General features: G+C 35.6%; 1 protein-coding gene across 1 annotated transcript; it reads right to left on the reverse strand.

Annotated features, from left to right (window-relative positions):
* Window positions 1-21,610: 21,610 nt before the first annotated feature.
* On the reverse strand, window positions 21,611-42,643 carry LOC143224837 (serine protease 27-like). The gene is made up of 9 exons (XM_076453193.1): window positions 42,534-42,643; window positions 39,909-39,985; window positions 34,940-35,098; window positions 34,570-34,830; window positions 31,388-31,467; window positions 28,159-28,244; window positions 26,637-26,923; window positions 25,743-25,900; window positions 21,611-22,822 (listed from the first exon to the last, which is right to left on the reverse strand). The coding sequence occupies exons 3-9, from the start codon at window positions 35,049-35,051 to the stop codon at window positions 22,667-22,669; spliced, it is 1,140 nt and encodes a 379-aa protein (XP_076309308.1). The 5' UTR covers window positions 35,052-35,098; window positions 39,909-39,985; window positions 42,534-42,643; the 3' UTR covers window positions 21,611-22,666.
* Window positions 42,644-52,273: the final 9,630 nt, after the last annotated feature.

The raw sequence follows: 52,273 nt of genomic DNA on the forward strand, positions 1-52,273 counted from the left end.
ATGAACTTATGATCTAAAGCCACTTATTGAGATGTATCATTGTTAAAAAGTACAACAATTAAAAACTTTAGTTTGTTTATTTGTCCGTTGTAAGGTGACATTACATTATGTCCACTGTTTGTTTGTTTTGAAATTTCGCGCAAAGCTACACGAGATCTGTCTGCACTAACCGTCCCTAATTTAGCAGTGTAAGACTAGAGGGAGGGCAGATAGTCATCACCACCAACCGTGAACTTTTAGGCTACTCTGTTACCAACGAATAATGGGATTGATCGTTACGTTATAACGCCCCATGGCTTAAAGGGCTAGCATGTTTGATGTGACGGGGATTCGAACCCGCGACCCTGATTAAGTTTCACTGTCTTGCACAAATATTTTAAAAATTTGGTAACGTTTCACTTTTTTGAATGTTACTCGCGATGCTGACTGTTGATAACATTCTGAGGCTTGAAATGGAAGATTCCGTCCAAAACATATCCCTCCCTCCACACAAACACACATAAGAAGAATTTAAAGAAGGGTATTAACCCTCTGCATGCAGAGATTGCAGGTTCTATAAATAATAAGGGATTTGATTAGCTCTGAACATTAAAGATTTGTTCAAGTTCAAAGGTTAAAAATGCCTGTGGAGGTTTCATTATTTTTCTGATAAATACATATTATCACGTAGCAAACTTGTTTCGCTCGTCTTGTTCGCTCTCCAAATGAAAAGCCGGGTTGAAACTTGTTATAAGGCGTCATTAGAACTAGTGTTAGACGATTAAGTGATCCTTAAGTTGTGTTAACTAGTGAAAAGTGGTTTGATTTGTCGTATGTAATAATATGCAACCGACCAAATCCTAAACAACTAGTGCTTTTATTTTGCTAGAAAAGTATGCATTTCAGTAATGTCGGTAATGACTAGTTTTTGAAACTGATTTACATTCGAGCCATTTTTAGGCAAGTATACTTGTCCGGAAGATCTCGTGATCAGAGTCTCTGTGTGTAAAACAGTTTGATGGGCATTGCCTTTACACGTTTCAAATTTCTTGTGACAGCAACAATCATAACAAACTATTTTTTTTTTTACAGGTTTCTCACCTATTCCAGTTCCAAATATGTTCTTTTAATGTTGGATAAACCTCTTTTATTTTGCCAGAAAATATTCAGAATTTTTCTCTTTCACACACAAAGACATGTGGATTGAATGAGTTAAAATTACAGTTTGACAACCACGAAAAAATATTCACGAACGTAATAGAATATAAACGTTTATTTATATAAAAAATATCGCGATTTTACTTGAGATTTTGGAGCACAAAATAAATGGAAACAGAAAAGTGAAAAAACCCGCGTTTAGCTTATTAATGATCTGTTTACTTTGATTATAGACTTCTTTCTAGTGCGTTTAGCTTATTAATGATCTGTTTACTTTGATTATAGACTTCTTTCTAGTGCGTTTAGCTTATTAATGATCTGTTTACTTTGATTATAGACTTCTTTCTAGTGCGTTTAGCTTATTAATGATCTGTTTACTTTGATTATAGACTTCTTTCTAGTGCGTTTAGCGTATTAATGATCTGTTTACTTTGATTATAGACTTCTTTCTAGTGCGTTTAGCTTATTAATGATCTGTTTACTTTGATTATAGACTTCTTTCTAGTGAAAATATAGTGAAGTGTTCTGTTTGTAAAAAGCTAGTGGCAACTAGTTGCTGTTTAGCAGAGATATCTACACTCTTAACTATTAACACCTTCTGAATTATTATTGTAACTTATGACTGTTAACATCAGTGTTAACAGCTCGTAATGTATTCGGTTCGGCATGACCAGGTAGTTAGGGCGCTCAACTCGTAATCTGATGGTCGAGAGTTCGAATCCGGTTACATCAAGTATGCTAGTCCTTTCAACCGTGGGGGCGTTATAATGTGACGGCAAATCCAATCAATCGCTGGTAAAATAGTAGCCCAAGAGTTGGGAGTGGGTGGTGATGACAAGCTGAGTCGAGTGCCTTAACCACCTGGCCATGCCGGGTCACATCATTTAGTGCTTCTACCAGAATCACTACGTTCTGTAAACACTGAAATATTTCATGCAATATTTTCTGACAGTTATTTACACTTGACTTTATAACGGACAAAACTAAGTTATTATGAATATAATGCAATATGTGGAACCTTCTGGTTGCAAAAGATATAAAAATGATCATAATATAACTTGAGTGTATAATACAATTCCATGTAAATTATGAAAACTTGAATTTGAACAAATATTTATTTATTATGTTCAAAATTATTTGCTTTATTTGCACTGAAATTTCAATTTATTGTTGACAAATAGTGCCTTTAATCTGAACATAGCTTCAAGTTGAATATCGCGGTATGTATATAACTTGATGTCAGCTTGAAGTCGGATATCGTATTACCTGTATAACTTGAACAAAGTAAGCTTCAAGTAGAACATTAAGGATAGCTATATAACTTGAGCTCAGCTTGAAGTCGGATATCGTAGTACCTGTATAACTTGAACAAAGTAAGCTTCAAGTAGAACATTAAGGATAGCTATATAACTTGATGTCAGCTTGAAGTCGGATATCGTAGTACCTGTATAACTTGAACAAAGTAAGCTTCAAGTAGAACATCACGGTAGCTATATAACTTGAGCTGAGCTTGAAGTCGGATATCGTAGTACCTGTATAACTTGAACAAAGTAAGCTTCAAGTAGAACATTAAGGATAGCTATATAACTTGAGCTGAGCTTGAAGTCGGATATCGTAGTACCTGTATAACTTGAACAAAGTAAGCTTCAAGTAGAACATCACGGTAGCTATGTAACTTGAGCTGAGCTTGAAGTCGGATATCGTAGTACCTGTATAACTTGAACAAAGTAAGCTTCAAGTAGAACATCACGGTAGCTATATAACTTGATGTCAGCTTGAAGTCGGATATCGTAGTACCTGTATAACTTGAACAAAGTAAGCTTCAAGTAGAACATCACGGTAGCTATATAACTTGAGCTGAGCTTGAAGTCGGATATCGTAGTACCTGTATAACTTGAACAAAGTAAGCTTCAAGTAGAACATTAAGGATAGCTATATAACTTGAGCTGAGCTTGAAGTCGGATATCGTAGTACCTGTATAACTTGAACAAAGTAAGCTTCAAGTAGAACATCACGGTAGCTATGTAACTTGAGCTGAGCTTGACGTCGGATATCGTAGTACCTGTATAACTTGAACAAAGTAAGCTTCAAGTAGAACATCACGGTAGCTATATAACTTGATGTCAGCTTGAAGTCGGATATCGTAGTACCTGTATAACTTGAACAAAGTAAGCTTCAAGTAGAACATTAAGGATAGCTATATAACTTGATGTCAGCTTGAAGTCGGATATCGTAGTACCTGTATAACTTGAACAAAGTAAGCTTCAAGTAGAACATTAAGGATAGCTATATAACTTGAGCTGAGCTTGAAGTCGGATATCGTAGTACCTGTATAACTTGAACAAAGTAAGCTTCAAGTAGAACATTAAGGATAGCTATATACCTTGATGTCAGCTTGAAGTCGGATATCGTAGTACCTGTATAACTTGAACAAAGTAAGCTTCAAGTAGAACATCACGGTAGCTATATAACTTGATGTCAGCTTGAAGTCAGATATCGTAGTACCTGTATAACTTGAACAAAGTAAGCTTCAAGTAGAACATCACGGTAGCTATATAACTCGATGTCAGCTTGAAGTCGGATATCGTAGTACCTGTATAACTTGAACAAAGTAAGCTTCAAGTAGAACATTAAGGATAGCTATATAACTTGAGTTCAGCTTGAAGTCGGATATCGTAGTACCTGTATAACTTGAACAAAGTAAGCTTCAAGTAGAACATCACGGTAGCTATATAACTTGAGCTGAGCTTGAAGTCGGATATCGTAGTACCTGTATAACTTGAACAAAGTAAGCTTCAAGTAGAACATTAAGGATAGCTATATAACTTGATGTCAGCTTGAAGTCGGATATCGTAGTACCTGTATAACTTGAACAAAGTAAGCTTCAAGTAGAACATTAAGGATAGCTATATAACTTGAGCTCAGCTTGAAGTCGGATATCGTATTACCCGTATAACTTGAACAAAGTAAGCTTCAAGTTGAACATTAAGGATAGCTATATAACTTGATGTCAGCTTGAAGTCGGATATCGTAGTACCTGTATAACTTGAACAAAGTAAGCTTCAAGTAGAACATTAAGGATAGCTATATAACTTGAGCTCAGCTTGAAGTCGGATATCGTAGTACCTGTATAACTTGAACAAAGTAAGCTTCAAGTAGAACATTAAGGATAGCTATATACCTTGATGTCAGCTTGAAGTCGGATATCGTAGTACCTGTATAACTTGAACAAAGTAAGCTTCAAGTAGAACATTAAGGATAGCTATATAACTTGATGTCAGCTTGAAGTCGGATATCGTAGTACCTGTATAACTTAAACAAAGTAAGCTGCAAGTAGAACATTAAGGATAGCTATATAACTTGATGTCAGCTTGAAGTCGGATATCGTAGTACCTGTATAACTTGAACAAAGTAAGCTGCAAGTAGAACATTAAGGATAGCTATATAACTTGAGCTCAGCTTGAAGTCGGATATCGTAGTACCTGTATAACTTGAACAAAGCAAGCTTCAAGTAAAACATTAAGGATAGCTATATAACTTGATGTCAGCTTGAAGTCGGATATCGTAGTACCTGTATAACTTGAACAAAGCAAGCTTCAAGTAGAACATTAAGGATAGCTATATAACTTGATGTCAGCTTGAAGTCGGATATCGTAGTACCTGTATAACTTGAACAAAGTAAGCTGCAAGTAGAACATTAAGGATAGCTATATAACTTGATGTCAGCTTGAAGTCGGATATCGTAGTACCTGTATAACTTGAACAAAGTAATCTGCAAGTAGAACATTAAGGATAGCTATATAACTTGAGCTCAGCTTGAAGTCGGATATCGTAGTACCTGTATAACTTGAACAAAGTAAGCTGCAAGTAGAACATTAAGGATAGCTATATAACTTGATGTCAGCTTGAAGTCGGATATCGTAGTACCTGTATAACTTGAACAAAGTAAGCTGCAAGTAGAACATTAAGGATAGCTATATAACTTGATGTCAGCTTGAAGTCGGATATCGTAGTACCTGTATAACTTGAACAAAGTAAGCTTCAAGTTGAACATTAAGGATAGCTATATAACTTGATGTCAGCTTGAAGTCGGATATCGTAGTACCTGTATAACTTGAACAAAGTAAGCTTCAAGTAGAACATTAAGGATAGCTATATAACTTGATGTCAGCTTGAAGTCGGATATCGTAGTACCTGTATAACTTGAACAAAGTAAGCTTCAAGTAGAACATTAAGGATAGCTATATAACTTGATGTCAGCTTGAAGTCGGATATCGTAGTACCTGTATAACTTGAACAAAGTAGTCCAAGAGTTGGCGGTGGGTGGTGCTGACTAGCTGCCTTCCCTCTAGTCTTACACTGATAAATTATGGACGGCTAGCGCAGATAGCCCTCGAGCAGCTTTGAGCGAAATTCAAAAATAAACAAACAAACTGAAATAAACATGTATTGTAAAAGAGTAGCCCAACAGTTGGCGGTGGGTGGTGATGACTAGCTGTCTTTCCTTTAGTCTTACACTGCTAAATTAGGGACGGCTAGCACAGATAGCCCTCGAGTAGCTTTGTGCGAAATTCCAAAACAAACAATAGGTTTACATTTTCTTAAACATTAGGGTGTTACCATTGATTTTATTATAGTACAAGTACAACAGTGTTATTGTTTCTACTGAGTTTTCAAAGTACGATTGTTCGAACAAACGTTAGTATTCTTTTGGTGGCTCGAAGGGAATAATTGGAGATGATCTATGAGCGTTTGGTGTTGTACGTTGCTACGTTTATGGTGGCTCGAAATGGACAACAAAAAATAAGCTGTTAACGTTGAAGCTTGGTATGTGCAAATATATCTCCAAAACGTGGTCCTGTTTTTAATTAATGTTAAACCGGGTGTTACTTGCTTCATCTTCTGAGAACTTGAGTTGCACCATGAAACTTCAAAGATTTTGCTCACAGTTGGAATCTGGAATGTAAAAACAAAACTACTGTTCTAAAGAAATAGAAACTCGTTAAGACATAAACGGAAATAGCTGTTAGCTGCTAAAAAATGGCGCAATATTAAAAAAATGTTGCCGATGCTACATCGAGAACTTAAATTTCCTGATAAGTACCATCTCGACGAGGCTTAATTTGGAAAATAAATCCACATTTTTCATTTTTACTGTTTCCATGTTACAAATATTTCTACAAACAAAATTTTCTCGAACTTAAGTTCTGATCATTGTCTTTTTCATATTTTTTTTTTTTCAAATGGTTACGTCACGTGCGTAACGAGGGATTGGTGAGTTCATTTGGCAGATATTTTTGTCCATGAATTCAAAAGCCAAGAGATCTACATCAGTATTTAGGTGTTTAAGTGAGGTACACACTATTGTCCTCAAAAGTTCGAAGAAAATTAGTTGTTAACTCAATGCACTTATTAGTCAAGAAACGAAATAAATAATACAGTCTTGAAAGTTTAAATTCCATAAAATTTCTTTTGGTTTTAATAATGAATTTTCCATAATTCAGCTACGTAGGTTTCGAAAATAGTGTTCATTTTTGTCTATCACGTAAGAGTTTTTTTTATAAATCGGGAAAACACTTTTAGATTAAATTGTGATTTTGTTTATCACAATGAACATTTTTTATCATTATGTAAGGTTCTAGAATGATCGATATGACACTCACGTTGCGACTGGTCTAGAGACATCTATAGTCAGTGGTTGAAAACATTTTAAACATAACAAAATTTGGCCCGATTTTAATGAAAGTGATTCAGTTCTGCCAAAGTGCATATGACGTTTTGTGAACTCTCTGAACATGATGGAGAAAAATGAATACCGTTTTAGAATTAAGAATACAGGAATTACTTCAAAACATGTAAAACATTTCAAGAGAATAAAACCATCGCATGTAATAGATACACAGATATCACTATTTATTGTCACCCGCTGGGATAGTGGTAAGTCTATGGATTTACAACTCTAAAATTAGGGATTCGATTCCCCTTGGTGGAGGCTCGGCATGGCCAGGTGGTTAAGGCACTCGTCTCGTAATCTGAAGGTCACGGGTTCGAATCCCCGTCGCACCAAACATGCTCGCCCTTTCAGCCGTGGGGTCGTTATAATGTGACGGTCAATCCCATTATTCGTTGGTAAAAGAGTAGCACAAGAGTTGGCGGTGGGTGGTGATGAGTAGTCTTACACTGTTAAATTAAGGACGGGTGGCGCAGATAGCCCTCCTGTAGCAAACAACGCAATCCCCTCGGTGGACACAAATACATCATGATTTATAAGCACATCACACATATTATACATCAACAAAGATATAAGAACACATACAATTCATATGCCTACATAAATGTAATAACAATAAACGCATATCAACATTACTAACTAATGAGTTTTTACACCTAGTTGTCATTTGGGCGCCCTCACTATCGGTGGTGCGTGTGGACAAAAAATATCAAAATGTCCAACACTAGGCACATGAAGTATGCGTCACTAAACTTCTTGGTGTACGTTATAGCAACACGTTTTAAGTTGATCTAAAGCAGGGGTCAGCAGCCTGCGGCTCTCGGGATTTACTCTTACTGTAACCACTATTTAGGAGATAACAGACTAGAGAAAAGGCATTTATCAAGAGCACTCACCACCAACTTGGGATACTCTTGTCTGATCAAATAGTGGGATTGATCGTTACTCCTATAACGTACCCATGGCAGAACACAATTCATTTTGTTAATTCATAAGATACTAATACGTAACTGCTACTCATATAGCGAGCCAGCGGATCACGAATCATCGAATTCACAGTTTGGGTTCGCTGGTCATTAAGTCACGTTCAACCCAAATATTTTAAAAAACTAAGGTAGACACACACACACACAGACATCTATATCTCTCTCCCAGAGATAGATGTATCGTATAACAATACCAAAAGCCTAATAATCAAGGAATATTATTGATATTGTAATATAGCACGTTTGAAGTTTCTTCGAGCTAAAATAATCCCTCTTCTAATTAAGTATGCGTAATCACTTGTACAGCTTAATTTATACAAAATCAGAAATACCCATATTGTTTCTGATGTTAAAATTATTGAATGCATAACATTAAACTATGGTGTGGAACTATATATATGTATATTGTTGTTGTTGTTGTTTTGAATTAAGCACACAACTACACAATGGACTATCCGTGCTCTGTCCACCATGGGTATCGAAACCCGGTTTTTAGCGTTGTAAGTTCGCAGACATACCGCTGAGCCACTGGAGGGGGGCATATATGTATATATATTCAATTAAAATACATTCACATGTAAACATACCATAATGTCTAGGGACAACAAGGGATCTGTTGGTCCATCTCAGCTGTCTCCTCTAAGCCAAATTAAAACTATTTAATAAAACAAATTAAAGCAAGCCTTATCATTCATATATCCGTCAAGCTTTCTTTTAAACTTACTCAAATTTACTACCTCCACAACATCTCAAGACAAACCATTCTATGAGGGTTGCTAATTGGTTGCTGGGAATGTCTATAGTTGGGTTAGGGTCTCAGATATAGAGTTCTAAGGCTATCTTGCAGGCTTCGGCGGTTGGAACTTCTGTAAAGAGGGCTATAACATTGAAACTGGCAATTAAGGCTTTATGATTAAGTTGATTAAGATTAGACTTGAAATTAAAATAGTCTTTGATAAATGAGCTGGCTGATGTTACATATTTGGAGAATGTCCATGCTATGTATTTACCAAGATTGTAATTAAACGATTCATATGTGGACATTATTGGTCGTAGTGGACAATCTGGTTTATGAGGTTTGGGGATGCCGTATATTTGTGGTGTGCGTGAGTCGGTTTTACGTAGGTAGAAATAAAGTGTTTGTGAAATTGTGTTGGTTTTTTTCATTTTTAGTATTATTTTGTTTAGTTGTGTTTCGTGCGTCTCTGTTGGATCTGTGTGTATTGATTTAAACTTGTTTTTGTCTGATAGGATGTTCTTCACTTTTTAGATGTATTCATTCGTGTTCATTATGACTATATCCGAGACCCTAACCCATCAATAGACATTCCCAGCAACCAATCAGCAACCCTCATAGAATTCACCACGATGAAGACAAACTTCATGTTCAACAACCAAAACCATTCTACAGGTCAACCAACCTATTTGAAAAATAAAATTATTTTAGCTGAAGACGGTTTCCACCTAAATCTATATTTGTGTGTCGTAGTTCTATAATTCTCGCTGTTAAGTATGAAGAATGTTGATGTACCAACACTATGAATTCCTTTTACAATATCAACCACTTCAACTTTATTCCCTTCAACTAGTTTCCTACTGATTCCTACCTTCGTTTCATAACTATTGAAAGGGAAATCGTTTCGTTTCAATCTTCCATCGTTTTGTTAAATTTCTTCCATATAAAGGAATAATAATCCAAAGCCCTCTAGACTGTAATAAATAAGATGGCGGAATACTGGTAGTAATAAACACAGCATATAAAATAATCCTTTCTCTTTATCTTTACTGACGCCCCTGGTGGCTTCTGACTTAAAGTGCCAGATACCGTGGTTGGCAGAGCACAAATACACTTTTTTTTTTAGCTATGTGATTAATAACAAGCAACAATAGCATCTTCACTGGCACCCTAATGACGGTTTACGGTTGTAAAAGTAGTTCCTTTGACTATTTAACCTGTTCCTATATTATGTGTCTCATTCCGCCTCGCTCGCGAGAGATATCTCTTTATTAAAGGAATGTTTATCTTTTTGTCTTGGATTTCGCGAATTACACGTGTTAGTTCGATATAATAACAAGAGATATAAATGTCTTCATAAATAAGAATTACAGGCCTTATTATTTTAAAATGTCTGTCGCTATCGTCTTTAAGTTAGTGATTAATTAAGAAACAAAATAAACATTACAATCAAGCCAACAGCCTCTCTCTCCTTCTCTTCCGTTGAGAACTCAAGGCGATCTAGAAAACAGGTATGAACGTGTCTGATAAACAGTGAGCAGTTGTAGGTAGCGTTGTGAAACGCAAAATCTGAGAATGAAATTAGGAGAGAAAAGAAAGACAAATTTATGTTTCTAAAGCGTGCGCCATATTTCTATACATATCTGTCTGACAACTTGATATTGTGATTACAACTTAAGAAGCATGTTAAGTCCGATTTACTACCTAGTTAATAGATTTAGCGAACAAGCTGTTAACTGATTTCTTAAACTGAGAGAAACAAAAACAGCATGTGTCAATTGTCTTTGAATTAAAATAGTCTAGCGCTAGCTATCCCTAATTTAGCAGTGTAAGACTAGAGGGAAGACAGCTAGTCATCACCACCCACCGCCAACTGTTGGGCTACTCTTTTACCAACGAATAGTGGGATTGACCGTCATATTATAACGCCCCCACGGCTGAAAGGGCGAGCATGTTTGGTGCGACGGAGATTCGAACCCGCGACCTTCAGATTACGAGTCGCACGCCTTAACACGCTTGGCCATGCCGGGCCAAATATAAACCTATAAAGGAAAAACCATCTTAAACGAAACTTTGAGCAGTCTAGAGTCATCATTAGCTAACCATATTCACGATTTCTTTATCCTGAAATTTAATTACTGTTTTCGGAGTCAAAGGAATATTCATCTATTTTTTTATAAAATGCAGTTATATTACAACATAACACAAGCCTAATCATTATAAATGTGAATCAGTTACAGTCTGTATTCACTTCCGGAAGAAAAAAACAACAACACCAAACATGTTTGTCCTTTCAGATGTGGGGGCGTTAGAATTCACGATCAATTCCACTATTCGTTGGTAAAAGAGTAGCCCAAGAGCTGGAGGTGGGCGGTGATGCCTAAGTATATTTCCTCTAGTCTTTTACTAGTAAATTAGAGACGGCCAGCGCAGATAGCCCTCGTGTAGCTTTGCGCGAAATTCAAAACAAACCAAACCGAAAACATATATATATATCTATATATTTCGCAAAAGAATCAATTTTTGTGACCAGCTAAATAAATATTTGTATATTGTCATAAACTTTATAAGTAACTGACTCTGTTGATTACAGCTGTGGCTCACAACCAAGGGTGCTCGCACCCCCAAGGGGTGCGAGATAACATTTCAGTTTTTTTTGTTTATATTAAGGGTACTATCCTATATATTTAAAAATTACTGTGAGGGGTGCGAAAACATATTAAATGTTTTAGGAGTGCAGGGCATAAAAAAGTTGGGAACCACTGGATTACAGCGTCGTGTATTTCTTTACCTAAGGCATGCTCCATTTTGATTCAAAGAAAGTGTGTCACAATTAAAAATAAAATTTGCATATAAATTTCTATGTTAAGGTATAATCCTTTTATATTTTGATTACCTAACTCAAGGTAAGGTCTAAAACTATATCACGTTCAACATTACTGTGGATCTGCTGGTACTACTTTTGGTTTTTCGATTTTATGGTTTTATTTTTCTTTTATATCATTTATTTTATCAAATTTAAGCTGTGAAATGACTATTAAATGCGGTCTGCATTTTAAGCTGTGAGTTTTTATGTTGCGACAATATTTATTTTATAGATATGATAATTAATCTTGATATTCGCTTAAGATTAGTTACATAGACAGAGGGCGCTACTGGTTCATTCCGTTTTTTCAGTAGTTCAAAATGAAAGTTTAATATCCCGAGCCATGGCAGTGAGTTTTAACTTAGTCATTTATCATATGTATTGCATAACATTTCTTTCAAGTTGAAAATACCATTTTTTATGATACAGATAATATAGTTGACCCCGAATTTCCTTCGTTCAGTTCTTCAGTAGGTTAATTTGTTCCAGATACGAACTGAGAAACAACTGTTAATTTATTACGCTTATAAATTATTATATTTTGTATCACTAGTTACATTTAACAACATTATCACTGTAATAATGTTGTTAAGAGTAAGTACGAATAATATATAAAAATAAACGACCTTATAACACCAAAGTGTTGCTGTTTTTGCTTAGGCGGCTCGACGTTTCGTTTAACAACCTCTCCAGAAACGTTTATAGAAACATAAACCGTACTTCAAAAAACTATCAGTTCCGGTTTGTGTGGTAGTGGACGTTTCTGAAGAAGTTGTAAAACGAAACGTCGAATGCCTAATTAAATAAAAACAACACTTTGGTGTTATAAGGTCGTTTATTTTGAGTATTGAAATGTCTTCTATACATCAATATGCAATACAGAAATTAAATAACACTAGCTGGGGTACGCGTACCTTGGACGGAAGTTATGTAAATTTATGAACAATGAAAGGTTATCTTAGGACGTGAAAAGTTGTTACTTTTATATACATAATTAAAAAAACAAACCCAAAACGCCCATAAAAACAGCAAAACTCAAAATGTGAAACCGTAAATTTGCATTTATATCTTCATGGATCCAATAAATCTTCATGCCAAATTTGGTGAAGATCCATCAACAGGGGCGAACTAGTGGTAAAACAAACCGCAAAAACACTCATAAGAACTGCAAAGCGTAAAATTGAAAATTTATGTGTCTCGCCATGGACCTAATGAACCTCCATACCAATTTTGGTGAACATCCATCAACACCCTGTAAAATATTTTCATTGACATACAACAGGCAGTACTAGTATGTTTATATAGATGGCACCAGTGCATTAAATGCGCGTGTGACGTATTCACGACGTCATATCTGTACCTGGTGAAAGGAAGAGAATAAATTTCTCTGTGACAAGAAACAGAGGCAAAATGGGAAAAACGTGACCCCTATTGCAAGTCTATATGCACATAGGATATATATTTCGCGAAGTTGGAGGTTGCACATCGAGTAGTAAAAACGTTTTTCCAGTATAATATAAGCAAGAGTTCCATTATGGTATGATTATCATGAGCCATATAGCGATGTCTAAACTATGGTATGACTGTGACAGTTCTGCACAGATAAAAATAAAAGTGTTCAGCTATTATTATTTTTTCATCCATAACTAAGTTATGTTCAGTTGTGTTTCGTACGTGTTTATTGAGGAAAGATTGAGTTTATTTTTATCCTAAACGATGCCTTTTATTTAATCGATATATTCTCTGTTGTTCTTGATTGCAGTTGGGTTGACATTGTCAGCCTGCGGAATTTTATTGTTCGTGTTTTTCTGCAGTGATTCAGTGGGTTTGGATACTCGTGGCGGGTACAGCATACACGACTCATCGTGTAGCTTTGTGCTTAACTACAAACAGTTAAACTTTCTTCGTATTATAGAGCACTTGAGCTCGTTGTTTGTGATATTATATTACAGTTATAATTAACACTCTTGTTAAATAATTACTTCAACAAATACAGTTTTGGGAGAAACCTCGGGAAACCTCATTTAGTTATCGTTAACTATATTAAAAGTGTGGCAGTGAAAGTACAGGAATTCTCATCCAACTAGAGACTGTCTGAGTTTATGGATCGTGTCGCTATCTTCTGGCTAGAGAAGTGTGTTTTTTGGGTGATAGTGAATTTGGCTTTGCTCAGGATATTTTTGTGTGACTGAATGACTGGTCAGATCTATTCATAACAATGTTATGTGGCGCTTCATCGTTGTCTTTCACTTTAAGTTGTTCTAGTTTCCTTACCTAATTGATTTAGTGTTTCTTAATGTGTTATGTATGAGATTCTTTTCTTGATTTAACAACGAATTAGATTGGTTTATAATGGGTTGTATACTGTTGTGATCATCTGATTTGAGGTAGCAGACTAGTTGGTATTCTAATTTCTGTTATAATTTTTACCAATGGTATAGATTTTAAAATTTAGAATTAACTGTTGTTTTTAGAAGTATTTCGTTTGACACCAGGTCTCTTCAGGCCAGCCATGATACGATAAGGATGGAATTACTGATATCAGACAAAGTATAATCAGTGTTAGTTCAGTTATAGTTTGGAATTACTGATATCAGACAAAGTATAATCAGTGTTAGTTCAGTTATAGTTTGGAATTACTGATATCAGACAAAGTACAATCAATGTTAGTTCAGTTATAGGATAGAATTACTGATATCAGACAAAGTATAATCAGTGTTAGTTCAGTTATAGGATAGAATTACTGATATCAGACAAAGTATAATCAATGTTAGTTCAGTTATAGGATAGAATTACTGATATCAGACAAAGTATAATCAGTGTTAATTCAGTTATAGGGTAGAATTACTGATATCAGACAAATTATAATCAATGTTAGTTCAGTTATAGGATAGAATTACTGATATCAGACAAACTATAATCAGTGTTAGTTCAGTTATAGGATGGAATTACTGATATTAGACAAAGCATAATCAGTGTTAGTTCAGTTATAGGATGGAATTACTGATATTAGACAAAGCATAATCAGTGTTAGTTCAGTTAAAGGATGGACCGGACGATGACCGAAGAAGGTCGAAACGTTGCTCGCTCCTCTACGTAAAAACTTTTCTCAATCCAAACGAGCCGTTTTTACATAAATATGAAGTATTGTATATTATTATTGTTTTCACGACGTTTCACCTTACAACTTTTTAAAGATATTATCCCAATGAACACGTTGTTTTGCTAAGACTACTTCTGAATTTCATAAGATTTGTTCAAAAAACTGTAAGGCGAAACGCCAAGTAAATGATAATATTCACTCATTGCTAGCTGTTTCTGTTTCGTCTACATGTGTTTATTCTCCAGTGTGTACTAAGCCACCTTAATTTTACTCACAGGCAATTATTATAAATAAAGACAGATCATATTGTTAATTCTGGGCTACTTAGTACAGCAACTTATGTTTCAATTTAAGCTTAAATCACAATGATAAATACTAATAAAAACAGATCTTATATAAATCACTTCTATATAAATTTATTCGTATTTCTTATTTCCTTCCTAAAAGGTCCCAGAATTTCAAGTTCTTATATGTAAGTCAGATTGGAACAAATCGACAGGAGTATATCGAATCGAATTGGTTTAAGTCAATCCAACCTGTTTTTTATCCGGATAAATGCGGCCGGTGCAAGTCAGAACCTGTTTTCAATTAAAATGATTACCACCAACAAAGAGGTGAGGTTACAATACATTTAGTACCACACTGTAGTAGCTGAGCATGACCCAAAGGTTAGCGTGCCTGGAGTGTGAGTCCGATACTTCATGGTTCACACACTGTAGTTGCTAAAACACGTTCCGCAATTTGTGGTCATGGTTTCGCTATAAAAGTGATGATCAAATCTCCCTATTCTGGCAGGTAAAAGTAGTCCAGTAGTTTGTGGAGGATGCTGTTATTTCTGTAGTTTGTCAGTTCCAAATTAGGGATGGCTATACATTAATATCTTTGTACAGCTTTGATCGAAAGTTCCTAAAGTAACAAAACGTGCAATGTGTATTAGACAAGTGAAAGGGTGACATGAACATAAAGGTTATTAACTTTACCTTGATCTATTATTACACCTTATGCCCAATATTTTGCCACATTTCCATGAGTGATAACCAAACACTATGGCTGTCATATATGTTACGTATTACAATTTGAAATAGACTTAAACTGAGTTAAATAATGATTTAAATGTATGAAAAAAAGTTTGTTTTTGAATTTCGCGCAAAGCTACACAAGAGCTATCTATGTTTACTGTTGTTTTTTCACTAACTGCCACACACAATTATTATGTTCCTATATTACTATATTTCATGCCATTCAGGCCACACTAAATGAAACTACTGAGCTTAGATTTGCTATTAATCTTTATTCTATAGGAAACTGTCTATTTTTGTATTTTGAATAAAGCTACTCTAGAGCTGTATGTGCTAGCTGTGACAGATCATAGAGGAGACAGCCATTCGTAGTGACGAGAAACTCACTTGAAGTAAAAATATATCTCAGGACGGCTGGTATTTTGGTAAAAGTGTTAATACCAACCGTCCTGAAATACAGAAGGCAGCTATTATCGTCATCCGGTTCCACCATCCTCCGTCAATTCTTAGATTACACTTTTACCAACGAATAGAGGATTTGTTTGTTTTGGAATTTCGCACAAAGTTACACGACGGCTATCTGTGCTAGCCGTCCCTAATTTAGCAGTGTAAGACTAGAAGGAAGGCAGCTAGTCATCATCACCCACCGCCAACCCTTAGGCTACTCTTATACCAACGAATAATGGGATTGACCACCACGTTATAATGCCTCCACGGCTGAAAGGGCGAGCATGTTTAGTGGGATGAGGATTCGAACCCGCGATCCTCACAGTACGAGTCACGTGCCTTAACCATCTGGCCATGCTGCGCTAGATGTAGGATACTCACGATATTTGCCAACAAGATTGATACACACTTTACTTTCTTATTTAATATAACTATATTTTAACATACAAACAACGATAGAAGCTATGATACACACTTTACTTTCTTATTTAATATAACTATATTTTAACATACAAACAACGACAGAAGCTATTTTAATGGTTATTACAAATGATGATTTATATACAAAAGTTTTACAAACTTATAGACAATAATGAAACTTCTATCTGGTCTGGAACTGAATATTTCATAGGCGGTTCACGATGAGCGAATTCAGTGTGATTTGATACAGGTACAATTCGCTTAACTGGGAACTAGCTAGTTCTGTGTCGAGTTTTTCACTGATGAACTCACATAAAGTTTTTGTAAAAATACTAATGCATGATGAAAATCTGCTGAAGTTAAACGGCTTATAATGTTCGAAATCTGTAAATGTTCCTGGTCAAATATCAGAAGTTTCCGATAAATAAGCGTTTATCACAGTTATAGCTTCGGAGGTTTATAGTATACAAGTTTATAGTTTATAATTCTTTAATTTTCACTACTAGAACCGGAGATGTCCGGTGCTGCGAACCTACATATTATTACAAGGTAGCTGCTCCAGTAGAGACTCGAAGTTATACAGTCTCTCAGAATCATTATCAACTACGTTCTGCAAAGCGACATTAATATTTCAAATTGCCCGTATGATGAGAGATTTCAATATTTACATAATAAAAAAAACATTGCAGAGGTTACTATGCAAACTTACAGATTAAAATCGTCTCTCATCACATAAAAGCAGTAATTGCATTGTTGAAAATAACACAGAGCAATTCCCGAGGCCCAGCATGAACAGGTAGTTAGGGTGCTCGACTTGTAATCTGAGGGTCGCGGGTTCGAATCCTCGTCGCACCAAACATGCTCGCCCTTTCAGCCGTGGGGGCGTTATAATGTTACTGTCAATCCCACTATTCGTTCGTAAAAGAGTAACCGAAGAGTTGGTGGTGGGTGGTGATGACTAGCCGCCTTCCCTTTAGTCTTACCCTGCAAAATTAGGGACGGCTAGCGTAGATAGTCCTCGTGTAGTTTTGCGCGAAGTTGAAAACCAAATAAACAAACCCTTCGGTATACACAGCAGATGTGGCTTTAGTTAAAGAAAAATACACACACGCAGAGGTCGTAACTATTTCCGAGTGTTTCAACTGTATTTACAAATAGTAAATATTACACAATTAACGAAGTGAACTTTACAACAAAGCTTACAATTCAAATTCCCCCTTTAAAACTTTAGACGAGTAAAACCTCTTTCACGGGTATTTGAATTATATATATTTTAATCAAATTTAGCTACGCCATTTTTATTTCACTTATTAGTTTTTCAAAACAGCTGAGAAGGTTTATATTAAATCAGAAATAATATTCTCTTGACCATTTGATAAAAATAAAATCGTTGGTTGGTTCACAACAGTTTCAGGTGGTTCATTATATAATGGCTCAATTCGTTCAGATACATTACTTAACTTTGTACGTATCAAACTTAACTATAAACCCTTGCTGGTTTTTAATGTATATTTTTTTCAGTGAGCTGAAATCATTCACGTCGGTTTATACCGCGTAAAATGTCCTCAAAAATTCGTTCATTTGTAATATCCTTTATTGTACGTGTTGATACAGTGGTCACCTCACCAATCTGTTTTTTTTTTTTTTTTAACCTGATTCTTTCAGGGGTATAATCTTTATGGTTATTTAGGGGCTTGTTTACCATATTCTATCTCTATACTTACTTGAGCAAAAATCTCCTAACAAACAATAACAAAGTTCGTAGTTTCAAAATATTACTGTTTTTAAGGGCGCAGTGATCTTTACGTATCGTTTTATCATAACAAAGAAAACTACATATATTGTGAAAAAAATATTATGTATCATGCAGTTATTAAAATAAATGTTCATTATGTTAGACAAATGTATAACCATTTTTACCCATTCTTTATTGTCATTAGTTTAGACAGTTTATTAACATATTGAGTTTACTCAAACTCATGACATGAATTTATCTGAATACCAATCAATCTGTGTTATAATGCGCATAATCCGTAACTCTATTACCTGTCTGTTTGTTATAGAATTACCTTCATTACTGGTGCACTTTTCAAAATGTTCATGTTTACAAACTGTCTTAAGTTTTATTATTAGGGGACGGAGGGGAAGACGGGTAAATGTCCACCTGTTCTATTACCCAACAGAGGGCCAGCAAAAATGTATAGAATATATAAAATCAATACTCAACGTTTAAGCAAAAATTAATCACACACTCAGTAATTATGCTTGTACGCCACTTTGGTGTTGTGATAGGTATGTTTTATCTTATAGCAAAACCACATTGGGCTATCTACTGAGGCAACAGAGGTGAATTGAACCGCTGATTTTAGCGTCGTAAATCCGTAGACATACCGCTGTACTGGCGTGGAGCGTTATAAGATTCACAAATCAACATAATTCTTACTTACTACGCAAGATGGCGCCACTAACTATACCATTCATTTTATTTTTATTTATATTTATTCTTGGTCATTAATTGATTTATAGAAAATAAAAGTCACCCGATTCTTGTTGATTGAGGAGATGAAAATTTTGATTTTTGGAAAATAACGATTTATGGGTTATGGATACTTCTATTTGAGATGGGGCTGGAAGATATTAATATCAGTGACAATCAAGTATCAATCTGCAATTCAACTGGTCTCCCAGTGGCACCGCGGTATCTTTATGAACTTACAACGCTTGAAACGGGGTTTCGATACCAGTAGTGGGCAGAACACACATTACCCATTGTGTAGCTTTTGTGCTTAATTCCAAACAAACAAACAATGCAACAAATGAAGTCTTAAAATTGATTCCGTTTTCTCCATTTTTAGATAAAGAAGAAAATCCAAAAGGGATCCCGCGGCCCAGGTCCAGCGTGATCCAGGTAGAAGTCAAGCGTTAATAACTTCGCATTATATAATACCAAAATAATGTCTCACACGACATCGTAGTGTATTCAAAGCACGGGCCAATCCCGTTTTCGTTGTTTGTACTGTTCACTGTTCTAGGGTCTTCATTCAAGCCGACTGTCATTCTGAATTTCAGTTTACTTTATTATTTTATGTACAAATTATTGAAATAACTACCTAAACTATTTGTTGTTATTTTTATATGTAAGACAGTATGTACGATAGCTCCACTTTAATCAGTTGTTATTCTTATATGTAAGAGAGTATGTACAATAGCTTCACTCTAATCTGTTGCTATTCTTATATGTAAGATAGTATGTACAATAGCTTCACTCTAATCTGTTGTTACTCTTGTATGTAAGACAGTATGTACAATAGCTTCACTCTAATCTGTTGCTATTCTTATGTGTAAGACAGTATGTACAATAGCTTCACTCTAATCTGTTGTTATTCTTATGTGTAAGACAGTATGTACAATAGCTTCACTCTAATCTGTTGTTATTCTTATGTGTAAGATAGTATGTACAATAGCTTCACTTTAATCTGTTGTTACTCTTATATGTAAGACAGTATGTACAATAGCTTCACTCTAATCTGTTGCTATTCTTATGTGTAAGACAGTATGTACAATAGCTTCACTCTAATCTGTTGTTATTCTTATGTGTAAGACAGTATGTACAATAGCTTCACTCTAATCTGTTGCTATTCTTATGTGTAAGACAGTATGTACAATAGCTTCACTCTAATTTGTTGTTATTCTTATGTGTAAGACAGTATGTACAATAGCTTCACTCTAATCTGTTGGTATTCTTATATGTAAGACAGTATGTACAATAGCTTCACTCTAATTTGTTGCTATTCTTATGTGTAAGACAGTACGTACAATAGCTTCACTCTAATCTGTTGTTATTCTTATGTGTAAGACAGTATGTACAATAGCTTCACTCTAATTTGTTATTCTATTGTGTAAGACAGTATGTACAATAGCTTTACTCTAATTTGTTGTTATTCTTATGTGTAAGACAGTATGTACAATAGCTTCACTCTAATCTGTTGTTATTCTTATATGTAAGACAGTATGTACAATAGCTTCACTCTAATTTGTTGTTACTCTTATGTGTAAGACAGTATGCACAATAGCTTCACTCTAATCTGTTGTTATTCTTATGTGTAAGACAATATGTACAATAGCTTCACTCTAATCTGTTGTTATTCTCATGTGTAAGACAGTATGTACAATAGCTTCACTCTAATTTGTTGTTATTCTCATGTGTAAGACAGTATGTACAACAGCTTCACTCTAATTTGTTGTTATTCTTATGTGTAAGACAGTATGTACAACAGCTTCACTCTAATTTGTTGTTATTCTTATGTGTAAGACAGTATGTACAATAGCTTCACTCCAATTTGTTGTTGTTCTTATGTGTAAGACAGTATGTACAATAGCTTCACTCTAATCTGTTGTTATTCTTATGTGTAAGACAGTATGTACAATAGCTTCACTCTAATCTGTTGTTATTCTTATGTGTAAGACAGTATGTACAATAGCTTTACTCTAATCTGTTGTTATTCTTATATGTAAAACAGTATGTACAATAGCTTCACTCTAATTTGTTGTTATTCTTATGTGTAAGACAGTATGTACAATAGCTTTACTCTAATTTGTTGTTATTCTTATGTGTAAGACAGTATGTACAATAGCTTCACTCTAATTTGTTGTTATTCTTATGTGTAAGACAGTATGTACAATAGCTTCACTCTAATTTGTTATTCTATTGTGTAAGACAGTATGTACAATAGCTTCACTCTAATTTGTTATTCTATTGTGTAAGACAGTATGTACAATAGCTTCACTCTAATTTGTTGTTATTCTTATGTGTAAGACAATATGTACAACAGCTTTACTCTAATTTGTTGTTATTCTTATGTGTAAGACAGTATGTACAATAGCTTCACTCTAATCTGTATATCTTTATTAGTATATTTTTTCAGCAAATTCTGCTTGTTTTAATGTTAGTTTAAACAGTCATAAACTACGCCCTCTAAAGGTTGATTTATAATAAGAATTTATTTTGAGTTATACATCTTTAACAGTATTGTACTCTTTGGTTGCAGTTATCAATACTTGCTTTAGTTAACTTCAAAATATTTTATTCAACTCAAGCTTATGACTAATTATTTTAAGGATATTTTTCTATCAGAATTTCCTTTTAAATTCTTAACTTCTCGGCTTACTAGGACTCAGTTTGAGTGAGATTTATTTTCTTTTACTCTAAGAAAAATAAAGAGGTATGACTGAGGTATGATTCCATCAAGTGAACCAATTACTGCTGACAAAATTCATATTCTTAAAGTACAAACGCCTAAAACAACAGGGCTGAAGGGACACGTTCCCCCCATGTTCAGTTATTATACATAAAATATTCTTAACAACTATGTTAGTTAGACTTAGCTTTTTGTACGAACTGGTGGAGATATTCAATTTGTACATTATCAAACATCCAAGCTCGCCTCAAGAGATTTGGAATGTAAATGTGTAGGTTTTCAGATGAAAAGTTATACTGTTTTATTATTAGAAGGAACACACTGGTATATTATTTCTGTATATTTCTATGACAATGTAATAATGTCAGGTTTCTATGACAATGTAACAATGTCACGTTTCTATGACAATGTAACAATGTCAGGTATTAACAGTTGAAATAACATCAATGTTAGTAACGCATCTAATCATTAAGTTTAATTATAATAATTTTACATAACTTTCCAAGGTGAAATCCGCAGATAGTATAAAATTAAACACATTTTCAATAAGACACTTTCCATGCTGAGAAAATAGTTTCTAGGAAAACCAATATAAGACACGCTGGCTCCTGATATTGACCGAGAGTGTTTATGGCGGGAATCATTCGACCAAAAATTCGTAAACGATAAAGATTTAATCTTTGTTTTAAGTCTTCGCTAGCAATGATCAAAACTTGCTGTTTCTGAACAAAACGATACAAGTTTACCGTTTCGAAACAAGATAACAGCTTTCAGTTCTGATCACCTGCTATAGCAATACTGACGGAATATTCCATATTTTGAATGTTGTAACATCAAATTAGAAACGAACATGATCGGGTCAAACTCTTTGTGGCCGTGATAACTCCCTATCAACAAAGTGGTCGTTTATTTATGCTCAGAAGGTTTTCTGAGCATTTTCAGGACAAAGAAGTAAAGTTATCTTTGATTACTTTTTATCCGTGAGATGGCGTATTAATCAGATTAAAGCTACCTCATCTTGGGCTATCGAATATTGACAGTTATCCAGTCCACAGTAGAAGAAACACGGTGATAAATTCCCGGTTGACGTGACTCTGCGCAACCAAATCCCGCAGAAATAATCCCAGCCAGTGTCCACTGATTGTTGAGGTACATGACGAAGGGACCACCGGAGTCACCCTATAGAGAACCAGAAAAATTAATTGGTGATTTAAATTATTTTGTAACTTCTTCATTTCAAAAAAAATGTTTCTGGTTATATAGCTTCTAGTAAAGTATTCGCCACAATAATATTTGTTTTAGAATTTCGCGAAAAGCTCCACGAGATCTATTTTCGATAGTCGTCCATAATTTAGCAGTGTAAGACTAAAGGAAAGGCAGCTAGTCATTACTACCCACCGCCAACTCTTGGGCTACTCTTTTACCAACGAATGGTGGGATTGATGGTATATTATAACGTCCCCACGGCTGAAAGGGAGAGCAAGTTTGGTGTGACGGGGATTCGGACCTGCGACCCTCAGATTACGAGTCGAGCGCCCCTAACCACCTGGCCATCCCAGGCCTCGCCAAAAGAAGATTTACAATAGTTCACATTAGTGAACTAGCTGGGATATTAGTGAAGCCATAACTCAACCAACAATTTAAATCCAATCAAGCTTAGGGTATTGATACACTATTTCTCAACCAATAATTTAGATCCAATCAAGCTTAGGGTATTGATTACATTATTACTCAACCAATAATTTAGATCCAATCAAGCTTAGGGTATTGATTACACTATTACTCAACCAATAATTCAGATCCAATCAAGCTTAGAGTATTGATTACATTATTACTCAACCAATAATTTAGATCTAATCAAGCTTAGGGTATTGATTACACTATTACTCAACCAATAATTTAGATCCAATCAAGCTTAAGGTATTGATTACACTATTACTCAACCAATAATTTAGATCCAATCAAGCTTAGGGTATTGATTACACTATTACTCAACCAATAATTCAGATCCAATCAAGCTTAAGGTATTGATTACACTATTACTCAACCAATAATTCAGATCCAATCAAGTTTAGGGTATTGATTACACTATTACTCAAACAATAATTTAGATCCAATCAAGTTTAGGTTATTGATTACACTATTACTCAACCAATAATTTAGATCCAATCAAGCTTAAGGTACTGATTACACTATTACTCAACCAATAATTCAGATCCAATCAAGCTTAGGGTATTGATTACACTATTACTCAACCAATAAATCAGATCCAATCAAACTTAGGGTATTGATTACACTATTACTCAACAAATAATTTAGATCCAACCAAAATTTACGTTTTCCTGTTGGTCTGATTTTGATGAAACATATATATTCGTAAATCTTTGCTGATTATTATTTGGAAAATAACATACGCTATACAGATAGTAGTAATATCATATTTATCAGCATATACATATGTGCTAGCAACTAATACTGTAGCAGAAACACCGCTCTACAGGCGATTTTTTGTACTAATAATTACTAGTCATAGCATTCACATCTCATTCAAAATTTGAAAAAAAATGAACACGTACAGTCATGGTGAAAGCCATGTTCTTGTTGTGAGGAGTGATTTTTATTGAAAACTGTGTTCTGTGATAAAAAATAGTGTTGCACGTACCATCGTTACTTTTTAATTGTTTGAATCTTAAATACCCAAATTGTGAAATTTTGTTTGATGACACAGGAGTTTTGGTTACATACATAGATATTGACATACACTATACTCCCATTACAGCAAGATTATGTCTAGTAATATAGAATACTGACAACATAGAGAGTTGAATACACTATATTAAAGCGGTCTGGAATATGTAATTATAAAGTACGTAATAACCTTAGTTGATATGAAGTCTTAGTGGAACGAAGTGTATCAGAACTACGTTTACACTGTTTAGGTTTGATTAGGGGGTGTGATGTGACCGAAAATTACTTGCTTTTGTAAAGGGTATATAACATACCCTCCCCAATGTTAAACATTCATACACTTAGATCATAAAGGTTGTTCAGTTTCTGTAGTGCCACCTAGTAACATACAATAACCTCCTTACCTTGACTATAGCATGTTGAACAGCTTATACGTGCTATGAGGTTAAATTCTGTACAAATATTGAAACAGATTTATTTGCTTTCCTTGCATTTCCCATGAAACTACTAGTAGCCAATCTATCGCTAATCATCCCTAATCTTTAACTGACAGATTACAGAGAAGGCAGCTAGTCATCAAACTAGTATTATTGATTGGTGAATTGTTACAGTGAAAGAAACTAGTATTATTGATTAGTGAATTGTTACAGTGAAAGAAACTAGTATTACTGATTCGTGAATTGTTACAGTGAAAGAAACTAGTATTATTGATTAGTGAATTGTTACAGTGAAAGAAACTAGTATTACTGATTCGTGAATTGTTACAGTGAAAGAAACTAGTATTATTGATTAGTGAATTGTTACAGTGAAAGAAACTAGTATTACTGATTCGTGAATTGTTACAGTGAAAGAAACTAGTATTATTGATTAGTGAATTGTTACAGTGAAAGAAACTAGTATTATTGATTGGTGAATTGTTACAGTGAAAGAAACTAGTATTATTGATTAGTGAATTGTTACAGTGAAAGAAACTAGTATTACTGATTAGTGAATTGTTACAGTGAAAGAAACTAGTATTACTGATTCGTGAATTGTTACAGTGAAAGAAACTAGTATTATTGATTAGTGAATTGTTACAGTGAAAGAAACTAGTATTGTTGAACAGAGAACTGTTACAGTGAAAGAAACTACTATTGTTGAACAGAGAACCAACAAATAGTGGGATTGCCCGTTACTTATAACGACCCCACGACTGAAAAGGCGAACATGTTTGATGTGATGGGGATTTAAGCCTGTGACCCTCAGATTACGAGTCGAGCATCTTAACCACTTGGTCATGCTGAAGTTACTTATGGGGGAATACACATCTAAAACGTGAAGCACGTTTTCCCACATCTCTGTTATTTGTTTAGTACAATCTTAGTAGAGAAAGATATAAACCTATGTCCTGTGATTTGAATCTCTAACTCACCACACATGCGTCTTTCAAGCCTTGTTCGTAACCCGCACACATCATTTCTGAATATATCCGGATGTTGATCCCCCGACTACGGTGCCATAATTCGCAGTCTTTGTTCTGAATCACGGGAACCTCCACTTTATGAAGAACTTGGGTGCCATATCTATTACCTAATTGATAACATTAAGATAATAAACTCAATATAGTTTTTTCTTCTTCTGCTAAGAGACAAAATTATGTATAACTAGAAGTTAAACGAACCTTTCCATTTTAATATTATTCATATATTAATAAAACAACTTATTTTCACTCGTGTGAATAGTTGTACATTTAAAAAGAACGCAAAAACAGAAAATATCAATTTTTTAGAAGTGATAAAAAATTGTGACAGTTTCACTATGACAAAATTATGGCAAAGAAGCTGGACTTAGTTTCGAATGGGTACCCCATAATGTTTGATGCTGAACATTGTTCAAGAATTATAGTAACAATTTACTTATCTAAGCACCTTGTCCTTGGTCAGTTCCGTAGCCTGTAGCCGCACAGGTTAGGAACCCTAACCCTCTCACTGTAATTTACTCTAGCAGTGTGGCGATGTGTAAGTACAGACAATATCTAATATGGTGGTTGTAGGATACAGTTTTAACAGTCAATTAGATGTCCGGAGAGTTTATAAAAAATGTTCACGTGTACTCTGTGCGCTAATACAGTAACATGCTCACACAGTGAAATGTCATCTTTGTACGGAATGGACGTCAGTAATGTATGCGTGGCTTCATTAGGTTCGCTTTGTTTTGAATTTCGCGCCAAGTTACACAAGGGATACCGGCGCTATTCGTCCCTCATTTAGTAACTCATTATTAAAAATAACTTGTACGTTATTAATACGAAGTTCCTGTTCCTTACTTAAGGCGGAGTCAGTCTTTCCCCAACCTGTAATGATCCCACTCATGCCTTCAAAGCTCATATTAAAAGGCGGTAAGCAGATGGGCAGAACGTGATCCTGAAAATAAACCGGACGATCCAGGCGTAGTAAGGCCACGTCATAGCGGTCAGGGTTTGATGCAGAGAAACGAAAGCGAGGCTGTATCCTGATTTGACGAACACTGAAGTACTGGGGAGGCAGGCTTTGATAGCGCTGATCTTGGATGTCGTACACGCCCAGAACCACTGTGATGTCGTGAAGTCTTGCTCTACAAAAATCGTTCGAACGAGTTCATTACCTTGTGCTATTTTTATCTTTATCCACAAATCTGGTATTAGTACTGGATTTTAAGTAGAACACTCAGAATTCTGAAACGTATATCACGTGCATTATAACTAAATATATATGCTTGTATTCAATAGATATTGTTCACTATGTAGCGTTAAGATGTTATATGTTTCAGAATTAAACGAGAGGTTAAAAGGTTCCTGAATTTCATTCACAATACACAACGATTCAAGCACAATTGAAGGTAAAATAACGTCTAAAATAATTTTTATTCTAAAGCTATTGCATTGTTTTCATTGTTCTAGAATAATGTTTTCCTACTTCTGTACAATATACATTAAATACATTTGTACCTAGAAAATGAAACACAAATCATTTGAAATTAAAACACAAAATAGGTTTTTTTGCTTGTTGTTTCCAGCACAAAAATCCGGAGCTCGAGTCCCTGGGGTGGACAGAGCTCAGATAGTGCTTATTATGTAGCTTTGAGCTAAAACATACAAAAGCAGCAAAGAAACGCAAAATTACATAATGAGTTATGTGTGCTCTGACATCTACGGGAATCAAAACCTAATTTTTAGCATTCTAAACCTACGACTTACTGCAGAGTCATCGATAGGACGACAAAAGTAGTAGTTATTATACTATGTACATAAAAAAAGTTATTTTTCATCTTTAATAAAATTAGGATCATTATTCGTTTTTACAGAAAAGTCACAAAAGGATAGCAGGTGCGTTCACCGCGTGGAAGCGAACCTAGGATTTTAGAGTTGAAAGTACGTAAACTTACCATTACCCCATCAGTGATATGATTATTGATTATACTAAAGTTTCTAAGTTTATCTACTGTTGTCCCTAATTTTGATCCGTTGATCAGAGAAAATGCAACTGATCAGTAGAACCCGTCATCAACAAGATCGAGGGCTACTCTTTGACCACTTTCTTATCCAAACTAATCGTCTTAAAGACGACATAAGTTATTGTTAAATAGATTTTATCTCAAAGGACTTAAATCAGTTTAACTAGGTTTTTCCTTTTTATCTTAAAAACGACCTAACTTAGTTTTGATTAACTAATTTGTCACATCGGAAAATCCCCCCGCTAGTGCAGTGGTAGTGTTCGATTCCACTCGGTGGGCTTAGCAAATAGCCCGATGTGACTTTGCTATAAGAAAAATACACACACGCATCGTAAAACGATTTTAATAAAACTTACTTGTAAACGCAATGTGCTGCTGTTACTACAAACTCTTTGCTGACAAGAGCGCCCCCACACTGCTGTCTGATAATTTTTATATGAGCCTAAAAAACAAGAAACATATTCTGATGAAACTTAATAAATCGGATGAACAACTACCAAGTGGTATACACACAAACACTTCATCATATTAGACAGAAGAAAAACATTAAGAAATAACTTGAGGATGTAATACTTAGTTAAAGACATGTTTTTCATATTTCTGCTCAAAAACATGAAAAAAACTGTCTTATAATAACCACTTGTGCTTTGTGATGGCCCGGCATGGCCAAGCGTGTTAAGGCGTGCGACTCGTAATCTGAGGGTCGCGGGTTCGCATCCCCATCGCGCCAAACATGCTTGCCCTTTCAGCCGTGGGGGCGTTATAATGTGACGGTCAATCCCACTATTCGTTGGTAAAAGAGTAGCCCAAGAGTTGGCGGTGGATGGTGATGACTAGCTGCCTTCCCTCTAGTCTTACACTGCAAAATTAGGGACGGCTAGCACAGATAGCCCTCGAGTAGCTTTGTGCGAAATTCAAAACAATAAAAACAATAAACGCTTTGTGACTTATGTCATGGGAATTAACGGTAATAAGTAAAGGCTTCAAAACAGAAGAACAAGGTTTAGTGCAAACAAAACTAAACGTAATACTAGAGGAATAAAAATGAGAAATGTTGTCTTCTGTTATTCCTCGACAAGCTTAGCTGAAGACACATTGAAACTTTAGGACTCCTTGATTGGGTTAACTAACAGCAGATTTATAAAAGAAAACTACAACAGCGACATTATAAGTCAATTAAATGAAAATAGGTTGAAAAATATGACGACAGGTCGTTAGCGCCTAGTATAGATTATACAAGTGTTGGTTACTTAAGTACATGAAGAAAACAATTCACTGAAACCATAGAAGCTTGTTTGATTTGATTTTGAATTTCGCGCAAAGCTACTCGAGGGCTATCTACGCTCGCCGTCCCTAATTTTTCGGTGTAAGACTAGAGGGAAGGCAGCTAGTCATCACCACCAACCGCCAACTCTTGGGCTACTCTTTTACCAACGAATAGTGGGATTGACCGTAACTTTATAACGCCCCCACGGCTGAAAAGGAGAGCATATTTGGCGCGAAGGGGATGCAAACTCACGACTCTCAAATTACGAGTCACACGACTTTAACCTACCTGGCCATGCCGGGCCGAAACCAAAGAAGACATTAATGCTAGAAAACAGTAAAATTCTTGATAGAAAGAAATAATTTGTGCAGGTAATAAACTTATGTGGAATTGTGGGATTTAGTCCTGTACATTCTTTTAAAATAAAACCTTTTTTTATTTAGCGTTTCGTAAATTCATTTCGAAATTGTACGGGTTGTTATATAGAATAATTAATTTCGAAGGCGAGGCGACAAGTTTCATGTTTATTTATCAGTAAAGTCTCAATATGGAATGAAATGAGATGTTTCTCTTTAAAATGAATTAATAAAGAAGTAGGTAAATTGAATGGAACCTAATTTTAATCATGTAGTGAAAGTAAACACGTGAAAAGGGAAAAGAAATCTAAATAGCAGTTACAAACAAAGTCGTTTGATAACAAATATTTCTACGAAGAAATAGGAAAATTCCAATAAAAAATACTTAGAAATGGATAAAACTAGTCACTTCAGCACCAATAATAACCTGAAACAACAACAATCTACAAGTGCTTTAGTTGGGATGTCTATTTTTACAGAAGACCTGATGTCCAAATACAATTTCAAATGTATCTGGACATACACTATTTATAGGTGAACGTACTTACAATTCTGTGATCTACCGAAATATACATCTTATTGATACGACCCTGTATTTTCCTCAATAGGAAACACTTTCCATTTCACTTCCTAGTTGATACAGATTAATGGTTATTAAATTATTATATCTTTACCATTGTATTTTTCTCCATAGGAAACACTTTCCTTTTCACTTCCTAGTTGATACAAATTAATGGTTATTAGATTATTATATCTTTACCATTGTATTTTTCTCCATAGGAAACACTTTCCATTTCACTTCCTAGTTGATACAGATTAATGATTATTAAATTATTATATCTTTACCATTGTCTTTTTCTCCATAGGAAACACTTTCCTTTTCACTTCCTAGTTGATACAAACTAATGGTTATTAGATTATTATATCTTTGCCATTGTATTTTTCTCCATAGGAAACACTTTCCATTTCACTTCCTAGTTGATACAAACTAATGGTTATTAGATTATTATATCTTTGCCATTGTATTTTTCTCCATAGGAAACACTTTCCATTTCACTTCCTAGTTGATACAGATTAATGATTATTAAATTATTATATCTTTACCATTGTCTTTTTCTCCATAGGAAACACTTTCCTTTTCACTTCCTAGTTGATACAAACTAATGGTTATTATATTATTATATCTTTGCCATTGTATTTTTCTCCATAGGAAACACTTTCCATTTCACTTCCTAGTTGATACAGATTAATGATTATTAAATTATTATATCTTTACCATTGTCTTTTTCTCCATAGGAAACACTTTCCTTTTCACTTCCTAGTTGATACAAACTAATGGTTATTAGATTATTATATCTTTGCCATTGTATTTTTCTCCATAGGAAACACTTTCCATTTCACTTCCTAGTTGATACAAACTAATGGTTATTAGATTATTATATCTTTGCCATTGTATTTTTCTCCATAGGAAACACTTTCCATTTCACTTCCTAGTTGATACAGATTAATGATTATTAAATTATTATATCTTTACCATTGTTTTTTTCTCCATAGGAAACACTTTCCTTTTCACTTCCTAGTTGATACAAACTAATGGTTATTATATTATTATATCTTTGCCATTGTATTTTTCTCCATAGAAAACACTTTCCATTTCACTTCCTAGTTGATACAGATTAATGATTATTAAATTATTATATCTTTACCATTGTCTTTTTCTCAATAGGAAACATCTTCCATTAGATGAGTCCATTCCTTATGATATGATTGACGATGCGTGTCATGTTGTTTTTCTGACCTGTCTGGACATACGCTCTGCATAGGTGAACATGCCCACAAACCTGGCAAACATATTTTTCTGAGAAAAAAAAACAACACACACACGCATAATATTCTTATGTTTAATTTTACGACCAACTACAGTAATATATGATCTAAAAATATATATTCCTCATTACTCACTTGCCATGGAAATTCGCCATATAAGGCTTCTTGACCTCCAATGATACGGTTCTGAGGTTTTGCTGTTGGTCGTCCACAAGCTGCAAAGTTTACGATTAAAATGAGTTGTAGCTATTATCGCTAAGCTGTCTACATTTATAATTTTAATTACCAAAAACTTATTTGAGAACAATAAATACTTACATAAAAATACTTATTGCTGATAACTTGAAAACAAAAGTGTCTTTTTTTTCCAGCAAGCCTGAAAATCCAAAAGAACGAATAAACTGATAAACTGACTATTTCTCAATGCGGATGAGTTTTTTTGGTTTTTTTGAAGGGGTGGATGGGAGTTGAACTAACTCTGCCATCACACTTTATTATAGTGTGTCCACTTAGTTTTGGTACGTACTGTTTCTTTCTGTTAATAGCCAAATTAAAAATATAAAAAAATTGAGAAACGAGACATCTTTCTAATTTCTGTCCAGAAACGCAACGTCATTGGTGCGTTATGTTTGTCAAAATTAATGTAACGTTTTATATTGGCTAAGCCAATTGTAAAGAAAGTCCTGATCATGTACCGCATTTCGGCATTTAAAAAGCAACAACATAAAAATCACGATCAAGAAGCAAGTGATGAATGTTTTACGTAGCTTTACCCCAAACAACCAGTTATAGCGAAGTATTTATGACTGTTTAAGATCTTGTGCAATACCCCGAAATCCAGATAACAAAATATAACCACAACCAATAAAAGTTCTGAATTACGATCCCCACCCGTCATAGTGTCATAAGATAGTATTATCCAACATAATACTTAGACATATCCAGGGTTAATACGATAAAAGAAATTGGTAAACGTTTCTACACAGCTTGTTATAACAAAGCTATTTTTAATGTCACAATACACCGCCAGATAGAGCTAAAATAGATTTACTAGTTTGTTCATAAGTCAGTGCGATTATGAGTCTATAATACGTAAACATTTACGTCTTATGCTAACAGCAATTAATATCAGAATATCTAATTCGTAGAAGAAAAAAAAATCTCACATTTAAACTTATGTTGATGTCACAAAGTAATATTGTTTTTTTTTTATTTAGTAATATAACTTACTATAAGGAAAACAAGAAATTTTAAACACGTGTAACAATGTTGTAGTCATAAAAGTATTAGCCTTATATGTTTGATCCAACAGACTTTGGGCATTATTAGGTGTAATACATTAACAATATCATGTATTGTTTGAGTGTTTCTCTCGATATAACAAATTATATCAGCACCAATTGTTCTTCATAACACGTGTGGAATATAAGCGTTATCACCCCATATAAGGCTTCGTATGGAACTACCATCAACAATAAAGCTTACTTACCAGGGAAATTTACCATATAAGGCTTCATGAACTTACCAACAGTGCGTAATAGATGTAGCCCAGTATATACGAGGGCGGTTCAAAAAATATGGGAAATTTACCATATAAGGATTCATGAACTTACCAACAGTGCGTAATAGATGTAGCCCAGTATATACGAGGGCTGTTCAAAAAATACGCGGACTGACGTCATAAAACAGAATGTACTTTATTTAGAAGTTACAGGTCTGGTACCCCTTCAAAGTACTCTCCTCCCCAACAAACACACTTATCCCAACGGTGTTTCCACTTGTTGAAACAGTCCGGGTACGCTTCTTTTGTAATGTCCTCCAGCTCCTTCGTCGCATTTGCCTTACTCTCGGGAATCGTCTCAAATCTTCTTCCTTTTAAGGGTCTTTTGAGCTTGGGAACAAGAAAAATCGCAAGGAGCAAGGTCAGATGAGTAGGGGTGGGGTGGGGAAGAACAATGATCGAGTGTTTGGCCAAAAACTCACGTGTTCTGAGGCACAAATTTCGCAGCAACGCGGTGCATCTTCAATTTTTCGGTCAAAATCTCGTAAAAAGATCCAACTGATATCCCACACTCTTCAGCAAGCTCCCTGACAGTCAGACGTCGATTTGCCCGCACCAGGGTGTTGATTTTGTCGACGTGTGGGTCGTGAGTTGACGTGGAAGGACGTCCAGGACGCTCATCATCTTCAATGGACTGTCGACCATCCTTAACACGTTTATGCCACTTGAAACATGCCGTACGCTTCATAGCAACATCACCGTAAGCCGTGTTAAGCATAGCAAAAGTTTCAGTCGCAGATTTTCCAAGTTTAACACAAAATTTCACAGCAAGTCGTTGCTCCTTCAGGTCATTCATTCTGAAATCCGCCAAACGAAAAAATCGCACTTCACTTAAAACCGCGTAGCTAATACACAAATGAAGATATCTGCAATCGGGAAAAGGCGTCGTAATCAGCTGATCTGTGCGAACCTAGCGACACCAAGCGGATTCCACTGGAACTAACTGGAGCCGCGCAATTCAAACAGTCCGCGTATTTTTCGAACAGACCTCGTATTTGTATGAACACCTTCCTGTTTTGCCCATTTATATATAAGAGGAATAGTTGGCCCCTCTAAAATATATGATTCTGAACACGTTGTTCAAGCATGTTATATATAAAAGAAATAAATCTTACGAGTATTCAGTAATACTGCTATTTAAAACTCATATTAAATAAAAGATGGATGACGCATAAAAGATGGAACGATTTAAAATAAGGTATGATCCAAAGCATTCAAATGTCTTGTTTATATGGCCCGGCATGGCCAAGCGTGTTAAGGCGTGCGACTCGTAATCTGAGGGTCGCGGGTTCGCATCCCGGTCACGCCACACATGCTCGCCCTTTCAGCCGTGGGGGCGTTATAATGTGACGGTCAATCCCACTATTCGTTGGTAAAAGAGTAGCCCAAGAGGTGGCGGTGGGTGGTGATGACTAACTGCCTTCCCTCTAGTCTTATACTGCTAAATTAGGGACGGCTAGCAGTGATAGCCCTCGAGTAGCTTTGTGCGAAATTCCAAAACAAACAGTCTTGTTTATTTATTGAAAGTCACAAAACTATCGGTGCCTTGTCCGCCGCAGGTATCGAAACTCAGTATTTAGCTTTACAAACCCCACATCTGCCGCTGAGTTAAACTGGGGGGGGGGGGTTCTGCTCTACGGAATGAAGCTAAGGTTGGTCATATTGTATTGGTATGACCAACATTCTTAACAGTTATGTTGGACAACAACACTAAGAAGAGAAACAATAACTGATTGGTTCACAGACACAAACATACCTGGTTCTCTCGTGTTTAATGCCCGGTACTGGAACTCTGAGGGGGGGTAGGTTGCTTGATGTGGAGATGGCCTGTGTCTGCGGGTTGGCCTCTCTGAATATACACAACACGTGTAGAGGAGACTGCCTCCACACGAGAAAACGGATGTGCCTCCGGATAACAAGCAAAACAGAGAGAAATAACAATTGTGTTGAGATCCGTCGTAAAAACAGGTTTCTTGGAAACCACTTCTTCTGATGGCCTGGAGAGAGTGCTCTTTATCTTAGAAGAAGGAAAAAAGAGTACTTTTCCTAACAACAGGGTAATGTTTGTTAATCATTACTTAATGATTACATTATGTGTGTTTAAATATAAAATATAATTCACTTACATAGTTGATCAGTGTGGTCCCTCTGACGCTCTGCCCGTAACCAAATCACACAGCAGATCAATAGGAAACATACCCAACATAAAGAGTGATCAAAAAACAACATGACACGCATCGTCAATCATATCATAAGGAATGGACTCATCTAATGGAAGGTGTTTCCTATTATGAAAAAGACAATGGTAAAGATATAATAATCTGATAACCATTAATTTGTATAAACTTGGAAGTGAAATGGAAGGTGATTCCTATTGAAAAAAGACAATGGTGAAGAGATATAATATTTTAATAACCATTAATCTGTAGAAACTAGGAAGTGAAATGGAAGGTGATTCCTATTGAAAAAAGACAATGGTGAAGAGATATAATATTTTAATAACCATTAATCTGTAGAAACTAGGAAGTGAAATGGAAGGTGATTCCTATTGAAAAAGACAATGGTGAAGAGATATAATATTTTAATAACCATTAATCTGTAGAAACTAGGAAGTGAAATGGAAGGTGTTTCCTATTGAAAAAAGACAATGGTGAAAAGATATAATAATATAATTAGCATTAACTTGTATAAAGTAAGAAGTGAAATGAAAAGTGTTTCCTGTTACAATAAAGAAAAGCATTGGTGAAGAGATATAATCGAATTAGCATCAACAAACTAGGAATTTATATCTATACGGATGGAATATCCAGCCACTTCTGCTTGTGGTAGTCAGGTGATACCTAAAGACATGAGGTTATAAGTTTTACCAGCTAAACGTTTTATCGTAGCTTACCATTTGACTTCTGTTTTACTCAGGCACGTGGTGGATGGAGCATGTCAAAGTACAAACCGCTAAGAGTATGTAAGATTGATTCATTTCGTCACGAATAAATAGAAAGTTTAAACACGATACAACAACAACAAAAACGTGTACAAGCTTATGCTAAGACTAAAATTACCTTACTGACCAAATAAAAGAAAAACATAATTAAATGTTTTTGAGGTATTTTTGCGACGAATATGATTTCGGTATGATACAGTTTTACCATCCGCATATCTTAGCCACGATCAAATATAATGACCTTTACATTTCTAGTCTCTGTTCACAATGCAGCTCGTGGAATTATTAGCACCCATATTTTAAATATAAATCATTCCATGACTGAAATGTTTACAGCCGAGTCAGTCACCCGAGAATGGCCCGGCATGGCCAAGAGTGTTAAGGCGTGCGACTAGTAATCTGAGGGTCGCGGGTTCGAATCCCCGTCGCGCCAAACATGCTCGCCCTCTCAGCCGTGGGGGCGTTACAATGTAACGATCAATCCTACTATTCGTTGGTTAAAGAGTAGCCCAAGAGTTGGCGGTGGGTGGTGATGACTAGCTGCCTTCCCTCTAGTCTTACACTGCTAAATTAGGGACGGCTAGCACAGATAGCCCTCGAGTAGCTTTGTGCGAAGTTCCAAAACAAACAAAGAAATCACCCAAGAAAGATAGTCTTCGGGAAAAAAAAAATTGTAGGTCAATAGCATTCTCCTGTCCTAGATCTGTGAACGTAACGAATTAAAAGCATTTTTTTCACGGTTCTTCTCAGTCGATGAATGAGATAAACTGTCTAATAATAACAAGTGTTTATAGCGCCATCTTGCAGGGTTCGATAATGTTCACAGACTAGGTCTTTTTAAAACACGTATTATAATTGTGAAACTGGTTTATTGACATACCGTTATCAGTATGTTACTTCCAATATGTTTGTTTCTTTTACTTTTAACAGACAGCCCAAACTAACTTGCGACTTTTTCAGTTCCATTTTCCTACAAATTAGGAGTTAACTGAATAGGTTGTGTGTGTTCTTATGGAGACAAAAGTGAGTTCGATTAACTGATATTTTAGAATTACATGGAAAAGAGTGAAACGTTTCACACCAGTGTTATTAATTAATTAATTAATACTGCTTAAGTCACGTGGTTAAATAATTAAATGTCGAGAATCCTGAAACATCTGACTACAGAAGGTTTCTTTCTTTCTTTTTAGTAGTTAAACACATAACGGGCTGTCTGTAATCTGCCCATCACGAATATCGAAACTCGGTTTTAGCGTTATAAGTCCGCAGACATGCCGCTGGGGGGTAGGTCACCGAAGGAGCGAAAGCGGGTCAATGCCCTACTGTAGGCATATGGAGAAATCTACGTAAACATATCTTTATATGTTTATTGCTTGAAGCATAGCAGCCACGCTAACTGATTATGAAATGACTATTGCCTAAAGGTAAGTGTGCAGACTTTCTCTACCAGTGGGGCAACAGCAAATTTACGGAATTATATCGCTAAATTCAGCGGTGGACACAACAGACAGCCAATGTGGCTCTGCTCTAAAGCAAACAGATAACAACTCTAACCTACTTTTCAACTTGAAAAACTCTGACCTTTAGGGTTAATGACTCACAGTTCAACAGCCTGAGAACTAACTAACGTTTGTCATTTCATGACGTCATACAACTTTTGATGCGCATGCGAAGAATTAGCGTAGCTGCAAGAACAGTAGATATTTAAAATAATAATTTAAAAAATTCAAATACATATAACTATTCATCAGTTTATATTTATTACCTTTACGACTCAGTATCTATATCATTGTTTATTTCATTTACGGGTTGTTAGATTTTAAATCCAACTGACACAACGGCCACGAAATAGATATTTCGCCAGGCTATGAAACTAAAATAGAATCTTCGTAAAAATAATAACTAAGTTCCAAGTTTCACTGTGTCGGTATTTGGGTATTGATGTTAAATACCCAGGAGGGTCAGGTACATTTGACCTCTTCCTCCCGAACGAACGATTATAGCGTCTGTCTTTAGGGGTTTTTTTGTTTTTTTTTTAGCTTTGGGCCAGAAAAGTATAACATTATACTCAGGCCCATTTCAGGGCACAGTCCATGCATGGACGAACAAGAAGTTTTTTTTTTTCCTTTTATTATTTCTCTTGTGTTTTTTCTTAATTTTTTTTTTGTATTTTTCTCCTTTTTCTTCATAGAGAGAATGGCATGCACTAATTTCGGTTGTCGTTTGGATCAACCTTGTCTGTCATAGAACAGGCCTAACTACATATTTTCATCAGACACGTATTTAGAATTAATAAAAGCTGCAAAGCGCCCATGGTCACAGATTTTTTGGACACCCCGTAGCGAGCACACTGTCTCCAATTCACGTGTTGAACACAGCGTGATATAAACAAACGGCAATAACAATATGTGTAACAAAACATTTAAGTTTGTTGAAAGACGATAAAATACGATTTAAGTTTGTGTGAGCTCAGGGGCTAATAGTTTTTATGAGCTCTACATCCCATGTAATTTTACATAGAAATATTATCAGTGGGCCTCCATTAAGAACATTGACCCTGGGGCTGAGCCTTTCTAGCCCCTACCTGAATACGCCACTGAATGTCAATTGGTGATCACCCTCTGAGACACCGCAGGGTTTTAAATCCAGTGCATTCAACCTATTGAAGTAAAATGATGACGTCCATATAACACAAAATACGACTTTTACAACCCAGAGGTGTTGATGGATTTTATATTTCTTCGTTGTTATGCTAACAGTAAAATTTGTGTTCACAACACTTTGTTATTCCAGTTACTTCGTCAACACAGTCTGACGTTCAAACTTTTTTTATTTCGAAACACATCGTGAGGTCAGTGTGAGAGCAAGCTATCGACAATTTCGGTTTGAAGATTGTTTGTGTGTTTCGAATTTCGCGCAAAGCTACTCGAGAGTTGTCTGCGCTAGTCGTCCTTAATTTAGCAGTGCAAGACTAGAGCGAAGGTAGCTAGTCATCCCCACCCACCGCCAACTCTTGGGTTACTCTTTTACCAACGAATAGTGGGATTCACTGTCACATTATAACGCCCCCACGGCTGAAAGGGCGAACATATTTGGTGCGAAGGGGATGCGAACCCGCGACCCTCAGATTAGGAGTCGAATGCCTTAACCACCTGGCCATGACGGGCCCGGTTAGAAAAAACAAGCAACATCAGTTTGAAATATGTTAACAAAAGTGAGGACAATTTCAAAGGTTGTGCGAAAAATAAATACTAACATGCCAGACTGTTGACGGTTGTACAGTTTTGTTAATTCATTCTAAACAATAAGTACTTTCGTATATAGAAAGAGACACGAGAAATGTTAGTAATAAACTAAAATATGGGAAATAAATCTGCGACTACATTAATGTTTCCTTTTCGTTTTGAGTTGTATCGTTCGTGGGGTCCTCCGCTAGTACAGCGGTAAGACTACGGATTTACAACGCTAAAATCAGAGGTTCGATTACCCTCGGTTGGCTCAGCAGATAGCCTGATGTGGTTTTGTTATAAGAAACACACACATCGTTCGTGGAAAAGGTGGCGCTGACATTTACAGAATATTTTATGATATTGTTCGGATTGAAGAGTTTCCACTTATTGCGTGTTTATCCATACTTGGTCGGTAAATCCGATGCCTCACGTTTCGCGTCGCGTTCGTTCAACAACGTTCTCCATAATTTGTGAGATTTGAGTGTATTATAACACTGTAACTGTAAACATAACATTCACCTATCTGGTCAGATTACAGTAGCCCAAGAGTTGGCGGTAGGTGATGATGGCTCGCTGTTTCACTTTTGTTTTTTTTTGTCTTTTGTTGGTTCTCCAGTGGAACAATGATGAGTTTACGAACTTACAACCCTAAACAAATCGGGTGTTCGATTCCATACGGTAGACACAACAGGTAACTTAATATGGATTTGCTCTAAAACAACCAACCAAACAGTCCTTCCTTTAGTTCAAAATTAGGGATAGCTATGATTAGACTGTTGTAAAACAACCAATCAAACAATACTTCGTTTAGTTCAAAATTAGGGATAGTTATGAGTACACTACTATCAAACAACTCACCAAACAATGATTCCTTTAGTTCAGAATTAGGGATAGTTATGAGTACACTACTATCAAACAACTCACCAAACAATGATTCCTTTAGTTCAGAATTAGGGATAGTTATGAGTAGACTGTTTTTCTTTTAGTACTGCGCGAAAACCCTGAAAGAAACAAACAACTCTTATGAGTATTTGATCAACTTACCTGACACTCATTTTAATTAACCTTAGATTTCATTATAGAAACCATAGTAAAACCTTTATGAAAAGGAACACTTCTTTCAACACTTATAGGAGTGCCAGTGTTAAAGTGCTTGAAAATGTTTGTCAAGTATTTCAGCTTTGAAAGGTAAGGCTCAATCCTTGGGTACTTATTTATCTTTTCGTGCTCAACTGAAACGGACAACGTGTGAATTTGTTGTGCGAAATTGGACAAGTAAAACCATGTGGAATTCAGAAAAGAGAGTACAGATACATTTGAAAACCAAGATGGGATTTCTTTTTCTTTGCTAGATTATATTACGTATTGCGTTGCAAAACCGGGACGTGATATACGTACTTCAGTTAGCATTTTTACATTAAACATTTTACACTATGTCTCGAATTTTCTCAAACGTTTAGGCGTAATAAACACTCCATGTTAAGAACAGATGATTTCCTGTTACATGTGAAGGAGTTGTGACTTGATATATATAACTTTGGCTAGTTAATTAAATTCGACCTGACATGGTCACGTGTTTAGGGGGTGCTTGACTCGCAATCTGAAAGTCGCAGGTTCGAATTTCCGTCCTACCAAACATATTCGCATTTTCAGTCGTGAAAGCGTTATAATATGCGCTAATCCTATTATTTGCTGTTAAAAGAGTAGCCCAAGAGTTGGCTGTGGGTGAAAATGACTAGCTGCTTTTCCTATAGTTTGTTCCTACTAAATTAGGGACGGCTAGTTCAGATAGCCCTCGTGTAGCTTTACGCAAAATTCAAAACAAACCAAACCAAATACAATCCTTTCACCGAACATCATCTCCTTTTGTGAGGTGAGAGTGTTATAATGTCGTGATCCGTTCCACAATTTTTTGATAAATAGTAGCCCAAGAGTTCTCGGTGGGTGGTGATGACTAACTGCCTTCCCTGTAGTTTTACACTGCAAAATTAGGGACGGATAGTGCAAATAGATCTCTTGTAGCTTTGCGCGAAATTAAAACCAAACCAAACCAAACCAAAAAACACTACACATTAGAAGAAGAGTCTTACCGATAGGTTAAGATTAAACCTATAAACTAAGAAGGCTTACAAATGTTTCTAAGAATTAAGTTAAAAGGTGTAGTCACACGTGCTGGTACAGTGCACGTGAAGAGGTTGGTTTGCGACTGATCTATCTGAAGGTGTTAACTAGGTAGTTTTCTCGGAAGAGATCTCGCTTGGTGAGGGTCCCGCCTAGGACTAATAGCTCCAAAGCATTTATCATTTTTCATATCTGAGATTAAACTGGTTTTCGTATTTCTTTACCGACAAGAATTTCAGTTTTTTTTTTTTAGCTAACTGAAAGCAACGCCTAAAGTTCACTACGATCCTAACCTTAGACCTGAATATAACACTAATTTTTAATTGTTGTATTTCAACTTTGACAACTTAGACCACGAAACTTTAGTATGAGCACAAATACTCTGCTTTATCAACCTGTAAACAATTTGTCTTGTCCTAACTGTTAATTCCAGCTGAACTTTCTAGTATAACACTCACAACATTATGTTTAAACTGGGCAACTGTTGTCAGGTTACTTGATTAAAAAAAAAAGCGAAAGTGATTCAGAATGAGAGATCGTCTTGAAATGTCTCAAACATAAGTTTTATGAAAATCGTATTCGTTTCTAAATTTCGCGAAAAGCCACACGACGGTTATCTGCGCTAGCCGTCCTTAATTAAGCAGTGTTAGGCTAGAGGGAAGATAGCTAATTAGCACCCTTTACCGTCAACTCTTGAGCTACTCTTTTACCAATGAATAGTGAAATAGACTGTCAAATTATAACGCCCCCACGACTGAAAGGGCGAGCATGTTTGGTATGATGGGGATTCGAACTTGCGGACCTTAAGGTCCGCTATGGCCATGCCGGGCTGTTCCCCACTTAATCGTATTACTAGTTAACTAAATTTCTATCTGTATGATTTAAGCATGTTTTTTTCCTTACAATATAATTAACAATAGCTCATGAATAACAGAATTTTTAAACTTGGGTTAGACTATTAACAGCAATCTGTATTTCGTTATCTCTGATGTTGTAGATTATGTGTTTTAGAACATTACCAGCAACTAACATTTTGCGGTAACGAAAGACATGATAGTGCGCAATTGTCTTATTAAAATACGTAGAAATACACAACATGAAATATAATACATTCCAGACCATTAGCTATTTTACAAATAATATCACACTAATAGTATCCCCCCGCTAGTACAGCGGTATGTCTCCGGATTTAGAACGCTAAAATCAGAAGTTCGATACCCCTCGGTGGGCTCATCAGATAGCCCGATGTGGCTTTGCTATAAGAACACACACTAATAGTAATTCTACATTATATACATATATGCTTCCATTTTACACAGATATTTTACTGTACAAAGTGCTTAATCACCCATATTAGCTGTTCTGTGTGTTGTCATTGTTGTAACGACGAAACACACGTTTACTTGAAAAAAATAAATCGAAACTTACCTATTTCGTCATTTAGGGTACTGCTTGCTTATTCCACAACTGGGGCTACTATTACTCGCGCGGATCTTGGCCGTGTATTAATGCGTTAAGTTAAAGACGCCACTATTTACCGATAGACAACCGTTTGGGTTTTTAAAAAACAACAAAAACTGGGTCAATCTCCGTTACTAAACACGTTTCTAAAATGGCAACTTTTGTGATGTCATAGACCCTGATGGAGGTTTTTTTTTTTTTTTTTTTTGTCCGTTATCATTGGTAGACAAACCTACTGAATATACATTTGAAATGTTATTTTTATTTCAGTTTTGTTGAAACCGATAGACACTTATAATACTGTTTCACTTCATATTTATGATTGTTCTCCTTACAGGGAGTAAGTAAATATATTTTCTAATTAAAGTAAACAAGGATTTTTAGGCATATCTTTGTAATAGATGTGTTTATGAAGGATTCTTTTCTGAAACCTCTAACCAGAAGGTTAAACATGAGCGAGGCTTGACGGGGATATTCGTATCTATACAAAACACAAGGGAAGGCGAGAATTTATGTGATTTGAATTTCTATGATTTCATTAATATGTTCACATTAATAAAATTTTAAGAAGAATGGAAACATAAACGTTGTTCATATATTTTAAGGACGTCTCTCACGTGAACAGTTTCTATAGCTTATAACTCTGTTATAGGAATTTGGAGAAGGCTTACTGGATATTGAAAATTCTTTGTTAAATACGTATGATGTCTCCACAAGACTATGTAATGCTATCTTCTAACTTCGTGTTACAAATACAAGAATCGTCAACAAGTAAAACGACAGCGATCTAAGCACTTTACAGGTATTATCCAAACACTAGAACCAGTTAACAGCTATTATCCAAAAACTTCCCTTTTTTTAAACAATGTCATTTATTTATTTTTATAATTCAATAGTAAGATATTTTGTAAACGTCATACCAATATTTATAATCCTGGATTACATCCAGGTCTAGTGACGCTGAAATACTTCCTCCAGGGCAGTACAAGTACTTCGGAATGTTGGACCGATATTAAATATATCGCCACAAAGTAAGATACTATGTATAGAATTTTGGAATTTTATTGATAATATAAACAAAACAAAATATATAAAGTTAACATCGAGAACAAATTCTGTACAAGTTGAACCAAACGATACAGTTTGACAACTCAAAGAATCATGGTACCTGTTTCGGATTTGTTTACATAATGAATGTAGCAGTGCAAACGGAAAAAATGCTACAAAAATTATTAATAATCTGACACATACATACATATATATATATATATACAACGTTGGAAACATGACGGAAATATTTAGGAAATGATAACTTAAGGAGAATGGAAATTTGCGCAAAAACACATTTAAAATATTAATGTAGTTCTCTCGTTACTGTTCATTTAAAATATTAATGTAGTTCTCTCGTTACTGTTCATTTAAAATATTAATGTAGTTCTCTCGTTACTGTTAGTAACTATTGGTGAAACATCAGGACACCAGCCGTGAAAAAAGTTTACAGTTTACAACAGCTGATAATCCGCTTCAAGGATGAACTTGGAAAATAGTCCATGAAATGTCACAGGAACCTCTTCATACATATATTGATTCCACATGAGCTAGGCCATGCATTCAAAAAGAAGGATAACATATTGGAATGTGAAAGCCATGTGACTGGAAACCGGAATGGGAACATATCGTCCTGGCCGAGATTGGAGGGCTATGGCATATCCAACCCACAAAGTCCCAAGATTGTAGGGCTACGGCATATCCAACCCACAAAGTCCCAAGATTGGAGGACTATGGCATATCTAAGCCACAAAATCCCATTTCCTCCCTGAAACTTAGCATAGGACCAATAAATGAAAAACAGACTTCACTCAAGCATGACACAAAGGACATGAGTCGGTCGCACTAGTGTTGAATAGATACGAACGTTCTTTCACTTGTAAGCTGTTGTGAATGATGCGTCAACTGAAGGCCTGTAAATGCTGATAAACATGGCGTAATGTTACCCAGCCTCAAATACAATCTCTTCGAAGATTAGGGTGATGTTGTTATATCCTGTAAGAATATTCTGGGACCAGTAAATCATAAAGAGAACGGACTTCTGTGGACAAAGTAAAAGCATTATTTATGGCTTGGTAGTGGCGAACTGCTGTAAGAACGTTAAAACACCAATTAGAAGAATCAAAATATGTTGGTTTACTCAGATTTAGTGATATAACAATACGTTGGTTTACTCTGATTTAGTGATATAACAATACGTTGGTTTACTCTAATTTAATGATATAACAATACGTTGGTTTACCCTGATTTAGTGATATAACAATACGTTGGTTTACTCTGATTTAGTGATATAACAATACGTTGGTTTACTCTGATTTAGTGATATAACAAACTGCCTGAGGCCCAAGCTAAGAAAAAATCGTGCAAGTGGGCAATAGGGATGATTCACCCAAAACAAACTACCCAAGGTCAAAGGGAACGAGAGAAAGATATTTTGACCAGATACATGGTATATCAAGTTTATCCTTGTGGAGTGGCTTTATTAAGGACAAGGAAAATGCTGCCCCAAGATACCACAATAAGGGGAGTTTTCTCATACGAATCAATATGGCCCTGTGAAACAAGTTAGCAAAGCTATAACGATAATCATGTATCATCTAACTGATACGATTAATGATATATCCACAGAGGGTCTCAGGGTCCTAAAGAAAGTCAATCCTAAAACACCTAACCGGGTAAGCAGTCCATGTTAAACCAATTCAGGTATTAGCAGACGAGGTCCACTTGCTTAACTACTGAGCTATAGTCTTGGTGAGGTTCAACTGGGCTGCGTTGGTTCAAAAGTTCTAAGTAACAACAGCCAATGGTAACCCTATGGAAGTTTGATTTGGTCGTAAAATATTCACATAATCTGTATAATTAATATATTTCACAGATACCCTATCTGACAACGAGATATCACGTACCGAAATGGTGTGAAAAAGCTAGAGAAGAGGCATCTAATGACTAGTATATATAAACAGGGTCAGAATGGGCATCCTTGATGGACATCTTGAGATATGCCAAAAGGAGCCGTCAAACGTGCATTCACTAGAAGCCTGTTTAAAGATGAGGCGTAGAAAGTTTGCAGATAACGTATAAAGACTGGAATAAAGTCATATCACTCCAAAACATACCACAAGAAGTCATGGTAAACGCCATCAAAGCCCTTACTTTGATCAAGTAAAACAAAAATAGACGGAATATTTTGGTCAATGATAAAAGGGAAGTGGTAACGTATAAGTAACAAATTTTGTTGGATACTTCGAATTTATACTCCACACGTTTGGGTGCTAAGAACAAAGATTGGATATGAGGGCACTCAAACGTGCAAACAAAACCTTATAAACAATTTTTGGATGTACGTCACGAAGAGATATCCGACGAGTGGGTAGGATCCTTACATATTAAGACGATTAACCCATCCAGTGTACAAAGAAAGGTCCAATTATGTGCCACACATGGCGATAAAATTCTACTGGTAAGCCATCTGGCCTTGGACATTTGCCAAGTGGCAAGAACTGGATAGCTGACCAATATTCGTCAATGGAAATTGGCTTTTCAAGTCCTCGAACAGTGAAGGGTCGAGGGTTGGTTAACAAACCGAGTGACATTATACCAAACACTATAGTCTATGGGCGAAGAAGAAATCCATTGAATATAATAAGCAAAACAGCTGTCGAGGATGTCAGTAATGTCTGAAGACAAATGATCATCATCCTTCGACAGGCAGAAGATGTGCTTATTCTTAGACATATCTCGTGCTTTGCACAGTGAAGTTTGAAAGGAGTTAATGAGATTTAATGCCTCCATCAAGTAGAAAATGCCAGCCACACAAAATAGATTAGTGTATTTCAAGCTTATGTGTACCTGGAGTCTCGCAATGTCCAGTCACATCCACTGATCCACTTGGGTTACCCCTAAGTAAAGCTGACAAGGCCTCTTGCTTTCTTCGTAGACTAAAACAGCAGGTTCGAGAGCGTTGAATGTCACTTTGCTTCAGCAAGTAGACACAAGATTCTTTGAAACCCATCCACTATATCTCATTAATAGAAGTAGTAGAACGTATATTTTGTACAAGGGCAAACAATTGTTCCCTTACAACCTCATCCATGAGTTGAGAAACGTTGACCTTCCATATTTCAGAGCCTGTAAAAACAGGGGAGAAATCCTAGAATGTAGTCAAAAAACGCCGATGGTCGGAGACGTAGTTGACGGCATTAACTGCTTGATAAACAGCTGCCCTGGCAAGACACTGCATCAATTCAGGAGTGACATAGAAGTGGTCAAGACGACTTGACACACCATGTCCAATCCAAGTGACAACAAAAGTAGTATCATATAAGAAGTGCCTGACATCACGAAAAATAGAGTCTGACAATAAATTAGCACAAAGTATGTGTACTTTGATTACTAGAAAAAGGGTTGCCTCCATTTTTACCTAGGTGGGGATCCAGCATCCCCACTCAGGACAATATCAGCCTGTATGATCAGAAACCTATCCAAGGTGAAGAAGAGTGTCAAAAGTTCTTTCACCACAATAGGGGCATAGACACTAACAAGCCGAACCTTACGTCCCTGAATGAGGACATTAATATAAACAACTCTCTTCCTCAGCATCACTGTGAGATGAAAGGATACTTCCTGAAAAAGTTGGGCTAAAGAGAATCCCCACACCAAGTGAACGGAAGAACCAAAGGATTAAAAAATAACAAATAGGGAAATGGTATACAAATGCAAAATGATCCCTTTTGGAAGCAGAATGGGTTTCCTGCAGGAAAATGATATCAACCTGAACTTGGTTGAAAAGGAAAACTGCATACCACTGATTGCAGTCCTTGAATGCTTAATATTAAACATGACAGATCCATCGTTAATTAGAAAAGGAGAATGATCTACAGATGCTGTTGCTTCACAGATACGTCACGTAATGAAGGGTTTAATGCACGTTTCATATTATTCAGTTCCACAGACATATTTATATCATCCACCTGAGGGGTGGGAGGTGAGTGGCTATCTGACTCTTATAACCAAGACATTACGTTACAAAATTTGGAACGTATGGAGATACAGTAATCGGTAGGTAGAAGTGGCGTGACAAAGGGAAATTCTTTATTGATGGCTTAGAAGTTGAGAGAGAATCAGTATTTTCTCCTGAACCTTGGTATCAATAAAACTTCAACCAAGTCTATGGGTTCTACAGATTATAATGACATGGCTGGACTTTCAGATGTTGAACTTGGAGGACTTGAGAAATTTTCATCATATGATGTTGAAATAGATGTCTGCTGTGGAGATACCTCCTGAAGTACTGGGCTAGATGAGGGCAAGTCGACTTGATCACTTACAACATTATTCCTAACACTAAGCAATGTGTTCTCAACTACAGATGAGGGAAGCTCCACTATACTCTTCTGTAGAACAGTCTTTCTAACTGGAACATTCACAGTAGAGTATAAAGATGAAGATGGGACGACTGAGATTGTTTTTTCCCCTGTGACCTTGCTGGCGTAGGATGTGACACGACGAGGACACACGGATGAGGGATGGTCGCCACTACAGAGAGCATAAGCAATCATGTACTCATCTGCCATTTAGCCAAAAGCCAGACATTTCTTACAGTGAGGTTTGTCGCACTGGTTCGAAAGATGACCTTCAACGCCACAAACGACGCATACCAGAGTAATTAACCATTACAGTAAGCTCTCTGATTTTAACAAAATTAGGTACTGAAGTTGCCATATCAATACACACTCGACGATTGCCAGTGCAAACAATAGGCCTCGTCTGGTAACATTCTGTCATTCTGGGCAATCTTGATTCAAAACTCGATCACTTGCCTCCTGAAAAGAAAAGTCAACCAGCTAGTTTATTGATTGAATACGAATGTATATTTCCGGATGTTCTTAATAAAACCAGTATTGCTGTTCATGATGTTGATGTAGGTGATGCTTCTCCTGTGAAACAACATATCCATGGTGTGAATCTAATATGCTGGATAATGGCATTATAGAACCCAAACAAGTTACTGGTCTTCATCCTGTGTACTGGTTTCTTTAGATTCTTTGCAGACTTTCGCAGAGTGAATGCTTTGAGAAAGACAGATTCCTATTCTATTCCAAGAATGGACGATTGTATTGACAAAATTGGAAAATTAAGATCTATCACAAAATGTGACCTGCTAAAGGAATGCTGGGCTGTTATTCGAACTGACAGGGTAAAATAAACATCTGCTTTTGTTACTCCTGATGGACTATACCAGTACAATATAATGCTGTTTGTTACTCCTGATGCTTTTGTTACTGATGGACTATACCAGTACAATGTAATGCTGTTTGTTACTCCTGATGGACTGTACCAGTACAATGTAATGCTGTTTGTTACTCCTGATGGACTATACCAGTACAATGTAATGCTGTTTGTTGCTCCTGATGGACTATAACAGTACAATGTAATGCTGTTTGTTACTCCTGATGGACTGTACCAGTACAATATGATGCTGTTTGTTACTCCTGATGGACTATACCAGTACAATATAACGCTGTTTGTTACTCCTGATGGACTATACCAGTACAATGTAATGCTGTTTGTTACTCCTGATGGACTATACCAGTACAATGTAATGCTGTTTGTTACTCCTGATGGACTGTACCAGTACAACGTAATGCTGTTTGTGATGAAAAATTCTGAAGCAACTTTTCAGAGTGGCAAAAACCAATGTTTCAACAATAAGTCAGATGTTGGAACTTATGTTGATGATATAATTTACATAACTTATATGTATTACGTGGTGTTTTGAAAGTCTTAAAAGTCAATTTCACTGTAAATTTGGTAAAAAGTGATTTTTTTGTAAGACCAAAGTTGTTTTCTTACATGTAGGTCATGTGATAGGTTGCGGTCAAGTTGCTCCAATTCAAGCCAAACTTGATTACATTGTGAATTATCTAACTCATACAAAGAAGTTTGATTAGATTTTGGAGAATGGCTGATTATTACAGAAAGTTTTGTCAAGCTTTTGTTAGCATCAGTGTCAAATTAATATACCTACTAAATAAAAAAAATTCAAGTGATCTGAAACATGCACACTTTTGATAAGCCTTTTGCATTAACTACTGACGCCAGCGATTGTGGTGCTGGTGCTTTACTATTACAATCAGATGACAGAGGTATTGAACACCTTGTTTGTGATTTTTCTAAAGAATTTAACTGTCGTCAAAAGAACGACTCAAGTGTGGAAAAACATTGGCTCTCGTGTCAGCTTTAGAACATTTCAAAGTGTATGTGTCTGCATTTCAACAACTTATATCATTTACACTGACCACAGATCACTGACGTTTTTTTAACCAAATAAAGTGCAAGAACGGATGGCGGTTAAATTGGAGTTTAACATTACAAAAATATGATTTGAAGATAATCTGTGTCAAAAGAACTGAATACATCTGTGCTGATACACGGTCACGTGCTTTGTGCTTTTATTATCACGAGGGTATTTTTATTAATTGTGTTATACATTTTCAGGGTGTGGCCCGGCATGGTCAGGTGGGGTAAGGCGTTCGACTCGTAATCTGAGGGTCGAGGGTTCGAATCCCCGTCACACCAAACATGCTCGTCCTTTCAGCCGTGGGGCGTTATAATGTGACGTTCGATTCCACTATTCGTTGGTAAAAGAGTAGCCCAAGAGTTGGCGGTGGGTAGTGATGGCTAGCTGCCTTCCCTCTAGTCTTACACTGCTAAATTAGGGACGGTTATCGCAGATAGCTTTGCGCGAAATTCAGAAACAAACAAAATTTTCATGGTTTTTGAAATTGTATAATTCTTTGATAATGTATTGTTATCAATGTGTATATATGTAATAATTCAGTAAAAAAATTGTCTGACGCCAATTTTTAAATTTTTAAGGAGAGAGATGTAACAGATTTAGTCTTGTACATTGATGTTAGGGTCTGCGTTTCTGTCGGTGTAGTTTTCTTTTTTGCCTGTGACGTGGTGTAACAATGTCAATTGAGAATTAATCTGCTCGTCGTAGACCTGGATCGTATATAAAATACTCAGTTCCAGACCAGCTTTAAGACTCAATATTGTTTGTAAAACTCTTGTATATAGACCAGTTTTGTAGTAACTATAAATAATAACAGTTATTATAAATTGTATTATTTGTTTGTTTATTACAATATATTTGTTAAAAAAATTGTGTGTATCAATTTTGTTGGCAAATAACATAAATTTGATGCATATTAACAGTTAATTAACTACTAAATATATGCATCCCAGTGGCACAGCCATATGTCTAGGTACTTACAATGCTAAAAATCGGGTTTAGATACCTGTGGTGTGGTAGGCATAGCAATTATATAGCTTTTTTTGTGTAGCTTTGTGCTTAATTACAAACAAATAAATAAACTAACTTTCTGGTTAGTTGGAATTATAATGCGTAACACCAGTAAAACCTACCAGACTGTGCAAGTAATAAATAATTAAATAGTTTAACACACCAGATTGAGCAAGTAATAAATAATTAAATAGTTTAACACACCAGATTGAGCAAGTAATAAATAATAAAATAGTTTAACACACCAGATTGAGAAAGTAATAAATAATTAAATAGTTTAACACACCAGATTGAGAAAGTAATAAATAATTAAATAGTTTAACACACCAGATTGAGCAAGTAATAAATAATAAAATAGTTTAACACACCAGATTGAGAAAGTAATAAATAATTAAATAGTTTAACACACCAGATTGAGCAAGTAATAAATAATTAAATAGTTTAACACACCAGATTGAGCAAGTAATAAATAATTAACGGGTTTAACACACCAGATTGCGCAAGTAATAAATAAATAGTTTACAACACCAGATTGATCAAGTAATACATAATAAAATAGTTTAACACACTAGATTGAGAAAGTAATAAATAATTAAATAGTTTAACACCCCAGATTGAGCAAGTAATAAATAATTAAATAGTTTAACACACCAGATTGAGCAAGTAATAAATAATTAAATAGTTCAACACACCAGATTGAGCAAGTAATAAATAATTAAATAGTTCAACACACCAGATTGAGCAAGTAATAAATAATTAAATAGTTTAACACACCAGATTGAGCACGTAATAAATAATTAAATAGTTTAACACACCAGATTGAGCAAGTAATAAATAATTAAATTGTTTAACACACCAGACGGAGCAACTAATAAATAATTTAATAGTTTAACTCACCAGACGGAGCAAGTAATAAATAGTTAAATAGTTTAACCTAGCAAACTGAGCTAGTAATAAATATCGGCTAATAAATGTCCATCTGGCACGCAAATTTTGTGTTAGATATGATACATCGATTCAATACGTATCAGTATGTACGTACATGCCTAGGCGCATATACACAAGCGTGTCAAATTTTGTGTTTGCTTGTTTAACTATCTAATTTTATTATTATATATTTTTATTATTTTATGCAATTGATAATAGAGTAAAATAGAAAAACTCTTTCGTGTGAAGAGTGAATAAAAACAGGTCGTAAATCTAATTCTATTTTTGTGCTAAAACACATTTTAGGCTAAGACTCTTGTAACCTAGACAAAGGGCTTCAACGTTTAGAAGTTCACTGTTCTATGAAGGCCCGGCATGACCAAGCGTGTTAAGGCGTTCGATTCGTAATCCGACGATCGCGGGT

Source organism: Tachypleus tridentatus, chromosome 9 (genome assembly GCF_004210375.1).
Source record: "Tachypleus tridentatus isolate NWPU-2018 chromosome 9, ASM421037v1, whole genome shotgun sequence".
Classification (NCBI taxonomy): Eukaryota; Metazoa; Arthropoda; class Merostomata; order Xiphosura; family Limulidae; genus Tachypleus; species Tachypleus tridentatus.

Coding starts and splice junctions, on each gene's coding strand:
- LOC143224837 (XM_076453193.1), bottom strand. CDS start 35,051: ATGCGTGTCATGTTGTTTTTTGATCACTCTTTATGTTGGGTATGTTTC. Junction 34,831..34,939: donor GGACCACACTGATCAACTAT/GTAAGTGAATTA, acceptor CCTTCTTCTAAG/ATAAAGAGCACTCTCTCCAG. Junction 26,924..28,158: donor GCAGCACATTGCGTTTACAA/GTAAGTTTTATT, acceptor CGATTTTTGTAG/AGCAAGACTTCACGACATCA.